General features: G+C 41.8%; 1 protein-coding gene across 2 annotated transcripts; it reads right to left on the bottom strand.

The window, feature by feature from the left end:
- Positions 1-19,541: 19,541 nt before the first annotated feature.
- Positions 19,542-52,414, bottom strand: tsc22d3 (TSC22 domain family, member 3). Of its 2 annotated transcripts, XM_079167300.1 has the most exons (4): positions 52,085-52,414; positions 51,616-51,989; positions 21,738-21,789; positions 19,542-21,293 (listed from the first exon to the last, which is right to left on the bottom strand). In XM_079167300.1, the coding sequence occupies exons 2-4, from the start codon at positions 51,954-51,956 to the stop codon at positions 21,021-21,023; spliced, it is 666 nt and encodes a 221-aa protein (XP_079023426.1). In that variant the 5' UTR covers positions 51,957-51,989; positions 52,085-52,414; the 3' UTR covers positions 19,542-21,020. The 2 variants fall into 2 exon arrangements, with proteins under 2 accessions (XP_079023426.1, XP_079023425.1); XM_079167299.1 differs by having other exon boundaries at positions 51,616-52,413.
- Positions 52,415-72,089: the final 19,675 nt, after the last annotated feature.

A 72,089-nucleotide genomic window follows, 5' to 3' on the forward strand; every position in this document is an offset into this window, starting at 1 on the left:
TCTGCTTTAACCCAGGAGTAAGACGAGGCTGATGTGTGAAGCTGTCTAAATAGCCAGTGAAGCCTTGAGGCAGTCAGGGAGGGCAATTTCCCTCTGTGTGCCACTGCAGGGGAATCTACAAAGCTGCGTCGTGCATGGGAAAAAAGAGATGTAACAGTACACAGTACATAAATGTAGCAGCCTTTTAGCTTGTAGAAGCCTCCATGGAATCTCTTGCGGCGTGACCGTAAACCCCCCAAATAACAATTTACAGACAACGTGACTTCGTACGGTGGTTACACTGCTGCTATTTCACCACCTGATGGATAGGTGTACTGGAATGGAACAAAAACATGCAAAGGGTGCATTAGTGAGCTTTACTTTTGTTTTACACAAACTTAAAAATACCAAAAAAAAGACTTATTACTGTAAACTGTAACAGAAAACAATAATTACGATGCAGATTTGCCATATTTATATAAACAAAACTGTTTTGTCAGTAATTGACGCTTCGCTCCCTGTAGATATTACAACTTTAGAAATAGTGACTGAGCTAAACTGGATCGGGTTACTTCATAAAAAGATGAAAGACTGGCAGGTTGTTTAACATGACTCTGCAGTTCCCAATTTACTGTAAGGGCGTCACATTACATGATTTGGGGGTTTTAATTAAAGGCCTTCAATTTCAAACAATTAACTCTTGTTTTGGGCCACCAACATGCAAAACACAAGTGAGGTTTAAAATGAACCTATAGTATTTTCTAAATTACAGATCATTGCCTTTCTTAATAGAACATTTTTCAACGCTAGATCAACACGCCAAACCCCTGAAGGAACCGCTGGGCGCTCCCCTCCGCAGAGAATTATGGGACTTCCCTCAGCGCCAGGCCACCAGATGTTATGAATAGACGTGTGTCGGCTAAACTCTTTGCTGTGGGGAACGATGGCACACAGCACATTATATGTTGTTTTCAAAGGATTTTGTTTGGAAAAATGTGAACCAAAAATAACATGCTGCCCTGCTGCTGCTTACGTATGAACAGATCAGCAGAGCCACAGGGACAAGGTGTCTTCTGTCTTTCTTTACTGTGTAGTTGTTGATTCATTCTCCCGACTCCGACTCCTGAGAAGAGAGAGCGCAGCAAGACCTCTGCATTTTCTATTGTTTATATTTGGGTTTTAGTCGTATTAGTTTAAGAGTCAGAAGATCTGATTTTGCAACCCTACCGTAATGAGACCTTCAAGCTAAAGTGTTACCTGAGGTCATTTAAAACACTAGATGCAGATGTTTCAGCCTGGAAATGTGTCCATTAAAGAGGTCGAATTACATCCTGAAATGTCAAAATGTCTGCTGAGATGTCTGTGTTTAGTTTGACACCTTATTTTTTGACGATTACAGCAAAGCAGAATACATTTGTGATTACAATAGCAATGTAATCTCCAAGCTTATCCAGACCTATCCGGATCTGGCAGTCATCTTTGTGCCATGCAGGTTAAACTTATCCACAGCTGGTGGTGATGCAAGTTGTTCCTTCAATGGCTGCAGACCAAAGGCTGAACACTTAAACCCCAACACCACCAGCCTCTGACAAACACCCCACTAGTATGGGAACCAATTTAATTGTTCATTTGACTAATCCTTTCAGCTTCAGGGTTAGCAATAGAAGCTATTACATCATCAAACAAGGTAATACTAGGCACTGAGTATACCTGCTAAAACTTTCAAGATAGCGAAATACCTACCAGTATGTCACCTATTACATTTTAAATATTAGTTACTTACTTATACTTTTAACAATTTGTCAATATTAGAATGTACTTCTTCTGTATTTATGTCATTTCCTTTAAAATGTCTTTGTGGTTAATTTTACCTGCTGCAATGTTCCAAAGAAGCAAATGTTTACTTGTTTCTCAACTTTCCTAAAAAAAAGAAATGTTGCTTATGCCTCTTAAGAGGATTATTTTGATCAACATCTTTTGTCTAACTACTTTTGACTACCAACTGGCTCTAAATGATAGGAGATTGATGCCACCTGGGTTAACAGGGGTTATTCTAGCAGTCCTCCCTGGTTGGCCACAGACAGCAGGTGACGGGGTATAAGAGGTCATGGAAGACAGCAAACTGGTTGGTCTGTGGCTCAATCCCAATGTCCACACTCTCACAGACTTTGAAGTGCATTCCACAAAGTCCTTGAGGGCCTAGTACTGTCCCACCGTCAAATTGTCAAGTGTGAGCGATCTCTCACACACCGTTTGAGAACTTTATGCACACTCGCCGTAAGTCTGCATTTCTGCAGACTTTGCCTCAGGGAATTACCCACAAATCATGGCGTTGTGATTTCAAACACAGGTAACCGGGGGAAGCCCCGAGGCGTAAAATAAAAGAGGATAGCGCATGAGTGTTTAGCCTAACATAGGCTATACTACACAGCTTGTTTATTTATGAACTATTTCTTTTAATATTGCTTATTGAATGTGAAAGTAGATTATATGACGAATGTGCCTACCTCTCCTCTGGTAAGGCAAGTGCACAACATGTTTGATGTCATCAAGGTAATGTGATATGTCACAAAGTCTTTATACCTAATTCAGCCTCTCACACTCAACCATTTACCTGGTGACGTCAGTTTAGTCCCTGATGGTTCAGGGCTGAAGGCTTTAGGGGGGACATTGGGATTGGGCCTGTGTTTTTCACTCTCTAGGAAGATCGAGGAAGGCCAGTCTTTTGTGTATCGGAAGAGTTATTTTCATTAATTGTCTGCACAGGATCCTAAGTGCTAAACATAATGAAATGGTCCGTTTCTCCTTTTTGTGGCCGCTCTGAATACATTTAATTTTTCTGGATAGCCAATGTATGTCTCTGGTCCATTCCTCCCACTCACACTACCAGCCATCCTCAAGTACAGCAGTGTCTAAAGCAAACGCTTCACTTGTTCAATGTGTTCCTTTTTTGTTTGTTTATTTATCTAAGACAAAGCTACATTTCACAAATAGTGACTCATCCTGAATGACGCAATGAGACCTTATCAGACAGCACTCAGTGTCTCACAATGATGCAGTCGTAGCCACTATGAACAAGCGGCTCCGTTGTTGTATTATGAAGGAAATCATACGTGGGTGAAGGCCATTTTCAACAAGGATGACATTCTCTGTCTGTGCACACTATGGACACATTTGGTCTGTGGCGTGACAACTTTTGAATCAAATCCCATTAGCATCTTCGACGTAGGCCATGGAGAGGAGTTTTCATGAAGATTGTTTTTCACCGCAGCAGACGTGGATTCTGCATCTCAATTTAGATTTGGCAATTAGTTATATGGTGGATTCTAAATTAGCTGTAAAGTTGATGAGAAATAACACTTTCACCACAGCTCAGACTTACACACAGACCTTTTACTGTGAACGTGTTGTATTTAGGATCCATTAAAAATGCTTTCTGCCAGTTCAGCAGCTGTTTTCACTGACGAGCTTTATAGGTATATAAATGGGATGCATTTCGGTGTGTTCGGGACTTTGAAACTTTGAGGCAGTTTGAGTTAAATCCAAAAGGCATGGCGTAATCTTGTAATGTCTGTTGTGTTTCTTTTCACAACCATTAAAATCATTTAAATGGAGATATAAAACTCCTCATGCATTCTATACCAAATTAAACCTCAATGTCTCCCCCTTTCATAGTGACATTCGTTATAATTCGTTAAACTGAGTAAATGAACTGGAGAAGTCTTCAGGACATGCTTTTAAATGTGAAACAGGTGTTTGTTTTAAAACTGAGTATCCTTCTTCAAGTAAAACCAACAGAGTACAGATGAGTGTAGATCAAATAAATCATCAGTATTCATATATGTACTTATGTATGCATGTGTTTGTGTGTGTACATGCTTGTGAAGGTTAGGGTGAACACTAAGTGCTAAGGACTCTTAAGCACCCTGGGAAAGTTATTTACAAATGAACTTATTTGCAGAGATAAGCACAGTTGAGCAACTTACACAGGGTCTTAGAAAGACGTAAACTTTGCTCTGATCCGCTTTCAAGTTTTGGATCAGATTATGCACAGAAGCACAGAATAGTGGGGAATGAGCTCTTAGGTGCCAGCATGTATTTACTGGTCCCCAACACCAGTGAAACGCAAATCCACATCAGCTTCTTAACATCCTATGAAATAGTCAAAATGTTTGCTTTATGGAAATTAACTTTATTGAGAAATGATTGTCTGAAAGTGTGATCGGGATGACTGGAAGTCAACACAAAGCATCATTTGTATATCACTTGTAGCAGCAATATATACAGCATGAGTATCCATATCCCATGTATTGTATTGACAGAAAAGGTGGCTGAAGGGTGGACAGAAAAAGGGGTTATATATGGAATCCCCAGTCAGGAGTCAAGACTGAGTGAACACTTTGTGTTTTCACATATTTAAGTGTGGCGGGACAAAAGAGAAACTGACCTCTGCTCTGGTAAATGGATGATTAAAACCAGAGAAATGGGGCCAAGAACTACTGCCGGGACACTGGAGGAAGACAAAAAGAGCAAGTTATGAAACCATGACCTTTATCTGTCTATTGTATTTGTGCTACACAGAAGAACTACGCTCTCTCAGTCCACCCTTCAAACAAACCAATATAGCCAGAGATTAGTGTGAGGTTTAGATGTGAATAAATGTAGGTCAGTCCATCCGCCACTGCCACACGTCACAAGGGTAAAGTTTATACTGGGATCCTGTTTGGATTCAGGGTTTCCAGAATGAACACATTTACAGCTTCGATGTGAAGCTCACATGTATTAAATTCCTATTGTCCAAACTCCAGAAAGTCACTGCTTCCAGCCAAGAAATAGGCCAGCACATGACCCCCATAAAATCACTTGTTGTTTTCACACTGACTAAGATTTATTCTGTTAACTTTACGCTAGCAAGTTCCCCCTGCGTCCAGGCTTTATGCTAAGCTAACTGTCCCCCGGCTCTCGCTTAAGTGTACACGTAAGTGTGGTATCAGTCAATCTGTGACTCGTATTTAGCTAATCATTTATCATTGCAGCTGATGAAAATCCAAGTTGACATTAGTTAGTATCAAAGAAGTGCAGGCCAGAGAGTCCATAATATCTCTCTAGCAGTCTCTTGGTTCGGGGACACCGGACTTGAAGGGGTGCCATCATCCTTGTTAACCATCCCAACAGCAACGAATCCCTCTGTTTTTGAAGTACGTCAATAGTCTCCTCTTTTTTATGATACAGACCATTCAGACAATTCCGGTGGTTTAGACATGCTCCAGTATTTCCTTACTCTCACATTGTTGTTTTTTTGTTTTATTCTCGAAGCCAGTCAAACTTTATGATTGACACATTCCTCAGCAATGCATTGTTCTTGCAGGACTGAAGGTATAGGGCCATTGTTAAATCCGCAATTTTGTTCATGAATTATTTCTCAGCTCTGCCACCCTATTGCCTAGTTGGCCTCTTTGGATGCGCCGTTGCTGCCTAGATATGTGAAAGGAAATTAGAATGTTTTTGTTTGTTTGAATAGCGCCATATCACCAACAATCCCGGTATCTTCTGAGGAGATATGGTAACCCACTCAGAGGCAGAGGCTCTGCCCTCAGCAGATACAGGTAACAGCCGGGGCCTAAGCTAGCCCGGCTATGCATTCACATTATGAGGGAGTTAACCCACTCTTCAGTGTGCTTTGACAGCTGAGAGAAAATGATTCTGAAGTAGGCCGGTGATCCTTCCTGTCCAACTTATACAAGTCCCTGTGGGCGCGCGAGAGAGAGAGCATGTTTGTCTTGTCAGTCGGCCAGAATAGTTTTCCCTCAGGAAACTCCTTGAAAACGCAGACCTGAATAGTGCTTTGTGAGTCCCACACTGCAGCTGAGGCAGCACCAGGATAAGCCAGGAGGATTTCAAATCTTTCCTCAGTTTATTTTCATCTCGGTGGCAGTGTGAGAACCTTTTGTTAATAGATAGCTCAGATAGGAAATAACAATGGTATTGAGCAATTGAAACAGAATAATCTGGGACTGAGATCTCAGTCATGGGGTTGATTTATACATTTAACACTTATAGTTTCCTCACAATGTAACATTAACTGATTTAGGGCACATGTTGGCTATTGGATTTTCACTGAGCACATGTATCTCTAAAGTCAATGTATCAAGTACATTCAAATAAAGATGTTCCTGTTTGTAACTGCTATGAACATGTTGGGCCACCAGGACAAAGAGGCGGAACTATTAACATTTCCGTGACCTTGTTTAACTGGAGCAGAACAGAAAGAAAATCCTTAGGGAATATTAACAGCCATTGTATTTTTACATATGTTACAATCTTTACTTTCCTTCATTCTATTTCTGTATGAAACCCTCAGCTCAGACCCTCAGAGACTAGAAAGAGCTGAACTATTGACATATAATGCTTTATAATGTAGTGTGTGTCCTGCTGGAGCCTTTCCAGTGTTTTCACTTACACTGACACCTCCAGTAAATCATAAAGAAAGATCCTAACTCGTCCAATGAACTCTCTGGTCATGTGCATATTTATTTCTTTATTACTTTTTGGAATAAGGGTCAAGCATTGATCCACTGCAGTGTGTATAGAGTTTTAAAATGATTGGCAAAAGCATACAGCAACTAAAATATGGTAATAAGTCTTGTTTACAGCATGTTTGTGGCTGTCCTTTTAGTCACAGGCAGCTGGATCCTGTCCCAGCATGCACCACACTGAACATGAATTGATTACGATTATGCATAATGTAATGGCTCTATCACCAGACCAGCAGAAAAAGTGGACAACATCTTGTGTATGTGATTGATTACCTCAGCTACATTTTGCTACACAAACGATCATTTGTATCATATGTATTTAGCTGAAAGGATCAATCTGACATACATTCTGCATATATGACGACGTCTAGTACTCGAACGTTGTCCTATTGAAGACTCTGTATTCTTATGTTTTAGCTCGTTGCTATATTAGTGTTGCGGAGGGACATTAGGACACAGAGAAGATTCCAACAGTGGGACAATAGGTAAGTAAGTCAAATGTATTTATCTAGCACTATTCACAGACATAAGTCACAAAGTGCTTAACAAGAGCATTATTTCAGACAAAGAATAATGGGAACAACAACTTTTGACATTGGTCCAGAATTGAGGGAGTACACTGCAGCCGACAGATGCTAATGGGAGCTGCAGTATAATCGCTCTGGGAAACTCCTCACCATCAATGTACAATGTACGCCCACTATCAGTACTTGTTTTTGCAACTGGCAGGCTCAGATTGCTGCTATACTGTAGGTGTCTGACAATATTCAGGGAAGGACCCTACAGAGAAATAAAACATAATTCTTACCTTTTTCTTTCTGTTTGTTATTGCGTCATGTGACTCGCTGCTAGTCACTGGTGGAAACTGTGAGTGAGAGTTGGAAAGACAATGTGGAGGCGAAGAGAGATCACAGAACGAGACTTCTCAGAGCAATAACAAACCAGTGAAAAGAAAAGCATTTTATTTCTCTGTAGGGTTCTTTCCGTAATGTTGTCAGACACTTAAAATAACAATAAACTTTGAGTGGATGTACATTGACGACGAGGAGCTGCTTTGTAATGTAAGGTTTGAGCCATTCATATTTGAGTGACCTATATAATGCTATCATAAAAAGACTGCGGTGCCGCGCAGTCAGGGAATGAAAGTAGGCGAGACTTAAACATACACACTTAAGCACACACATATGGTATGTATACACCAACGCTCTACTTTGGGAGCGTTGCGTGTGAGGCTTGTTGAGTCTGCTGAGCTAGACAGTCTCTGCTCTGAGCTCAGTCTGCCTTAGGAGGTTATGCAACACAGGCTTTGCCACACTGATTTGAATACCCTTCCCCAGAAATGGGGATGGTGTTCTTTTTTGGCAAATGAACACAAAAGTGATTTGACTGTTCTGGAAGGAAGTGAACTGAAAGAAGGGGGAAAAAAAAGCTAAATCAACAAATCTGACCTCCACTGGGTTCTGGTTTCAGTAGTGTAATAAAATATGGGAGGCTACTGCACTTCCAAAGCGTGACAAGTCAAAAAGGAACAAGCTGTCTTACATAAGAATCTGAATTCCACTTATGCCTGCTATGCATGCATGGGAAAGATATTATTTTTCTGTGTGACCCATTCATCCAATACCAAATATAGAGTGACCAAAGCTAAGCCCTTAGCCTCAGCAAAGTCCTCAACTATAAAAACACATCATCTGATTCTGGTTACAGCGTATAAACAACATGGACCACCAGAGATGAACAGACCTACACAAGCTATTTCATGCTGCATTTACTATGACGAGGCTTGCGGGCAAGATGAACATGTTGTTTTGTGATGCAGACGCCATGTCTCTCAGAATGCATGCAATGGAGGCATATAATATTCTTTACAAAGTGCTGCTATCGTCTTCACTCTATTTTTCATGGTACGATGTGGTTGCTGTTCTTAAGGGGGCGGGGAAAAAAGCCACACTCTTTTCTTTCACGGAAAACCAATATGGTTTTAATACAAAATTGCCTCTGACACATCCAATCCCATACAGTATTTGTTGTGCATTGAGAAAAGTGCTTGTACTTTGGCACCTGCACACACACACACACACACACATACATGCTGCGTTTTTCTTCTAATCAATCACCAAAACCGCAGGTGTAGCTTAAGCGAACGGCCATTGTGTCAGCAGATCCCCTAATGGTACGCTTCCTGATGTGTTTTGTCATTGTGAGATATTGCCACAGAAACACACGTCGGTTCCGCTGACAGGCATGGGAGGAGAAAACATTTGTGACCTGGTAGCTGGTCAACACGTCAGTATCAATCCATGGCACTGAACAGCCTGGCCTTGGCCTGCATGGGAGAAAACAGCTCAATGAATCCGATAAAAAGCCTGTCACTTTCCGTGTCTCTCTGGTCCAGAGGGGAGTCAGCGTCTAAAACAAATCTACATGAGGCCAAATACATCTTAATCTCTGAGGGCAGTGAACTGACTGGCATCACCCCTGTTCAGGTTGTCTGTGATAGCAAGGCTTGATTCTTAGAAATGTTTGAAAATTGCATCACAAAGATTTTCAATGAAGAGTTGTGTAGCCATCCAATGAATTCTGCTCTATTTATTTGTCCGTGTGGATCTTGTTTTGATAACTTGAGAAGTCTTTGTTGTCATAACCTGACAGTTAAATATTGTAAGTCATATAATTGTCTTTGTTAAAGTTTCTTTGGCTGCATTAGTACTTTATTTTGACAATTTCATTACATGCTTTACATTTTAAATGGTTGTAATCTTTTTTCGGCTAGAGGTTCGATAAGAGTTATCGGTTAAAAGGCTGAGCGATTATGAAAAACAAAACTAAAAAGAGGAAACGTGGTCTGGCTGCTCACACAAGGAGGCGTGCATATATCCAACTTGGACAGTTTGTACAGTACAGCACATTCTGGAGCTCTCATGAACACTCAGCATAGATCTCATACCACAGAGGTCCCCAACCTTTTTTTGCGCCACGGACCGGTTTCATGTAAGACAATATTTTCACGGACCGGCATTCAACGTGTGGCGGATAAACACGACGAAATAAAATGATACGATCGGCATTAAAACAAATGCATAAATAAATAGAACTCAGAGGATGTGTGACATGGAAGCAGGGTTTTCAGTGCTTTTGTGGCGATCTCAGGATATTCAGCCTGGATTTTAGTCCAAAACACCAGCAGAGTTGTTGTCTCAAACATAGTTTTAAGGCCACCGTCATTTACAATCTCCAGCATCGTGATCTTCCTCTGTCGCCACATATTCTGCAGAGCGGGTTAGGCGCGTCAGAAATACTCCTGATATTTAATTAGAGTCCTGATATTGTCTGTTAAATGAAGCTTTCTTTTTCTTGGAAGTTGTAGGCTCTTCTTCTGTCTCCTTAGTGGCCTTTTCCCGTTTGCAAAGAAGCTCTCCAAAAGTGTTTTACTCATTTTCGCTAGTTTGCAGACTTAATTTTTGAGGTAACCTATCACGTGACCGAGATTAGCGACTTGCCATGTGTCAAGAGGGACAGGCGGATGAAATTGCGAGAGAATCTGGTCATTTTTCAAAATAAAACATCAAAAAAAAAAGAATCAATAAAACGGAAATAATATTTATTCTTTCTGTGCGGCCCGATACCAAATGACCCACGGCCCAGTACCGGTCCGCGGCCCGGTGGTTGGGGACCACTGACCATATATCATATTCTCATACTCAGTCAGCTGTCACTTTTATGCCCTTGGCTAGAACAGTCCAAAGACATTAGTCGGGCCCACCTTTATCTCTGTGGATTTATTTAGGAGGTGACAAGAGAAATTCATAATACTTCACTCCATGTCAGTAAACACCGTGCAAGGGGTTTAGTGAGTTATTAGAGATCCTGTGAGAGAGAGAGAGAGAAGATTGAAGGGCCAGGTGTTTAAGCATGTGCCTGTGTGTGCAGCCTGCAGTGTATTTGTTGATTACAAGCCTGAAAGTGCACGACTGTTTGTCTGTCTGTGTTCTTTATGGGTATTGTTTGCTGTGGGCGGCTCTTTTATTTCCCTTGGGAACACGACAACCTAAATATAGAGCTCCCCGGTTCCACCAGTCCATGTCGATGTGTCCTTGGGTGAGGCACTTAACTCCTTCTTGCTCGTGCCTGCGGTGTGTGAATGGGTGTGAATGTTAATTCAAATCCATTTACCATTTACATTAAGGCTGACGCAACAGACACGGCCAACAGTCGAATGGTTATGATTCACTTTTTTTATTTAAATGTAATTTTTACAAATATAATAGAATTAACACAGAGATAACACAATGTTTACTTCCTACTCGGAAGTAAAACATATTTTTGCATCATTGTATGATTTGAAATGAATAAAGGATCTTCATTAATATCATGAATAAACAATGCATCATTTATAATCAATTAAAGGACAATTCCACCATGATTTGAGTTTTGTGCGTTTGCAAACATGTCATGCTCCTTTGTGTTTTGCTCTGAGTCGAGGCTCTAAGGAAAGAGGCTGTTGTATTATTCACAGATTGCAAAATATTGTGTAGCTTTTTAGGCAACATAAACTATTTCTACAACGTGAACTTGATTTGAATTTACTTTCAGCTCCCGGCATGAATTGATAATCTCATCATTGGCCTAAACAGATAATAATTATATTTCAACATTAACAGTCTCTTGAGAAAGGAATGAACACACGTTCACACTGAGACTGTCCTTTGAACGCAGAGGAGAACAAGGCTTAAGAGAAACACGAAACCCAATATTTCAGACTAAATCTCATACCACTACTTGAAAGCACAATGACAACAGGTTGTAGTTTTGAAGTGCCTCGGTGCAAATGATTTACTATTACTCTGAGCACGCTGTGGGCGAGATTGAGGTGTGACCTACCTATTAAAGGTACAGAACATCTTCATGTGATTTAATTGTGAAGAATGTGCTGTGGGGGATAAGCTCACACATTTATGTAATCTTAAAGCCTAAAGCAGTTACTGTGTGTGTGTGTGTGTGTGTGTGTGTGTGCGAGCAGGTTTTTGAACAAACAGACCTTGTTTGTTGTCATGTAGAAAAGCACTTGTAGTTCTTTTTTTTATTGCGTGCATGTGTGTTTGAGTGTGTCCCCCTTTTTTCATACCATGGCAATAGTGCTGCCTACGAAACAGCGGGGAGGCTCTCCTCGAGTTCAGGCCAAGTTATGTTTATACTTTTAACCTTATCGTGTGCAACTGTGGCTCCACGGATGCCAAGAATGTTCAGCACTCTTTCAAATGCAGTTTGTAAGAGAACGGGGTGACAACAACAGCACCTAAATAGGCATTCCTTTTGCAATTCAGGTAATTGCAAAGTGTATTTCAGTATTTGGAGTATGTACAATATGTACTTTTTGGGTGACGATGAATGTTTGCTCCCTATAGGAACCTGGTAAACCCATCACACTGGTGCTACGAGCCCCTCACACTCCTCTCAAGTAACGGTTTGTTGTCTGTCTGTCAGTCACCTGAACCCGAGCAGCTGGGAATGTTGTGTGCTGATGGGCCGGCTCTGAAAATCGACACCTCGTCGCCTCAAAGCTCAGCGACACCACTTGATGACAAATGATTTACAGATGAAAGAGGCTGCAGACATGCACATGTTTATGAGTGATAGATTACACTGGTAGCATCATCCACATTTCAATCAAAGCTCCGAAGCAACTTCATAAGTTACTTTACACTATGACACATTTACTTGGTCTTTTCCATTCTTCATAAGCATAAAAAAAAAACCTGTATCTTTGATATGGTCACATTCTCTAACATTCAAAATGCAGAGGTTGTCACCTTATTAACTGATGTCATTGTCAAATTGTTGGGTTGTGTTTGGCAGTAAAATACCAGTGTAACTGCCCTGAAGTGTCCTGTGAAACAAAGAGTCTAATGTGTGTTCATATGTTCTTTTCCACTTGGGGTGGAGGTTCAGGATGTGTGTTAATTTGCGCGGCTGGCAATAAAACGTGTTATGTCATAAACACAAAGTGTGAACGTTTCTGCTGAAACACAGTTACTTCAGCTGCACGAACTCCGGTTAGCTCATTGTATTGTGAGGTAATACATCAAATCTGAATCAAGTTTCATTAATCTACTGCTAAAAAAAAAAATGCATTGAGCAGTGAAAAGTACATTTCTCTGCTCAGGTTGACAGAAGTCGCTCAAAGGCACAAAGACAAAGGGAAGATGTAGACGGCTGTCAAGATGTTCTGCTTCCATGATTGATTATCAACCGCAATTGAATGTTTAAGATGTGAACGCAAAGGACAGAAAAGAATAGAAATAACTTCATAATGCAAGTGCAACACAGATCAGGTGTATTCTGTGATACGCAGCTGCAATTGCTTTTCTATTCAATTACATTTTGATGTCATGTGCATTCATATATAACATATACATGTTGATTGTAATGCGTTTTCCTCAGATGCAAATTCTGAAGTCTAAACTGCAAAATAAAGAGAAGGATCATCATACGACTTGGTCCTAAAAGTCAAGAAATCCTTACATTTGGATGTTTTGTTACGTTACATAAAGGCATCTGAGGTGAATGACCATTGGAATGCAACAGCAGTGCAAAGCGAGCCAAAATCAAACAGCAGTGGCCTGACTTGTAATGTATAAAAACATAATCATGGCGCTGCCAATATGGTTGTAAAGACTTGGCCAACGAGCAAACAATCCTCTCTGATCCACAATAGCTCCACGCAGCTGGGGACAGGTTAAACGGCTGTAAAGCAACCGTCATAAAGTTCACAACCCTGGAAAAAAACCGCAGGAAGGCAATAAAGCATCATGGAACACGTTGTTCTGCCGTCCAAAAGGAGCTCAAAGCAGGGAGACGCCCATTGTAGAAGCAGCACAAGGCAGGTGTGAACTTTGAGGATACCTCAGACTGTCAATTACCCACATGTGTAATTATACGACTTAATTATATGTGTTGTTCATATTATGGGATTCAATCATATGTGCCCAACTTTAGCATTCACTGCCAGCTGTGTAGCAGGGTGTAAACAAGTGATTCCTCCGGAATATGATATATGATATAACTTTTGGAATTTAATATTAAATGAAATATAAATAGAATTATAAATGAAATACTAAACATTAAAAAAAAAATAGTATAAATGGTATTTATAACATAGTGCTATTGCACTGTATTGTACAGTAATATTAGTGAGAACAACAATAATCATTATAATGATGACTTCTGTTTAAAAGATGTGTGTGCGGTGGAGAGCCTGTGTGTGGTTCACACGTGGGATTCCAGGGACCAGATTAAACTAGATCATGGTGTGAAGTCTTTTTTCTTTCCAATGCTGTTTGTGCGAGGTTACGGCATCAACTGTTTGACATGCAAGTTGCCTCGCGTTGACTTTTGGGACGTCAACCTGTCAGACAGGCCCCGGAGAAAAAGACTGGAGAGTGGAAAAAGAAATGTTTTTGTTCCACGCTGTCTGTCCTCAGCCTGTTGTGCTCATGTAACAAATGACAGGTCGCACATTTTAATTTTGTAGTTTTTCAGACGTATTTGCGTAAGATGAGTTGAGAAATTGGAAAGCGCTGGGAAAAGGGAACATTTGTCAAGTTCTCTTCTTTACGCTCTTCCTTCCTCAACATTGCCCTTCCAAGAAATCAATGTGGAAACTATAAGTGCTCACAAGACTGACACCTGGGAGGACACTTTTAAACCATGAGAATAAAGGAATGTACAGATCACGTGGCCCACTGATTACATATCTTTAAAGCGGTTTTCTTATCAAACATAGGAAAAAGTGTTTCCCTCGCACCATGTTTGACAGAATTCCACAGATGTTTTCATAACCAGCCGGGACAATGTGTGATTGTGACCAAATTGCACAATGGTTTACTGTGTTTTTAAAAAACACACATCCAGACATCAAGTAAACATTCACAAGACAGCATGGAAATCTTATCAATACCTGTAAATTCAGTTCACACACACCATATTCAGAAGTGCAGAGCTGCAGGAGTCTAGTAGTAGTTAGGCCTTTTTTCACAGACGATATTTTGACTTTAAAGGTGAAAACATTCAAACCTATGATTTCCATTTCGCTTTTGAACATGAATCTGCCTTTAGCTTCTTACTTCTGACCATTGCCGTTGTGCTTCAAAAATCATAAGTGAATATTTTTTACGCAAACCAAAATGACAGAAATGACAAAAATGTGAATCCCACTTGTAACAGAGAAGCATGTTACTTTTAACTCAATATCTTCGATTGATTAAATGTATAGTAGAGAATCATCACTAATGTATGTCTGGGGAAATGAACTACAACAGTGTTAAGAGAGTAAATGCTTAAATAGGGTAGATTTCAGCAGTAACTGCTACTGCGCTGGTCTCGCATGAAATTGTCTGTATTTCTTTCACTTGTTTGTGTTTTTTCCTGCCGTGCATGTCACAACAGAGGAAGGTGTTTCCCCACTTCTAAACATAAATAGGACAGTCACAGTATCACGGTTATTATCATCATCTGTTGTTCCACGTTGATATGCGTGCCATGTCCTCCCATGATTTGCTTCTGCGGCAACCCAGCCAACCCCACCCAACCGCACATAATGAAAAGAGACTAAACCTGGATTTGGGAACATTGTGTCGATGTCAAGAAGGCAGAATGGCTCATTTTCTACATGAGGGAGGAAATCCCTCTTCAGCCTGCGCATTAATATGTAGCAAATGTCTCTATTGATGCTGTCATATAAAAAAAAAAGCCTGTCTACCACAAGGATCATGATCGATGATCACTTTTATGATCTTTCCACATGCAACAGACGGGATTCAAAATGTTACCGCGTTATTAATTAACTTTTTATTACCGACGACTCAAAGGCTAACCCTCCACCAGCTCTCTATAACACAACGGTATTCCCAAGGTTGTCTGGAGTTCATTTCCTGCCCTGTTTACATCGTATACTTCCTGCAGCCCACTGACAGCTCTCTTCACATGGGCCAAAGCTAGTACAGAGGACGAGGGATGTTTACCGCACACAGTCACAGTAATAGACCACAATGGAGGAGGGAGAGTGCATAATCCCTCCAAAACAATACCAAATAACTGCTGTGGTAGAAAGTAATATGACCATAAACATGCTGCAGTAAACTGTTTTTGTACATTAGTAGAGGTTTACTGAAGGCATAGCAACCACCCTCGTCTTTCAAGTATTGCCAAGAAGACAAACTTCAACATGTGTAGCGTTCTCATTGCTTGTGTCACATATAGAAGATGTTAAATATAGATCATGAGATTGCCTTTTCAGGATTACAACCGTGCAGCACTGAACTGCAGTGTGCAGCACAACAAGAATCTGTGTGTTTTTAACTTGATTTTTAGCTATTACAAGTCTTGAAAAAAATCTGTATACAAATCCAGCTCCCATAAAGTCTGTTGGTTGTTAGACTTTTTCATTTCAGTTCTCCCGAAAAACCACGAAGCCCTGTTTTTGATTTTAGAAGTAGAAAATCCTGGTCCGTTTTGAATTTAATGTTTATTTTACATACATTCTCTTTTCAGTAGAGTCCCGATATGTCAAACAATAATGAGGACAATCTTGTGACCGGTGACCGCTGGTATGAAAGGAGCGTAGCTTGAGAAAAGTACATTTTCAGTATTGCACACGTTATGCAACCATCTCCCCTTTGCCCCTGCATGTGTCACATGTTAGTGTGGAGGTCACCGGGGCTTTACATAATGTGCAGGCTCTTGCTGTGCAGTGTTGCCATGAAGCCGGGGTATCACATGAATCCAAAACCAGTGGCTCTTGACCTTTTGTCTCCATGAATGAGATGTCCTGAGCTGGCCGCATTCCAAAGCGGCTTTGATCAGTCGGGATACAAACACAGCGGAGAGCATCGAGAAAGAAAAACAAGAGGTTCTCAAGGGATCACTCACTCACTAGCCAAGACCCGAGCGACTGAAATGCTAGCTGTGCTGTTTTAATTTGTCTTTTATATTCAGTTATTCTGAAAAACAACCAAATCAGATTTCATTGATCTTGTGATCGTGGTAAAATGACGCCAAATGATGCATTTTGAGTTTAAAGTTTTCAGTCTGAGATTCTAAAATACTTTCTTTTTTTTTAAACACAGGTGAACTGTTCAGAACAAAACATGGCTTGTTCATTTTGTAGCGCATCGCTAGACACACAGGGGTTTCCAACAGCTTGGATTTAGGTTAGACTCTCACGTTCACCTTTCTAGAAGCATGACAAACTCCAGACACGTGAACCACAGACTCCCTTGTGTGTGCTCAAAGTTCACATGGGTTTGTCAGCTTCTTCCTCCGAATAGCATTAGCAATGCTGCCGATTTAACATCAAAACAGGATGTTTCAAAATAATTAGCTGTGGCCTTTTTTTTTCTAACTGTTAACAGTTTATTTCCACAAAAACTAGCCAAAAACGTTCAGCCAAAAACCCACACACGTCAACCCTCTGACCTCATATCTAATGTTGACAACTTTGAGGATTACTTCTTGGCCCATTATGTCATATGTGGACAAAAATAAATGTGTAAAAGGACACACAGCTACATCAGATAGGCAAATGCTTCAAGGCTTTGTCTGTGCGGCTGAACTTCGTACATTTGAGGAAGTGACAGAGGAAAGAGCTGTGTCCACTGGACATCGAACGGGTGAAGACGCAGAAATAAATACTTGAAGAAATCTGGCTCTGACAGGTTGTAACCAACCCCTGCTTGAACTTCTGTGTTGTTTTTTGTTCTTTGACCCTCTCTCCTACAGAGGTCAATGTTAACACCCACTTGAAAGACGTCACTTTCCCCTGTCAGCAGGTCAAATAAGAGTTGTGAAGTAAGTCATGTGTCTTGTTTCCCTGAAGCTAGTAATCAGGTTTGTTAAGCGAGAGCAGTAACGGCACATTTACCGTATCATACAAGCGTCTGTCATCAGCAATTTGCAGCTCTTCTGAACTGCTTTGGAAATAGCGCGACACTGCGTTACAGTATGGCACACAGCTGAAATTTGACATTTGTTTCATTCGGGCTTTTGCTTTAATGTTGACATGATGAATATGCTGACATTCAGAGGACACACAAGTTGTGCACGTCTCCATGAAAAGCAGTCAGACCAAATTATTCCCCTGCATGCGATCGCTACCACATCGAGGCAGAGCCCGCTTATCCCAGCACAACCCCTGAATTTCCATCCAAAACAGATGTTCCTTTTTTTTTTTTTTCATTGCATAACACGAGCAATCCAACACCAACTCTTCTTCTCTTGGCCGCCTGGTTACAAGCAAGCTCCAATCTGAAGTCTAATTCCACACCTACGGTTCTTCCCACACTTACATTTATAGGAAGTGATGCGTAATCACTGATGCTTTGACTCAGACTCTGCTGTGTTTTTTGCCTTTTTTTAGAAAGTCCGGCGGAAGCGAGAAATGGGTGCTAGCCTTTAGTCATTAACGAATGACTGTGAACGCGTCCTACACATCAGCTAGTGAGCTTTTAACCAGGGGTGCGATCAATGTTTGATGATTCTTCTTGAACACACTGTTCCTAAATGGCTCCCCCAAAATAGAACGACAAAACAAGTGTAAAAGCAAAAAATAATAAATCAAAACAAAGTCCAAATTGTCTACAGACTTTTTGTGAGCCTCTAGAGCCTGTGGCGTGTACACGCTAGCTGTGCAGCCAGAGGAATTTTTCCACTGTGTTTGAGGCTGCCTTAGCCATTAGCACAAGTATGATTACGCTTCAGTACCACTTCCTGCTGGAGCCGACCCTGCAGCCTCTTTTCATTGACCTGCACAAGGTGTTTGGGTATCTAGTTAAGAAGTAGAAAGATTGTCTCCACTTATCTCGTCTATGCCGTCTCCCTTCTCTTTGCTACATTAAACCAATGACCTCCTCAGTCAACGCGCTGCACATCCTGCCTGCCACTAATTCAATGCACAACGTATTTCAGAGCAGCATTATTGATCACAATCAATCAGTTGTTTTGGGAGGGACCACAGTTTCATGGGGGAAATTGAGCAATGGGGAAGACACAGTGTTCTCTCTGGTGCTATTTTTTTCTATGGTGGTGATTCTTGGCCCGAGCCGAGACTCTCTGTTCTCAGCGATAGATGGATGTGAGCCTGGTATACACACCCGGGAAGCCGCAACATATCTAGTTACACACAGACTGAACTGACTGGCTGCCAATCTGTCTGAAGGGAAATGCTACGAGGACAAACTGTTTTGGTTTTTTCACTCGGGCAGATTCCAATCCTCTTGCAACCATCTATTATTACTTCAATGTCGTTAGTGGTCACACTGTTTTTGACTTTGGGAGAGAAGAAAAAGTTTGTATGTCTTTCTTCAAAGTCGGAGACAATGAGACGAGTCTTTCCTCAGTCTGAGGAGCAACATGCAAAAAGAAAAGTAAGGAGCCTTGTGGGTTCACTGCAACATTGTGTTGAATTTTACAAATCGCATGCCGCTCATCACACCGACGTCGTCAAACTCACACAGCTGAACAGAAATCCGCATGAATATCGTATGTTCAATACCCTGATGGAGTTGCTACCACGTCCAAGAGGTCAGTTTTGCAAACAGGCAATGCGTTGTTTACCCTGGAATTCAAATGAGAAGGATTTCACAGTGGTTCTCTTATTTCAGCACCGCGAAATGAAGTCATCGTGGGTGTTGTTGCAGCTACCTTATCCGTCTTCGCTGACTGGATTTCCAGGGAATACATTTCTCCATTGCATAGAATATGCAACCTCAAAACACTACAATGAGGTTTCCCCTATTACTGCTCCTTCAAGAATGTTACCTGGCATCAACTACACCTGCTTAAAACACTATTGGCTGTTTAGTTAAGGAAATGAAATAGATACTGCAACATTATATCATGTAACTAACTTTGAGTCTGGGCTGGTGTCGCATATTAAATCAAAAATCATTCATTTGTTGGAACACACACACACACACACACACACACACGCTATATTGGCACAGTTGATGAACAAAAGACAGTGCGTCAACGTACTGTATTATGTAAACATAAGGTTTTATTGCAAATGTGCAGTTGTATCCAGACACCATAGTGAACACCTTTTCCGAGGATACTTTACAGCAACAATACCGTTATCTTTACAAAACACATAAAAACTTTAGCACTAGCTACAAAATAGTCTTCTCCCTGTGAAGCTTTACACATGGTCCTGGTTTGCTCGGCTTCAGTTGTCGTGAGGAAACAAAACAAACAAAATAGAAAGGGCAAAAAGTCTTTGGTAGCTAGAAAACAACAACAACAACAACAACAACAATAACAGAGTTCAGTCTGGAAATGTGTTCCTCTCTTACTACGGGCAGGCAATGTTGTCATGCCATCGTTTTCCAGTTGCAAGTAACAGACCAGATACTGGACGATGCTGCTAAAATCAGGAGTGCATCTGCAGCGACAAATGCTGGCCATCTCTACTACGTTCACCTCAGGACGTTTCAACTTTATGTACATTGTAGTTACCCTTTACTGTGAGGAGCCAGGCAGACAAAGTGGGCACATATGCCTGTCCCCCAAGATTACAAAAAAAAAAAAAAAAAAAGTCTTTTAAGACCACTGCACAATGATCCTATTTTACAAACTGATTTTTGTTCAGAATCACAAACAAAAACACCAAAATATAGCAGGATTAATTTCCCCCATAAGCAGCAAGCCCCCAACTGTTTGGCAATGCAAGATTACATTTTATGAATCATTACAGCATACTGGTCAGTGTACTGCAGCAGTCCATCAGCTCTAACCGGCTGTACTGCGTTAACCTCCACCTCTGTGGCCTTAGCTTATCCTGATGATTATTCTTGTTACGCTTAGATGTACATGAACACGTGAGCAATACATTTTAGGCACAGGAAAAGTTCTCGTTATGCGAGTGTGTGTGTGTGTGTGTGTGGGGGGGGGTCCTTGAAACTCGTGTTTTTGAGTTCGGACAAATCCACATGACGGGGCTCTTCTCGTTGAGACGTAGAGGAACGCCTCAGAGGGGAGCGGGGAGCAACCTCCCCCCAACTCTTTCCAAGTTAGCACCTGCAGGGCCAGCCCGATCGACACCTCCTCACCACCCTCTCTGGAGCCAAGGGTGTTTGTTGGACGGGTTCGGCTAGGCAGGGGAAGCCCCCCCCCCCCGCCCCCCCGCCGTCTGAAAGCAAGCGCTCGTCGGTGCCTAGTCAGCCCTCTCTCTATTCTCAGCGCTTTTGTCTACACAAGAGAGACTACGACAAAGAGTTGGGACGGTATCGGAGGCCCGGGCCTGACACCGCACCGGTCAAGAGCGTCTTAAGTTCAGTTTTTGTGCTCATCGGTTCTTTTGTGTCCCATCGGTCATTTACAGCCCCGATGCCTTCGCCTTCGTTGTTTGCGAAGGGTTCTCGGCGGCGGCGATTTTTTGAAACGCTTACGTTCAAAATGGAGGTCCATTACTGTAAAGAGACAGTGGCTCTGCCCGCCCCAAGGCAGAGCCACTTATACAGCAGAGCCAGTGCTGTGGATGCAGGGCTGCTGCTGCTGCTGCTGCAGGTCTGCGGTCACCTGGGCGCTCAGATTGTCCAGGGGTAGCAGCACGTCTGCCGGGATGCGAGACTGGAACTTCTCCAGCTGCTCTGGACTGGCCAGGTTCTTCAGCAGGTAGTTCTCCCTTTCCAGCTGGTTGTTCTTCTCCGCCAGCTCTTTGATCTGCTCCTTGAGGATCTCCACCTCCTCGCGCACCGCATACATCAGGTGGTTCTTGACAAGATCCTGCCATAATAAAAGAAACAGAAATGGATCAGTTTAGATACAAAACGCAGAGAAATGCTATCTGCTCGGCTGCACAGCTGATGCTGTCAGAGCAAAGCTTCTGCACCATTTTGTCTATTTGCTGGATCTCTTGTAAGATACAGTCAATACAACTTTGACTCAAGGCTGTTTTCAATAATTCTGTGCTGCAAAATAGTTGTCAGTCTTTGTTTTTTTTTTGTGTGTAAAATCCCTGCTCTTGTTGTCTACTCTGTCACATGAGTAAAGCATGCAGTAGCCTGTGCTGCCTTCACATAACTTCCTTGGGCATTCATAAAGAGCTGGTTTTGTGCAGAATGAATTGGGGCGAACAGCATTTTGAGGAGGTCAGTGGGTTGACGTGCATGTTCTGTACAGTGCAACCTATTCTCGTGTCTTTGTCTGCGGTTGGTTGTGTTGGCTTACCATCGCCTGTTCGATCTTGTTGTCGATGGCCACAACGCTAGCACCAGAGGCACTGCAGGAGAGGAGGAGAAGAAAAAAAGAGGCCATAAATGAACAGTTCAGAGACACAACTGCCGTTACCTTCATGTCAACTCAAACCCCAAAGTGTAACTATTAAGAAAAGAAATATGTTGCTGCTTCCTGAATTGGTTGGTGTTTGACAGCGAAACACAAAGCTTGCCGAAGAGAAAGGAACACAGTTTACCCCGCGGTCACCTATTGTAGCCTTTGTATACACTACAGCTTTGTGAGTAATATCAGGCTTTTATTAAGGTGATCGTGTAACGAGCACAGTGTGTGTGTGTGTGTGTGTGTGTGTGTGTGTGTGTGTGTGTGTGTGTGTGTGAGGAGACTGTGAACGACTCCACGCAGATATCAGTTTAAAGTCCAAATAAACAGCAGCAGATAGAAAGATAGCTGAGCACACAGACCTCTGTAATAACACGTTATATCAGACATTTCACACGAGCGCATTTGTTTTGAACGGCTTTATGAAAATACAGCAACGCTGGCTGGAGGCCTGCAGAGAGAATGAGGAAAAAGGCTCGCGCTCATTGCTCCCATTCATAACTAACCAAGCGCATTATTATTATTAAAAGAAATAAAACGCAAAGCAAACATGTGGGCGGCTGTGTCGGATATTTACCTGTTGTCAAGTTTCACCGATACTACGTCTCCTCCCAGGAACGAGGAGAAGAACGAGATGGAGAAGTTATGTAACTGGTAGACGGCCACCTCCATGGGTGTTTTGCCGAACATCTCCGCGCTCATGTTGAGTACCAGACTCGTTTGGATCACGCTTCTCGCCACGTTTGCGGCTGGTTGTTTCACCTCACTGTATATCCGGATATCTTTCGTCTGTGTTTCGTAGCGATGCACTCACTCGCTGCAGTTAGCTGAGCGCAGTGCTGTGTCGCTGTGTCGGTGTGTGTGTGTGTGTGTATAAGCTTCGCCGGTTTAAACGAGCGACTGTCTGATGCTATTTCTGCCACCGGCTGCTATTTGAATGGCTTGACTCTTGACGTCATCCGACGCGCGCATAAATTAGTCAAATTGGCGGGTCGGGGTTAGTGGTGCCTTCCATTGCCATAGGGAAAAAAACACGACTTTACGACCTGGCCGCTGATACGTCCCGCCTCAACTTTTTGCACAATAAACCTGAAGAGGGAGATAACAAAGACGCCTGCGATTATGGTCAAGTATTCACGAGGCTGGCTCTCGTGGAATTTTTCTGCTTTGTGAGACTTTGACTTTTAAAACGTCCACAAATGTACACACGTATATAACAGAGTATGAATATAAAAGTGTAAAGTGTGCTGCATTGACATAATGCTTATCTGATAGTACGACAGAGTTTTTTCTTTATTTTGTTTACATGTGTTATGGTTCTTAGAGTATGATTATGATAGCCAGAAGGATATCTCCTCAACAACCAATCAAAGACAAAACTACTGTGTTATCGTTCCATTAAATCAATGCATTTTACATCTTTATTCTGCAAAATACCCCTTTCAACCAGTTCATTTATAAAACAAACGAATGCAATAAAAACAATACCCTTTAGGTTGCATTAGCTTACTGTTAGTAAACAAAAGGAATACTCGAAAAACACAAGTTTTAGATGAGCATTTGAATGCAGCATCGCGTGTGTCCTGCTTCTGAACTTTTCTTCTGCCACACTGGCTCTTGCAGTTAACCCGCAGACCGAGACCCGTCCTCACTGCAACTGTGCTCTTAACCACCATCCGAACAAATGTAATCTCAGTAGTTCTGCATAAACAAGTCGCTCGTGTTGCTAGTAAATAAATAAAAAACTCGATTTGGGCACAGGAAGGACGCATGTGGTGAGGATTCGTAGAATCTGATGTTCACGTGAATCAATTCAATTAAATCAAGCAACTTCTTTAGCAAACGGTTTTAGAGTATGTGATCTTAAAGAAGTAGCAATGTAGTAGTTCTTGATTTGCCACGTGTACAATTTTACAGCTTAAAATAAGTCTGCAAACTGTCCTTTTTTACTACACGGTAATGACAACGATAATGTCCACGTTGTTCCCATCACTTTATTGTTGTTTGTTACAAAACGCTGCATGCTCTAACGGAATGTCCTGCACCTTATGCACATGTGCACAGGTACTCCAAAAAGGTACTTTTCCACCCTCTCCCCGGTAAATTTCCCCTCAGTCGATACCTGAACTCTATTGGTCTCTAGTGGTGAAAACGTATAATGCACCATCCCGTAGGGGACAATGTCAATAACAAAGGCTCTGTTTCTGGACACGGTGTTGACCACGGAATTTTCTGTACACCTTTTCCTGCCTCCACAAATCAACATCTCCAAGTTGTTTTTCCTACTTAGAAATGACAGAAAATTCTTAAAGGACAATCATTCATTCATTCATTCATGTATTTAATGTTTGCATACCATAGCCTTCTACTAATTGCACTAGTTCACCCTAATGTGTGCACTAAACAATAAAACAGTCATGGATATTTTAGAGAAACACAGATTGTAATGCATTCGTTGTGTGCACCACAACTTCTATTGAGTGTGAATATCCACACCACTCATTGGCAGGGCATACAGGAAAGAGTCCAAAGCACTGGTCTCTGGTGTATGACCTCTTGCACTTCACATACACTTTTGAACTGGCATCTTAGAACATGTGGCGCAACTGTGCTGAGCATCCTGCAAAGTGTAATAAACAATGTGTGTTCGAAGCCGACCACAGAGAAAAACAGAGCGGCTATCTGTTATCTTTTCACAGCATTTTTTCCACTGAGTGCTGGCAGCTCTATTGAGCAATAGACCTTGTTTTCAGAGAGGCGTCCATGCAGGTTTTAATAGCTTTAGTATCATTTGTCAGCGCCTCTCTGCTGTCACATTATGTTTTATTTTGCTGTTACAATTATCTAATCGAATACTGATAGTAAACCAATTCATTTTTTATTAGGGAGCCTCTGTTGCATAATAATTTTACTTCCAAAGCAGAAACAACATTTAGAACATTACCGGCTAGTCTCGGCTGATCGGCTCTTACGTCTAATACTAGCCATTAAATGTGGTTCAGGCATATCCTATGAAATGCAATTAAATATAGATATATATATATACTTCAAATTGCCTAAAAGAGGCATAGAAAAAGAAAACGTGGATTTAAAATGATAACAAATAACCAAGAGCCTACTCTTTGATCATTGCATAGCAAACTAAGGTCTGCCACGTCCTTTGGAGAAAAAAGGAATTCTGTTATGTAACAAAATAATTAGAGTGGAAAGTCTGACTGTTGGTAGTTCTAACAAGGCTAAGCAGAAAGCACATTGACTGGGTATTAGGGCCCATAGTGCCTGTCGTCTCAGATGTTGTGCTGTGGGAGTACAGCTGCCAGGTTTAATATCAGACCCTGTTCTGGCAACGAGGGGCTGGTGAATTACCTTGCCCCGCTGTGATAGTCCCATTTAGGATAGAGGGGAGTCAAACCGACTGCCTGTGGTTCTGCTGAGGTGCACAGATAGAGACTACGTACAGGTTCAAGTAGAATACATGAGCCACATGCAGTAAGACGGCGACAATGTAAACTAGGAAGCCCTAAACTTGATATCCGCTACAACACAAATCTAAACAAGTACAAACTAAATAAGCAGTTCTAGTTTAAATTGTGTTTGCATGTTTCTAAACAGCTTAAGTGCACACAGATATTGACCATCGCTGCCATTCCAAGAAGTAAAGCCTTTGTATTTCTGTGGAACTCTTGCTGCCTGAACACGTTTGGCGAGCGCCAAATCCAGTGAATCACTCCACAGCCAGGCGATGGGCCACGTCTTCCATCAGATGTCCCATGTGCAAGAGCCAACCGCGTTATATAATACTGTGATTCATCTGCACCAGTGGCTGAAGAAGAGTGAAGCTGAGACATGCCTCCAACGGCTGGCGTTTTGGGGGATTTGGTCGCACCAAATTCCAGATGAACACAATGCAGCCCAACAAGAAACACCGGTGGTCAAGTCCAAAGAGAAAACAAAATCTATCAGTTTGAGATCTCTTCTTGGACAAAAGGTCTTTTCTTTACTATGTGTGTCCCATCTGCACTCTCGTAATCAGGAATGCATGGCGTGTAGGAGAGTGTGGCCCGAGAGCACACAGCCCTGCCATAGGCTGCAGCCAGAGGCTGTCTCAGAGGAAGCTGTTATTGTGGGCAACAGGAGCGGTTACAACCAATGAATACTGAACACTCCACAAACACGAGGACACCCAGGGGCGCTCATTATTATCACATCACCTATAAGTCTCCTGAGCCATGAATAAAAACGAGGCACATGGCCTTGGTTCTTGCGGGTGAGGTTTTTCAATACATTTACCAGGCTGTCAATTTCTGCCCTTGGATTGCATGTGATGTATGTGATGGCTTGTATCAAACATGCAGTACACGCAGAAAATGATGACAGGAGTGACATTGTTATCCGAGGGCTGCCAGAGTTATCATGTTACGCTTGCGTTATCAAAACGCTGCAGCCAACAATTAGTTATTAACTCAAAAGATGAATTTTCAACAAGGTCGACATGTTTTATGTCAGAGAAATTAAAATGTGTTATAGAGGCATAATAACTTATTAAGCACAGCTGCTACAAAGAAGATTCATTTACTATTCTGTTTTGGACATGATGTCGTTAAGATGCTGCCATACATGCGAATTGTAACCCAAGCCATTTCATGATAAATACGGCATCTCTCAGACTCTCCTCCGCTGTCCCCCACTTACCGCCGATCTGGCCTCTTGAACAGACTCGGTGAGTAAGGGGGCAAGTAACTCATAGCTCTCTCCGGATAGCTGAAGTGCTGGTAGTGGCAGCAGAATCTGTGGGGCGGTTCGGCCAGGCGGAGGGCGCACAGCGTCCTGGGAGAAGGTGGCATAGCCCCAACAGGCACAACTTCAGTGGGACGCGACTGACTGTGTCCCATCTTGGCTTCCAAATGAAGGGGCTGCTCAAGAGGCAGGAGTCGTCTGACTGTTTGCTCGCTGTTCTGTTGCTGTTTTGTTCTCAGCAACTGTGCTCTCAAAGCACAAAGAGACAATTGAGGGCTGGCGATACCTCTGGATATCCAGCCATAGCTGTGAGTGCCATGCTCTGACTGGCACTCGTATGATGTGTCTCCAATCCAGTTGAGCACAATGCCCCGGAGTCACAATGAAAATGACAGTTTCCTGAAAGGGAATCGTTTTATCTCAACACTGCTGGAGTTTGTGTTTCGGGCAGACAAAGCAAAAGATCTTTGTTTACCTGAAAGGGACAATAACTATCTCCATACCTCATTTAATCAGAGGTCAAATGTGAAATAAAACACATAGTGGAGCCATTGTTGCATCATGTGAAACAAACTTGTTGTCCATATAATGACCTTTTCCGACCGGAACCAGATTGGATTTGCTCGTATGCTCACTGATATGGAATTGATTTGAAGAGCTCTCGACCACAGAGAAATTCTTCGACCACTTCTTGGAGTTTGTCTGTAAAATCAAACTGAGGCAGATGAATGAGTTCAGTGGCATCTTTTGTAACATTTCAGATTTGCGTGTGTATCCTCTAAACGCTTTGAAACTGTGATTAAGTGGGTTTGTCAGTTTCAGTAAGCCTCTTTTGTCATGAGGGCTGTAATTAATCTAGTGATGTTTGGAGAGCTATCGCTGCTGGTAAAGGTGTAACAGCAAAAGTGAGCCGCTCTCGCCGTGATTAATTGCGAGCTGCTTTCAAGTTTGACAGTGCGGCGTTAATGTCTCGAGTCTCTAGTCTGCGTTAAATCCGTCTTTTTGGCAAGTGCAAGGTTTTGACATTTGATATTCTGTACAGATTGTGACGCACAGACGAGTGTGGTGTTACATGACAGAAAGTTGTGTAAAACCAGTTTCTGCATGTTGTCTTTTCGAGGATGTATCCTTTGGGTTGTAGCGTTTGCATATTGGCATTTATCACTAGATGGGAATTAACGTAATCCTTTGTGCCATTAAGGTAAGAATTCTGAAGACAAAAGCATAATGATCTAAATGTCAAGCAATAACTTTAGGGGGCTTTATAGGTGCAAGTCTACTACAGTATAACCTTTAGAAGAATACGGATATTCATTGAAGAAAATTAGATTCATAGTAATGCATAATTGAATAGTATTGATCATTTGGCCGGGTAAATATCATCATGCGCCCTCTAAAGTCAACAAAATGTCTCATAGCGGTGGAATTTCTGGTTCACTCAGTTCAGTTTCTAACAATCACTGCTCACGATCATTATTCAGGGTTACTTGCCCGGGACAGCCTTTCGCAGAAATGTATTTCCCTGAATCTCTGAAGAAAGGAAGCACATGAACGAGACTGTGACTGTGACTTTTGCTCTCGTATCATTTTGTGATGGCAGTGATGTCAAACATCCTGTAAAGCCAAGTTGATGGTTTAAGGCTTAAAAGTTAAAACATTATGTCACCTACTCAACGTTACTCTAAATTACAGGCAACAAAATACCAATTTCTATTAGGCTGTACTTAGCTACAGGAGGGTTTTAATCATGATTTGCATGGTAGGAAACATAGAAGCATTCATTCTCCTGTTTATCCATAAAGGCAGCTGTTGCAAAATCAGAGGACAGCACAAACAGGTGTGTGTGGGTGTGTGTTTTGTACTTTTCTGCATCTGTGAGGAACTGTAACTCATTAGTCCCTTTATGGAGCATCTCAATTGCTATTACTAAATTCTGCTTGGGTGACATGCTAAACTGTGTTCATTACCACCAAGAAGACAAGGCAGGAACTGCTCCTCACTTGCCTTGATTCAATTTCCCCAGACGAAAAATGGCCACTTAAATGCTTAATTTCGACTTAATTTCACTTTGTACGAAGTGATAATAAGTTCATTAACAGTAGCCTTCACTGAAACTAATAGCAGTTTACAGCAGGACAAGCAGTACAGTAGCTAATGGTGCTGTGTGCAGTATATTGCAGTTAACAAGCTTGGGGACTTGGCAGCATCTGGCACCAGGCTGTGATTCAGCAGAAGCCAGACAGCTTCAGGGCATAATGTAAAGATTTACCTTGTGCTATAACGGGGAGAATGTTCTGGCTAGATTTACTGTGAAAATACTGAAATAGAGCCAAGACCCAGATGAGTGCGCTAGGGATAATGGCAGTATAGTGAACCCATGTCAGGCCACATTCACATCCCAACCCAGCATCCCTCCAAAAAGAAATAACAGTACGGTCTAGCCCCCATAGCGCATAAGATTACAATTTGTTCAGTGCTAACGTGTGCACGCAAGATTGTCAGCTATGAAATATAAGGGGTTGGACTCTCAGGATAAGCAGTTAAGTGCTCTCACTAATAGCTCTGTGGATGCTCTAGATAAGGTCATAGGTTGTGGACGCAATTGGCCATGTCGCGTTAAATAGCAGTGGACTATGTTATTAGCGAAATCTGTGTGTATATTTCTGGAGTAAAAAACATAGCTTTTGCTTACGAAACATGCTCAGATCCAAAGAAGTGGCAATGGCTACAACTTTGCACGGCACCTGTGATTAATACACTCTCGACTGGATCATGTCCTAGAACAAAAGGTTATAGAGTTCAGTGCCATCTGTCTATATCCATCTGCCTATGCTACTTTAGTGTACTGTATACCTCAGCTGTCGTATTTGGTGTGGTTGTGTGTATCTATTTCTAACCTGAGTAGCCGTCAGACTGTCATGGCGCTGATGAATGGAAATCTACTGTATGTGCTGTGAAGCTGACGTGCTGCAGAATCAAAGCGACGGGTGATACCGCGCTATCAGATCTGAGTTGGCAGGTTTTCTTTTTCTTGCAAACCGTATCACCTGTTGAGCTAAAATGTGCTGCATGTGCGATTTCTTACGTCAACTGGTGATAACAAAAATGGTTTTGACACTTTGTGATCATTATAAGCAAAAAGGATGTCACTAAGAAGGTTGATAGCATCTGTGCTGCACGTAAATATATCTGCGAAGTGAAGGCTGAGCCTCTTTGAATTAGAATTTATTGAGACGATAGCCACTTGAGGTGTAGCGTCTCATTTTTGAGGGGATCCATGAGTCTCAACACTGTGACTTACGTGAATAGAATTGCCAAACGCTGGCTGAGCATCTTTATAGCCTCACCACTTGATTGCTTTACAGCACAAAACAATAAGCAGTCTGCATTATTCTTCAAAAGGTCAAATGACAGACAAAAACAGGTAAGTGGAGTGACAAGAAGCAACAGGATCATCATGACAAATAGGTCATTTTATTCATGAATTCTTCCTTGAAACAACTAATGAAATCTCTTAGTCTTTGGTTCGAGTTAAACAGATGAAAGAAACAGGAAGAAACTCTTTTCTCGACTGACCCTCACCCACATATAACATTATAGCTTATTCCCTCTTTCTTTCTTTACCTTTATTTTTCTCTAAAGGACGCCTCACTCTAATGTCACCACCTCCTTCTTTCAATCCATTCCTCCCTTTTAAAACTCTCCGTCTCTCCACCTTCCACATCTTTTTGCAGCTGTGTGACCCAAGTCACCGGCAACTGGGACAAAACTGGAGGGAGCTGGGCCCTCGATGGGCCGTCCCCTGGTGTGTGTTTGTGTGCTCGCTTGTGTTTTTGTTTGCCCGTGTGTATGTCGATGTGTGCGGTTCGCCACACGCTTGCATATGTGCATGCTCGCGCACGTCTGGCCTTGACAGCACGATCTGGATTTAGCTGGATGACAGGCCCCCTGCTAAGTATCGCTGTCAGTGTCATCCAAACACAGAATAGTTCCCACAGACTCCAGCAGGCTCCTCCGCTGAGCATTAAAGCTAATCCTTTGTCACCTGCGAGATGACGATGGAGCAACGACTAATTTCCCACGGATGAATTTGAGACGAGTCATTGGCGGTCATTGGCTGAAGGAGAGTGCATCAAACTCAACCGGCGACGTGAATGAGCATTAAATATTCCTTCATGTGAAAAAACAGACATATTTCAACTGAATTCTACCAGTAGATGTATAAATCATACATGCATTAACTGCAGAATTTACTGATATTTATTTTATTTTGTCATACATTTCCTTAAACTGTCGATCCCTCTCTGCCCTGTGGTGCCGGACATCTCCAAAGCTTCATAACACAATCCAAGTCTTATGATGATCATGCTGGTGACATGTTGTCAACTACAAAAAAAAAGTTTTCTGTTTGATGTTGTTCTAAAAGAAAACTTCAAACATATCACTTACTTCCTTGTAAAGCCACTCGCAAAATCCCAGTAAAGACACGTCTGTCTAACACCTCTAAGTTAGAGATTGCAGTGACCAGGTTACTCATATTATTAGCCTGAGGAAGTTTCATCAGCCTGCCTTCCACTGATCTCTACAAGTCAAACAAATTATATTATTCTCCTTCAACAAGACCACAGGAATGACTCAGATCATAATTCAATCAGTGTGTCTATTTCCACACAGCAAGCTCTGTCTCAAAGCAAGAGAGATGTAAATCTCAATGGCAATGACAGAATAACAACTGATCTAACATGTACGGCAACCTTCATTTACAAAACCACGGTGTAGAATACTGATCCTGGGGAGATCGTATAACAAAATGAAGCATTTCTTTCATTTATCCCGGTTAAATTGTGGACTGTACACGACCTATAGGCGCACACACAGGACACTTAACACTGTGTTCAAAGCATGAATAGGAAGATGGATAGAAACAGGACATGGACCACTTCTCCTTGGTCGTGAATGTACGCTGCAGATCTTTAACGCTCACTCCACCCTCTTTGTGTTTTCACTTGGGGCTACACTATTGAAACCTGGATTGATTGCTACAGACGTAGCATCTGCGCAGTCGGACATCCAGCTACGTTGTGTTCATATGTAAATATGCACATAAATTTAGTCAAGCTATACAGTTGTGTTAAAACCATTCACAGGCCACTTTTCACCTTCTTTCAAAAGGGAACCTGATATAACTCAGAGAGCGGCTGTGGAGTGGGTGAAACTCATGTATATTCAGCACCTTGTATCATTGTCCCTTCCAAATAGCGTCACAATTTATAACCACTCCATCGCCTTTGGAATCTGAGAAAGCCCAGTGGCAATAGGTCTGTGCAGTCCCACATGCGGACAGAGAGACGGGCCGAGAGGACACGGTGTACTGTACGCAATGTTTCCTCAGTCTGTCTGCGTGGTGAGGATGATCCCCTACCATCAGAGGACAGGCAGACACAGACGAGGTCAGGGCCAGATGTGCGTACCCCATTCTAGTCTTAAAAAGAAAATATGTTGGAGTTTAATAGAAGAAAGCTTCGAGAAACGTTAATGAGAATGAGTGCAATTAAGGCGGCCACATCTCCTTCGGGAGAAAACACTGAAATGTGGATCCAGATGTCGGCCACCCGCGTGAAGATTGTAAAACAAGTACGCTCGGGCTATAAACACACACATTACATCATCATTCGCAATGCTCTAGTAACTTTAAAAAGGAAAAGCAATAGAAGTAATTGCAGCCTTGAGGATGCTTTATATGTTTTGTTAAAACCCTCCTAATCTGTCCAAGAATTCAAAGTAGTAAATGGTGAGCTAATGTAACAATTTAAGTGAAAATAATGAAAATATGTATGTTTAAAAGTGTTATTACATTATGTGTCTTATGATTCACATGTATATGTAAGTTTACGCTTGCTAACTAATTCATAAAGAATGAATCCAAGTGAAAAAAGCAGATCTTTATCGTTTTTCACCACAGCTGCCAGGATGAAGGTTTTTTTCTTTTATAATATAGAATAGAATAATTCAATCTTGTTTTTCTGACATGCTTCATTCGTGTAGACATCAGTGTACGTACATATCTATGATTTATCTTCAGCAATGTTTTACACTGTATGGCTGTGTATTCCTCACACAGTGCATTTACTGTTTCTTTTCATGGTTTATTCCCACATTGACCCCGGAACCGCAGCATGAACTGTATGCATGCCTGAGAAAAACATCTGTAATTGGTGATATACAGTACAGTTATACAACAAACTATAGGGCTCCCTACCAGTGGTATGTAACAGCATATCTGTCACAGCATGGACAGTTTATGTAAGTCGGATTCAGCTGTGGAGATGCCTGCATGGCTACGGATCAACTCAGAATCATTCATATGTCTCCTCTCTGATGCGCTGTTGAACTGTGCATCATGTCAACGGCACTGGGCTAGTTACAGAGAGCTTGATTCAAGTTCTTCCTACTTTTTTAAAAAGGGAAATTCAAATTCCCTCCTGCATTAGTGTGTGAATGATACCAGTTCAGCAGGATGTATAGTGTAACACAACAGCACTATTTAAGGATGTGATTCAATCAGGGGAAGGATCAGCATCAAAAGCAGCTTGTTCCAATTAAACCGGGAACAGAGTGATATCCAGCGCTGTGCAGTGCTGAGCTGAGATGTTGTTTGGGAGTTCACAGGAACCCCTGCCTATCCTGCCTTCAAAAGGCCAACAAGCCTGCCCCTCACACAAAGACGCAAGTCGTATAAGCTTCAGTGATTGGCCATTTGAGTTGTTTAGTTTTCTTTTCTTGGTCACACACACACACACACACACACATTTGTAGACGTACAGCAGGGTCCAGGAGAAGGGAACAGATGAGAACTAGACTTCAGCATATTTGGTGATACCTCACATAGACAATACAATGATGTGAATAAAATAAACATAGGCAGTTAGCATGCACAGTATCCCAATACAGTGCATTCTTTTAACATTTGGAGATGCCACTTCCATCAGTGTGGTTTTCAGGCTACTTGGGAGTTTCTCTGACAAAACAAAGAGCTTGTCTTTTTCTAATGGGATCCTCCTTGAAAACACGTCTCAGCAACAGTGAGCAATGCTTCTTTGTAATTAATGCAAATGTTTGAACTAAGCAAGTACATTATGCAGTAGCTGCTGAATAATCACATTCATTGTGTCACTACTTTGCAATTTGCAAAAACAAAGCGGTTTTGAATAATTGCAAAATTGTTGTGAGGTTGTGACAAGTCTCACAGGGAACATTTTATTTGCTGCTTTGAAATACAAACAAATCTAACTTTTAGGGATTTCCATTGACAATACACTTAAAGCCAGCATTAATTACACCTCAGTTTGATTGCCACAAATAAAACATTCTCTTTAAAGTTGAGGATTTTGCAGCAAATGATTGGCTGACAGCAAAGGTAAGGTTCAAGCTCTCCTCCGAGAAACAAACAGGAAATACTTCCACTTGAAGGAACCCTTGAACTTGGAGTCGGTCAGAGTACACAAGACAAATTGTGTTTTTGAGTTGTCATTTTCCTGGTCTCGAGGCAGCACAGCAGAGTGAGTAAACACCATCTACCATCCCAGTCATTGTTTAACGGCCCGGGTAAACAATGTAGGCTAAATTGGCCTCCCTCCTGCGTGTAGCCAAGAGGTCCAAAGTTCACTTATAAAACCACAGAACACTCGTATTTGTTTTGCACGCACGCACCACTCAGGTACACAGTCACACTCCATTGCCAGTTAAGGTGAGCATTCAAGCACGGACTCCAACAGCACTGAGAGATTCATATCCACGTATGCGTGCGAAAAGGAACCAACGTGCACCAAGACACGTAGTCACACAGATATGGAAATATATTTGATATGCACACAAATCTGAGGTTATCGACATATGAAGACAAAGCACACAAACACACATGCATACAAGCATACACACTCTGTTTTGGTCTCTGTCTGGACGTGCAGGTTGCCAGTGTTTGGCAGGCGGCTGCTTACATTCTTAAGACACTGATAAAGAGAGATTCTTCACCAGCTTGACACTTTTCTTAGGACTGAGCTCTTTTATGTTGGATTAGATACACTTAAGAAAGAAATGCTCTGGGAGATTCAAGGATTAACACTGCAAGGAGGTGAGATCGATGAAAAAAAGCGAACTCAATTCTGTAAATGTCATTCTCTGGCATCAATCAAAACAGTCCGCTCCAACGTGAGAAAACGATGCTTGAGATTGTTTCGGAATGATAGCTGAGGCGGACATAAAATCTCTAATCAGATCTGGCTTATTGACATCGGGAATTACGCAAGAGCTCTCTGTTGTTTTGGAGATGGACAGATTTGCCCACGTAAGCAGTGTCTGGGAGCCAGTAAGTTGTCACCTTACCTGTACCCAAGTCACAGAGTCCAAGCATTGAAGGGCAAGGTTCCCATCGGCTTGGTTATTGACTCTACTTTGTGACGACACAGCAAGGTGAAGCAGTACATTTCATTCACAATATGTTCCCTGGAAAGCAATTAAAACCATCCAGAGAAACCTATATGAAGAGGAAGTGACTGAGAGGGGTCAGGGAGGTCAAGCAGTCAGGCACTGCACCCCAGAGCAGCGCACTGATCCAGGGCTGTCGTTGGCTCCAACCCCTGTAATAACACCACAGCACGCTGCAGCACATCATGAAATGTGAGAACTATACCAGGGCTCAACTTTGTTGTTGCAGAGGTATTGCACAAAAGTGCAAGTATGTGCCAGGGTGTTTGCCAGAGACAAAGTTGACAAAACTCTGTCTTGACATTTTATTGGCCTGTAATCTAAAATCTATCCATCATACAGTGAATCTGGTAACAATAAGCATTTGCCTAATTAAACTTAAATTGCGTCATTTCTGGGGATCCATATCATACGGCACAGATCTTGGACCTTTCAGTGTATTGTTTTCTGTGTCAGATTTATTATTATCTCGATAGATTCTCATGAAGATTACTGATTTGTTTTGATCATTTCAAGCCTCTGGCCCTCTTTGTTATTACAGTAAATGAACCTGTGAATTGTAAATGAAACAAACATCAGTTACGCTATGCAGGCCGTTATGAGGAACCATGTCAGGATTTGCAGAACTGAAACAAAATCGGGTATTTCACAGGTTCCCACACCCACTGGATAACTCCTGACCAACACACACACACACACACAAACACCAAGTACATGCACCCCGTAAAAAACGGCAAGTCATTATCTGTTTTTTCCAGCCTACGGGACTGAATGTCTTCTTCACACCAGTGTAATGACTGCGGTGAGCTTTCCTGGTGAGACTGTAATTATAATCCGACCGCAGAGGAAGGAGCTCGCTGTGGCGCCTGCAAGGTAGCTGGCAACTTTTACAACATACAAATCAAAATAGCAATAGTAACAGTATGTGCTCCTTGTGTTTTTAAATAGTGTGTATTGGAGTGGCACATTTCTGAAAGTATCTTGCTAATGAGCAATTCTTGGCCATGTAACTTTTGTGTCTTGCCTGCCACCTTGTGCACAGACGTTTGTCCTGCTGTCTGTGTCGTCAGCCTCGTTTGTTTTCTGTTCTCTCACACCCTCTTTGTTCTTCTCTGTCTGCTCCGCACGCCTCCTCCTCTAACAGTCATTGTTATTCCTGTCCTTTCACACAGTCTCTGAGCAGTAAATCCTATCTTACTAGCATTCCCCAGGTCTGCCTAACCCTGACTCGAGGTAATTACCCTGTCTCAGAGCGGTCTCGTCATAGTTGTTGTCTGGTAACTTTCTCGCACAGGTATTGCCGCTGTGCCATGTCCATCTGACGGGACAGGGGCGAGTGATTGCGTGACTGTGCTGGATATGGCTGCAAGGCAGGAGGGGTCACAGTGACACAATGAATTTAGATCCTCGCGTTTACTCTGAGCTGTGACCACACAGGGATGCTGCCCGATCATGCCCTTCCATCTTGTTATTTAAAGAAAATATTTAAAAAAAAGCATTCAGGAGTAGAACGTCTGTCTGTTTCAGTGCTGAAAGCAAAGTACAAAATATACAGCCACACACACACACACACACCATGCAGGAACTTGTTTTCTTATGTGGTCTGCTATATTAAACTGAAAAAGATGGAATTGTGTGTAACATAGCCCACGTATAAGCACATATTATAAGTAGACATGTGTATGTCTGTGAATGAGCAGATATCTTATGTTATGTACATCTCATAAATGACCTGTGTTCAGGCAGATTAACACTTGACACGCTGACACGCCCATGACTGCAAGATATTTCCTTTAACATAGACACAGCGAACCACGTTGTGAAGCAATATTTCCTCTATTTGACTAAAAGGACACTGTGTCGTTGTGTGACTACAGAATATTAGCAGTAGTGTCTCTTGTTATTTTGATCTCTATTCTCTCTCAGCTCTTCCATCAAAGCGGTCTGTCTGTATATAAAAAAAAAAAAAGGCAGACAGTCAAATTAGTGCAACAACAAGAATCCACGGTATCGCCTTTCCTCAGTTCACCAGATACTGTCTGTCTGCGCTCTGCAGCCTGAGGACAGCCCTTTGCTTTGTGTTGGTGACTGAGCGGGGAGCCACCAAACACCCAAACAGGAAAATGCAAAAATGAGGAAGAGAAATGAAGAGGGGGGAGGAGAAAAGGGGAGGGAGGAGAGGGCTTTCACAGCTGTTGTTGGCCAGTGCTTCCTCTGATAGAAGGCTTTGGCTGTACTCCCAGTTCTTTAGGTCAACTTTTAAAAAAACATGGTTACCTTGAGATATGGGTGTGGGGGGGGGTGGGAGGGTGGCATGCAGGTTTGTTTGCAAAAGAGAAAGGGCGATAGTCTTAATATGGCTAAGACCTCAAATCTAAATGCTAAAATGACTCACTATTGGCTTTGGGTTTACTCAATCAGCAAAGCGCTTTGGTCCGTTCCATCTAGTGAGTTGCTGCCGCACATGATGTGCTGAAAACCTCAGAGAAACACTGTCATATTAAAACGCCATTTTAGAAGAATCAGCATTTTCTTTGGAAGCAATGATACCGTGGACACTATGATTAAGCATTGTGTTCTAAAGATGAGTAATAGTTAGGTATGCCAGATAAAAAAACCCCACCTGTGTTTATATGGCGACGCATCTTAGAGCTGGTTCAGTAGAATGTTGTTCAGTCGCAACAGTGCAGACATCTGCAAAACTCGTTAGCCTCTTATCATGGGGTCGACATTATAAGCTGAATGTAAGTCTTTAATCTGTCCCACTGCACGTCTCTTTGTGTTGGTGACAGGCAGCAGGTGCCATTAACTGTTTAGACTGCAGGGCAATGTGATATACATGAATTTGTTTTTTCACAAAGAAGAGTTACTATGTGAACATTTAACCAATTGTGCTCAGGCCTTGGCTAAACTGATCTGTTCGAATAAAATTAAAATGCCAGTTAAGATGCCAACACGAGGGCAAATGAGAGTCTCACCTCAAAAGACGGGCCCCAGGAGAGGCGCTTAGCGATGCTGTTTTCAATGCAATGGCCTAGATATTATTGTACTCACGGGGACAAGTGCTGCCTTGTCTGAATCTGATATGTTTTTCTAAATATTTGAATATCAAAAGGAGGAAGTAGACGGCTTGTCTTTCCGTTTTTATTCTTTCATATCAAGCCCTTGCTAGCTGTCAAAGAATAACAGCAAGGGACTTTGTTTTTTTATCAGGGTGTTTCTCTGAATTTCCCACTGATATGAGCTACAATAGCATCCTTTCCCTCTAAAGGGCTCGGGAGTGGACCCGTGAACAAATAGAGTCCTAGAAATACACCAAACCACTAAATGGATCAGACAATGGCACATTCATCTCGATTTAAAGTGATAATTCTGCTGGTAGAATCATGGAAAGAGCATTGAAGTTCAGTGTTTTGCCAACACTTCCACACTGTTGCGTCTGTCTGTTTCTAATGCAAACTCGGGTGAGAAAAGGACTCAGATCTCAGCCAGTAGACCCACAAATTATTCATGGTTGGAGGGTCAGAACGTTCGCCTATTGATCGCTCCAACCCAAAGAGGATCCTCATCCCCCATATGTTACTTGGATTTACCCTCAGGCACATATGTGCGAGACTGCATCAGCGTTCTGACCTTTCATTACATTGCCTGTTGTTGTTTGTTTGTTTTATATATGTAGGGAAGTAGTTTTTAAATTGAAATCTTAGCCGTAAATACCAGCTTTAAATTGACTCTAAATTATGTTTAATTGGATTGATATGCCTTTCTTGACTTTTTTGCTTGCAGTTTGACAATTTATAACAGATGTGTACAACCTCAACCTCAAAGCCGCTGTATAACAAAATAAACTGGCATATCAGGGAAGCCGAAAATAAAGGAGCGTTTAAATTATGCGAAACACTTCTGAGGATGATCATCAGTTAAAACACTATGTGGAGCTAACGGATGTGTAGGAGAAGGAGAGAGAAGAGTCATGTTGCTCACAGATGACCATGATTTCCTCTCAAATTCCTGCAGATGTGAACTACCACGTCAGCACCATGGACATAATAAGGGAACTGCTCCTTAAATAGTGCTCCAAATTAAAAAGATAGTTTCTATTGTGGAAAATGGCACCATAGCTCATGTGTTGCTTATTTTCTTCTTTGGAATTGAATCTGCACCTCTAGAAACTCTATTTTCTTGACTTGTTTAGGGTGACCTGAGCGCCGAGCTGTAACTTTTTAGTTTAAAAGGGGGTCAACTGTCTCCCTGCTCAGCTCAAGCTCTTCTAAAGCAAAAGACGCTCCTACTGATGTAAGAAAACCTCCTGATCCCAGCTCACTTCCGCACAGTTGGCTCACAAGTACCGAAAGGTTGTGACCTCGAGTGTTACATAAATTCCACTCTTTTCTTTCTCTCTAGCAGTGCAGGCTCCACTCCCCCTTATAGGACACCTTTGTGTGCATTGCAGGCCCCTGAAAGACTTGTGTCAGGGACGTGGATGGAGGCCCGGATTGAATCTGTGCATGTGTGTGTGTGTGTGTGTGTGTGTGTGTGTGTGTGTGTATGTGTATGGACGAGTATATACACAAGAGTGCGCGAGAGACAGTTGAGAGGAATACACAAAGAAAGGGAGGGGAAGAGAGTTTCAGCGTTCGTCAACATTCCTCCCAGAGTCCCACACTTTCTTGGCATTGGCCTTGCTGGTTCCTGAGCCCAGCGTCTATTACTTTACAGCAGAAACATCTACACACGCTTTCAGAGGTTCGTTGTTTAGCCGAAACCCAGACTTGTGTAAACACCACAGCATGCAAACATAATGATGATCTGTGACTCATTGCTCTCCATGACACCATACTGGAAGGAATGCAGAAAGAGGTCATTTAATGTCACTGGTGCTAATTGCTGCCCAGCGATGGCACAGTAAAATGACAGGGGATCAGATACGACCGGCCCGGCCCGCTCCATGGTACAACTGCTTCTTTTAAACACAGCAACACAGACAGAAATTAGCTCTTGGACAGGGTGCATCTTGGCATTTTTGCTAATTTAATGCTGCTAGTCTCTCTCTCTCTCTCTCTCTCTCTCTCTCTCTCTCTCTCTCTCTCTCTCTCTCTCTCTGCTGGGGAACAGCCAGAAAAAAATCACTGAAACTTGGCACACAAGTTTATTTTTCCCTTTTCTCTCTCGCAGGCTTTTGTCTGCCAGAAAGGCATCCACGGGGAGAAAAGGAGCCTGGCAGAACAGCTCCACCTTTTTCAGCCTGCAACTGGGACCAAACTGGTCCTTAAACCGGCAAACCTCTAAAGTTGTAGGGAGGAGAACTGACTTGATATTAAGAGCCATGGTTGTATGCAATAAACTGCCCATAGAAACAGCTTTGTTTGTTCATGCTCGGTGACTCACCATGATAGCTGCATTGCCCATCCCGGAAAGAAATTGGTACATTTGGAGGTCTCTGCTGCATGGAACACTTCAAGCCAATGAGAGTTTGGAAATTTGGACACACCAGTAACAATCCATGTTCATTACACTAAAGTCTGAGTTTGATTATGGTTCATTTGGATGTGCCTGTCATTTGGCTTTTTTTTATTTTTTGAGCATGTACACTGTTAACTGTAACTCAGAGTGGCAGTTATATTACATTCAATTTCTACCAAGCACTGCCTCTGCCTGCCCGCAGAAAAAATAAATGTTTTCTTGATTTAGCAAGGAGGGTTATTGCATACCTACATCCATCTGATGAAACAAACTCATTGCACCAGGGCGTGAGCAGGTTGCCTAAAATGTTCTGCTCCCAGCTAGACAGCTGTGTTAAGTCTCTCACTTGTTTATTCTTTCTTATCCTCTCAATCTTGTGCAAAAGCCCAAATTAATGATGCAATTATGGATGACAGTGAGGTTAAGGTGACGCGTGTTGAAACACCACTCAGGTGCTGTAGATTAAATTAGGGATATGATTGTGTGATGGGAAGCAGATGTCAGAAACTCCATTATAAATCCAATTACACATTTATTTTTTAAACACCCACATTACATAATTGTTTAACGGGCCGGAACAACATAATGCTGCTTAACTGAGTTTGACATGCTCCCTGTGTTTTATATTCCTCAGAACCAAACACTTGCATTACGAGAGAGTCACGTCTGGGAAACTTAAATTACTCTTCTTCTCTGTTAGATTACACATCCACCCCAAGAACTCAGAATTGTTTACTGAACACAGAAGCACGGCATGTTGCCAAACTGCAGATGTTCAGTGACTTCAAAAATGTAACACGTGATTTGGTCCTAGTGCCGTAACCATTCCTGTGTTCTGGAAAGCATGTCCTCATGACCTGCAGAAGCTCTGTGAAGTAATTGTTTTCTTTCCCAGACACTATGAGCACTTCTCAGTAATGGGCTGTGGCAACACCGTTGCTAAAGTATGTCTAATACTAGCTCTGTGCGCTGCAGGGGGAAACACATCAGTGTTTGTGTGGCTGTGTGTGTATGCACACTCATGGATATTTGATAAGGCTGCTCTGAGCTGAGAAAAGATGATTTCTGATGCGCTTTCTAATTTTCCTGCACTTTAGTCCCTTTCTATTGTGTACGTGTGCCATTATGTGTGTGTGTTTGTGTGTGTGTGTGTGTGTGTGTGTGCACCCAGGGTACATCATGTACCCAACCTGCCTGGGAATAGTGCCCAGGGAGAATAAGATAAGGCTAATGATAGGCCTGGCTCAGTCCCATTCCACAAAAGCACTGTCTGGCTGCATTGTGTCGCAGACTATTGTGGTAAGAGAACAACTGACAGCAGCACTTGGGATTATGAAACAGGCGTCCAGAGAGAAACAGATGGAATAAGCATCAGAATGAAGCTGAACTGAAGTCTGCCAGTACTTCTAAGCGATGCTGGGAAAGAAAATAAAAATGTAATGTTGAGTTTTAGTACAAACTATTTCACTTTGGATACATGTTTAAAGTCAGTGAAACTTTTATAGTCTGGACATGAAAAACATTTGTTTCCACTCCAGATCTACTGTTCCTCACCTCAGCCAAACTTTAACTTGGCCCGTAGCAGCAGGGTGGGTTACCACGTTCTCACTTCTCATGCAGAGTAAGAAAAAGTCAGAGTGGGAAACCCAAACCTTCCCATTGAAAATAGCACAGAATGAACATTTTAGTGCCCTCCAACCAGCAGCTTGTACCGATCTGCCTGGGTGGTACAGAGTGTGCAACTCTTATAACTCCATTATTTCAGCTTCCCTGCATCTACACCATGAACTATACTGAAGACAATACACATATTTTCCGTTGCCTGTCTGAAGCTGCAGGTTATCGAGTGCGAGCTGCAGTCTGATGAAAAACCGCAAGCTGTATTACTGACTAATGCCTTGTGTAATTATCACATACTGACTGTTTGACACTGTAACTCACCCTCAAAGACAGGGCTGTGTCTGTGTGTGGGGGAGTGTGTGTGATGAAAGCGTCGACAGGCTGCCTTATTATCTAAATGGGCGCCATAGCCATGGTCCAAACAGATAAGGCCGCTGGCACAAGCCATGGTCACTGCACCCCCACCCCCCTTTCCCTCAGACTTATATAAGTCTAATAGACAAAAACAACTGAAATGGAGAAAGAATGAAGAAGAAGAAAGACAGAGAGAGGGAGGAAAAGATAATGACAGAAGGAAGAGATGTGGAAAATCAAAGAGGGAAGGACTTAGAGAGTTCCACAAACATGAAGCATGGAAGAAGAAGAAAGGGTTTAATGGATGGGCGGTACTGCTTCCCTCTTTTGAAGTATTTGTGGAATTTATTATTTTAAATAATGCTTCCTTCTTTTCATTGTTCTGAAATTCCTACTTATTTTACATGTACTTGCTCCAGTAATTCTTCATTATTTTTTCTCAAAGTCATGTTTATGTGGCAAGGCTGAGCCTCGGGGGCTCCGGTACAAATACATTCAAACAGAGACCACAACATTATTCTGGACACATTTTGCTCCATGACCATGAACACATAGAGGCCCAGTATGCCCTTGACACTAGAACCGCAATCAGAGCATGACCCTTTCATTTTTCACTTCCATTGAATTACTTTTGTTTTTTATTATTAGGTTATTAGGCGTATTTTATGAAGATGCATACAGTAAGCAGCAAGTAGATTCTGGCTGATCAAAGCACTTTTATGATACATGTTGGATCTCTTTTTCATGTGTTTAATGACCATAATCACATTGTGACTAAATGCGCTTAGAGGTGAATTCTTTCTTGACGCGTTTTCCAGCACATGTTGAGGATTTGACTCAGATGGCGAACGTTATGAGTTACTTATGGATTACTAATCCACCTCTGGTACATAGCGGGCGTACTGCATCTCCACTCTGCCTTTCAGGACAAAGGAGCTTAGCTGGATTGTGCTGTGGTGACGTGTCAGCGACAGCATAATGCTGTGGGTCACCTTTGTGTACTGTATACTGTACAGTAAGTGTGTTTATATGTGTGTGTGCGCGTTGCCATAGAGTGTTTCTCACGTCTTCAGGACAGACCGATAAGTTACTCATTCCTTACCCTTGCAGCTGTCAATGAGGACAGGGTTGTTTGATTAAAGGATTAAAGGGCTTAATAATTAAAAAAACATATATGTTATCAAGGTCACCATGGAGCCTTTCTAACTAATGACTAAAAGAATAAGGGTGGCTGGAATTGTTATTGTCAACAATTTCTATGAAAAGACCAAAATCAACGATCCATTAGTCTAGCTCTCCCTGTTCTGTCAGCCACATGCCCATTTGTTCCAACTGAAAACAGCTCATGAATATACAGTTACATTTTTAAGAAAGGCCAAGTAATTCCTCATGAAAATGTTTATATGGTGTCTTTTTGGGGACTATTTTTAGTGAAGGATTTACAGCAGTAGGACGATGTACATGATCAAAGAAACCACAGTGCCCATGTTGATTGAAAAGAAGGAACATGTTGCCTGTTGCAACGGTTGTTGAGTTTTTGGACGACAGAGGATTAGCTATATCAGGTTTTAGCAACACAAATACATGTAGTACTTGTAAGTAGGATCACTTCATTGTTGTTGTTGTTTGTAATGAGATTAGTTTTCAATAAGAAAAGTATTGAATATTGCCAGAACTTGTATTATGTATTAGTATTAGACTAGTATTAAAATATCTGCCAAAAACACTTTATGGAACTTATTATAAATCTGATGGGTCTGTTGTGTTGTGTAAAACGACAAAGTAACATAACTATTAAAGGGGCGGGGAATGTAAGATGCTCTGATTCTTATAACCATCATATAAAAGGTTATTAACACAGAAAGAAACGTTTGCAGCAATCAAAGTAAAGTGCACAGAAAGAGTTACTGTGACTGCAATATGATTAGTAAATTAGGTTAATTGTGTTGCTAGGGGAAACCGAATACGGAACCGTGGCGGTGTTGGTTAAGACATGCAGAGCCGTACACAAGAGGTTGCATCAGGCTATGGTACAGGGTGTGTCGGTGGATTTCCCAGTTGACACACACTGATCTGTCTGCTGAAGTGGTGTTTGGACAGCCCTGTCTCCAAAAGATTAAGTTCCCATACAACCAAATTGCATTGGGAATTAAGTTTCGGGGTAAATGTATGTTGTCGTGGGTTACGTTTGCTTTTGATATATCACAAACAAATTTTTGGTTTTGTTTTGTGCTTTAACAGGTGTTTGAAACGGTTTAAAACTGCAACCGTTCGGTCCGGAACCAACAAATACATTTCCCTCGAAACGTAATCAAAAGTGCAGTTTAGTTGTATGGGAATATAATTTAGGAGGAGAAACAGTTGGTTTGGAGGGTTAGTGTACACACAATAAACTGTGTGCATCTACCAACAACTTGATACCCACTTTATAGAAATAAGAGAGTGTTGAATCCACATACAACCACACATATACGTACAAATACACTTGCACGCAGACCAGTCAACAGTGGTTCCAGGCATCTACTGGCCCAGCACCAAGAGCAGCCTATTCACACAGTCTCAACACAACAAGGCTGTAACTCAAGAGGTCCATTAAAAAGTCATTATTGTACATCCCTCTTTAAATTGCTCCCTCAGTGATAAAATCAAGCACAGGGCTGCGTCGCGGGGCAAACACACCAAATACCAACATGTGTTTGAAAATCTAGTAATTACTGATATTGTGAATCAATCTCTTGCTCTGTCTCTTTTCGACACAGAAGTGGTTCAAAGCCTGTGTTATTGAGGAAACCCTTAAAAACATCTGTAAAACAAACACGTACTGTGGCGTTTCGCTTCCTGCTGCCCCCGAAAGAATGACTTCCTTTAACCATAGAAAAAGGTTGTGACTTTTACCACAGACGTCTGCAGTCTACATACATATCAGAGTTCCATCTAACGTCAACAGTTACACTATTTTTAGCAAGTCCTGTCTACGTTCCGTCTTTGCAACGGCCTCCTGTCTGTCCGTTGGTCTATCGCTGCCTCTCTCTCTCTCTCGCTGCCTCTCCCTGTAGCTCTCCCACTCCCTGCCCTGACGTTGCTTAGACCTCGCCTAGACCTCGCCTTTGTGGCCTTTGTTTGTTATGGATTGACTCCTAAGACTTGCCTGGCCATGAATCTGTTCTTCCACCCCAACATCCTTCCCTCTGCCTTCTCACCACTAATCCCTCTTTTTTTTCTTTTTTTTTCTTCTTTTATTTATTTATTGCCAAACAAGAGACAATACATAGACATAACACTAATCCCTCTTATATGGTCCGCATCTGTGTCTCCTGCCACCTGCAACCCATGAAGTTATGTAACTCTCTGCAAACACATTTTTCCACCAAGTTACACAGTTTCATTTTGTTGCAAAGAAAAGCTTGGATCAAAAACAACGTCATTGGATACAGGTTCTGTCATCGGCAACAGTGTCTTTATCATGTATAAGCCTTTTATTTGGGCAAAACAGCCTCACTCGCTCTGATCCTTTCGACCGTTACAGCTTATAGTATCTTACATATGGTAATTCAAAGGCAACGGTGCCGTAATTGTGCTGTGTGTTTGTGATGAGTGTGGCCGATACTCTGGAGACGCTTTTCATTGTATAGCATCTGTCTGCCAATTGTACAGCAGTGGAGAATACAGAGGAAGACACTGTTTTGTTTACCTTATTCTTACGTCTTTCCGTCCTTGACTGATTTGTGCGTTTCCATACAGTCGCAATGTTATCTGCAGAACAAGCCTGAATACACGTTGTTTACACACACTTTTCAATAGTAACGCAGAAAGTCTAGAAAGCGTTTGTCCACAACAAGCACATCCAGAGAAGGGCATGAAACTGGGTGCACTACGATCGCTGTAACTTCTCCAAAAGTGTGTAGTCTTTTATGCAAATGTTTGTCCTCAAAAACTGTGCAGGCAGAACTGCCCTGTATTCAGCTCTACCTTGACTGATAGGAGATATTTTTATAGGCGTGACCTACATGTAAATTAAATCAACAGGTCCCTCTACAGTCATATCCAAGATAAAGAAGGTACAACCTTATTATCATATTCGATTGTAGAGAATTGAATGACCGTAATGTACTAAAACTAAAATATCAAACCGATTTATTAAGCAATAATGCAGACTGAGATTTTCTGGGTTACAAACATCTCCTGTAGCTTCACAGACATCATTTTTCTTTTGGGAATTGTTAGCATTGTTAAATACTCATTTGTATGGATTCCTGGATGGCTTACACATGGAAAATACACTTTCCCTAACCTCCACAGTGGATCACTAAATGTAGGTCTTGGACTTCGCAAAGCTATTTCGTGTTCTATATTTTGATCACAGAGTGAAGCTTTAGAGTGCAGTGGGTTCTCTGACACAGCTGGATCCTGTCTCCACTCCGTTGTGGGAGGGCTAGGTCATGTTCAGTAGTCAACTGGACCGAAGCCAAAGATCATCTCAGGCCAAAGTGAGGAACTTTTAACACTGTAATGAGGCCGAGGCTTGTAAGGCAACAGAGTGTTAGAAGAATACAAACTGATGTCACATCAGAACATCGAACCTAAAAGAGGTTATAAACTTCCCTATCAGAATCCTTTCACTACAACGCACAAACAGGTGACATGACCTCACCTCCAATCCGGAAATTAATTTCAGCCATGCAACTTCTTGCCGACACTTGTTATTGTCTCCTCCTGAAGATTAGTCGTGCCTGTGCGTGTCGATCTCTGTTTCTGTCTGTCCGTCCACAGCTAATCTCACATACTGCTACACCAACCGGCATCATTTTTTTGTGTTCATTTATAAGTGTATGCTCAAGGCACTTGATTCACACTTTTTGTTTTATTGTGTTACTCCCTCAATGACTGCTGACTCCTCACTACTCTTAACCAGCCGCTAGAGGCCAAAAAATGATCAATAACTGCTTCACTTTGGACTCTTGCTTCCATACGGATTAATTATTGTTCCTCCATTAATTTTCACGCCTAGATAAGTCAATTGCATGCGTATGTATAACTAACGCTTAGCAACAAACTGGACCGAGCGCTGACTCTGATCTTGTGTGTTCGCACGGAAGATCGGAGAAATAGACTTGACGCGTGAAACACCTCAGCTCGTGGTTACACCTGTGAGACGCAGTTGGCACGCAAACCTGCACAGAGCCGGTGCAGACAGCTGTATGGATTAAAATGAGGGCGGATCTGTTGCGTAAGACGTGTGAGGGAAAAACATACCTGACATGTTTGCAGTCTAGACGGGGGGGGGTTCGATGATTGTGGTTTGTATTCATGCAATCAAACATCACAACAGGGGCTGTTGCGGACACACCTGGCGGAGATCTGCACTCTACTAAATGCATTATTCTTGTCTTTGTCCATAAACCTGGAGGGAGCTCTGCAGGCTGAAGAGTGCAAACTCTTCTTCAGCCCGTGTCATGTGGTCACATTGGTTGCTGCTGCAGAGAAAAACTCTTTTATGAGGTCTTTGACACTTTGTGACATCGTTTGTGCTGCCGTTAAGTTCTTTTCCCTTTTGTATCTTGACTGCTTACTGACTGACTGGTCAAAGACCTGAAGTCCTGTGTGATCGCTGCAGGCTCTTCACCCCCTCTTCACCCCGCCATGTGATGGTGTTTAGTGGCTGCTAAGTACAGACTGACATGCCTGAGGCGAAGGTGTGGAAGAGTGCCTCTCTCTTTGCAAGTGTGGCTCTCTAAGCCTCAAAGTAAATCAACACATTTTCTCTGGTTTTATCACAGGTCTCTGCCTCAAACGCACAAACTCTCTGAGCACATTTCTGTGACCCTCGAATCATTTACATAACAACTTTTGCTGGCCACAGCCTCTGCCTCACACTGATATTCAACAAGCCTAAAAGATGTCCTGGCATGCTTCCCCGGGCTATGCTGAACCTCTCATTCTGTTAACAAGTGGCAAATGGGAATGATGGCTGCTCGGCAAGATTGACCACCCAGGGTGAGGTCACAGTACAAACCTCGGCCAGGCTTTCATCAGGAGCCGGGCCCTCTCCAAGCCTGCACTCAAAAAAAAAAAATCTATGAACTTGTGCAAACCTCAGCTTAGCAAGGCAGCTTTCTTGCTTCAACTGACAGGATTAGACTGCAAGCACATGTGTGAATGAATGAGTGCGTTTGTGTTTCTGCATGAAAAAAAACGTAAAGGGTACACGTTTGAAATCAAATGTTTAAATCCTGCGAGAGAGCATATCCACATGACCCGTGTGTGTGATTTCCTCTTGAGAAGGACAGGTTCAGGAACAAAGTGTTCTGCCTAAAGACTCGGGTTTGTCAGGGAAACAGTTGAGCTGGCACAGACAGATGCATGGCGTGAGTGAACACATTGCCTCTGTTAAAAACGTACATCCGCATTTTTCTCTCCCCCAAGGAAATGACAATCCTGTGTATAATTTTACATCTCAACTGCAGATACATTTTTTACATAAACAGACAAGGTGATCAATATTTAAATAACTGAATAATTTTCTCATGACATCATTGATTCTTTACTGATTAGTCTAATAAATTCTACGACTACGACTATGTAACTCTGTGGTTCGTGAAGAAAAGCATGAAGCAAAGAAGTATTGCTGTGTCATCGTGACAAAGTCTGAATAGCAGAGCAGACAAACACTGATACATTTTTAAATAAGCCCTGCCAGCAGGCATTATTCATGACACTGTGTACACTGAATGCAGTGAATAATAACTCACCTGAGCATCTCCAAGTACAACTTTCCAGTCTAAGAACATGTTCAAAGTATGGAGCTGCAGTCCGAATATGAAGTTTCTTCACCCCTTGTTCTTCATCCTCAGAATCATAATGACATACCCTCGCTATTGTAAATAAATCAAGAACAGTCTGTTCCTTCATTGACTAACGGCGCTCCACAGCAAGAACAATATCCCCCAAAACCGTGTCAAATTAAAGAGAATTTAACGAGCTGTTATGTAAGATGGAAAAATAAAGTGAGTGCGTCAGACAGGGTTAAACCCTGCTGTATACCGCAATGTGTCAGGTATTAAAAACAATAGCTTTTTTCCAACTGCCTAATGCTGCACTGACAAGCATCGATAGCAAAAAGCTGCAGAATCAAGTTGTGCACAGTAAATGGTTTTACTTCTAATAATCATGCAGTATCAATCATCACCACAGGAGATATGAACAGTCTGTCAAATATACAGCAAAGTTAAGGCTGGTTAAAGTTTAACTTTTACTTTGATAAAGTACTGATAATGCCTCTTGGCCACAGAACATTGCTGATATGATAACATCTGCAATTAACTGGATCTATGATAACAAACACCATTACTATGTTCCAGGCACATCTTATCAGGATAAACGCCATCACAGATTTTCTTTCTGACCAAATATGGGATTTTACCTGAGATAGGTTACTTAATGATATAAAGGATTATTTTTAAAAGGATTCACATAGCAGGCACCTTATGTTATAACATGTCGTATAAGCTGCCTTCCTAAAAAAGAAAAAAAAAAACATTAGAAGTAATGTAATTCAATAGACTTTTTTTACGTGAATACTTTTTTAAATATTTGGTTGAAATGAAATGTTTCCAATAAAACGTTAATGGAACAAGAACTAGATGTATATGCTTTTTATAATGAGGAAATGGAAACAACTCAATAGCTATGAAAGTCAGTCTATAGGTCACTTCTAGTAACAAGATTCCTTCTGTACACCACCATGAACCAAAAAGAAAACCCCTCTTTTATTGAGAGATTATCATTCAACGTACGTATGTCTGAGATATTTGTTATGCCCTTTAACACGTATCTCTGATTTACTGGCACAAATGATGACAACTTCGGAGTATATGACATTCAAAGGTGACTCTTACGATGATAACAGGTTTGTGTAGTGTTTACTGCCGTTTCCCTTATAGATCGCTGCATTTTACTGTTCCGATAACCAAACAGACCACACGTCATCACAGCTTCTCAAAGTAAACACTGTACAATAACTTCTGGCTCGGGTTCAGTTCAGCGACGGTCAAAACTGCGGCCGACTGGAAAGATGGTAACTGTTAATTTGAGGCTGAGATCATTGAATGCAAGCTGCCAAACTAATTATCCGACTGAGAGCGACTTTGTAGTAGGACATTCTCTTCCTCACAAAATGTGCGAGGTGAGCTGAAGAAAGTGTCAAGCAAGTTTTAATTGACCTTTTGCATTAAAAGATACTTTTAATGGAAATGAATATGACAACAAACTGTTGCTTCAGAATAACTGTGTTTTTGTTCGGCGTTCTTTTTAACTAAAATTTTGATCACCTCTCGTCTCTCTTTTGCTGTTTAAAGCTGTCTTTACTTTGATGAATCCAGGAACAACATGTCTTCTTCAGAGTTAAAATACGTCTTACAAATATTAACGATTGTCCTCGACTCAAGGAAAACACATTATAGTGTTAATATTAATATCATTGTCAGTGTCATGTTGTGTACCATATCGAATATGCTGCATGAAGACGTGGATTGTGTAGATGTAAAAAGACAGTGTGCTACATAAATATCTGGACTTTGCTGTATGTTTTGAATATATTTTCAATTTGCTTTCGATGTGAAGTGAGGAAAAGTAAAAAAAAAAAAATGCTTTCTATGCTTTCGACATAGACGGACAAATTCCACCCGACCGTCTACATGTAAATCTCAGTATGTTGCTCCACACTTTCTTGTGAAGTAATAATGTGCGGTCACAGAGTCATGTCTGAAATTCATTTTTGAACACAATCAAAACGAACGGCCTCGTCCGATCCTATACTTAATCCATGACTGTAAACACTCATGTCAGCTTTTTTTTTAGAAGAAGTGCTGATCAGAGAAACCCGATTAGCCATCTGGTTCATTTCAGCAACACATGATTCTGAAGCAGCACCCGTATTGTGATTTCATACATGCACATGTAGAAGTGAAAAGGTGGACTTTGTACTAAATGTTCCAAAGAGAATAACTTTCAGAACAAGTTCAAATTTCATGTCCAAATGACATCACCCTCTATATTAAGTCGTAATCTTATCAGATAAGCATGTACCTGTCAGCTAAGCAAACAACAGACATACCTGTGGAAGAAGAGCAGTATAGACAGCATGGTCTGGTCAATGTTGCTGTTGCAGATCCCCTCGTTCAGCAGGAAGCAGGGGTCCCGCACCACCGATTCCAGGGAGTCCTGCCTCATGATGTTGTTCAGCTTGTCCGTGTTCAGGTTCTGGTACATCAGCTGGCTGCGGAGCTGGCGAAAGTGATTGACACTGGGGCTTGTGGGGCTTCCTGGTAGGCCCCCTGTAGTACCGAGGCCCCGAGCCGGACTGCTGGCCATGGAGTAGTCATAGCCATTGGCCAGGTCCAGACAGCAACTGCAACAGTCCAGGCCGATGGGCGAGAGGCAGTCATCGTCTGACATCTCTCAGCACAGGAGGATGAAACGGAAAGACGCCTAGGTGATGAAGGGCAGGTGCAGGAATCCTCAGTAAAGGGCTACTGAGACTGAGGTGTATGAAAGGAAGACAAAGTAAAAGACAAAACACTAACAGGGTGTTCTCCTCAGCTCAGCCTGGGCCGGTCTAGTGTCTCCACTCCAGAACCAGGAAGGCTAAATGGCAGGTTGAGTTCCCCCCTGAGAGGTGCAGTCACGCTGGGCCACTCTGCCTGCTTCTATCCCTGAGTTTCTCCTCCTGCGGCTCTGCTGCGTTTAGCCTTTTGTTCGGGGCAGACGCTGCTGCAATGTGTTGCTACTGTGGCAGGAGAAAGAGTAAACGCCCCGCACACACACACACACACACACACACACTCACACACACACACTCACTCACTCACTCACGCCGATTCAGCAGGAGTGAGCTTGAAAGCAAAACCCAGAAGCAGCTTGCTGCTTATCACTTTTTTTTCTCCCTGCACTTTTTTTTTTTTCTTCTTTGCTTGGTGTGCCTAGAGACAGAGCGACTGAGCAAAAAGGGAGGGAGGGAGTCAGAGAGGGTGGGGAAACCCCTTTGATTGGTAAAAAGCATAGCTGGTTACACACACATGGGCCCTCCTCTTTTCTGTTTCAGCTTAGCCATGCACGCATTTAGGGGAAGGCAGATAGACAGAGAGGGAGTGAAGCTTCAGAGCGTACTTGAAACATGTGCAGCTCTGCCGACTCCACCCTGCTGCCATGCTGACAGCACAAGGAGTGGCTGAGTGAGGGAGGCTGCAGGAACACACACAAAGACACGATTACATGTCGGTCTTGCTAATTTGTGAAAATGTGTGATGAAAGATGACAGCATGGCATTTTATTGGTTTTTTTTTGGTGAGCTTGTGTGCTTTCATCCATTTTGCCTGCCTCTATTGAATATGTTTTATGTAGTCAATAGTAGCATCAGCATAGGCTAATTATGCAATGAATAACGTTTTTAGAATAGTCATTATTTTTGCTCTAGAATTGATTGTGAATCGGTACGAAGAGCAAATTAAAAAAGTAAAAGATTTTCCTTTTAATAACTTGTTGGTGGTGCATAAGTTGGCACTGCCACCTTGCAGCCAGAGGGTTGTGGGCTGTGGGGCCTTGCATGTTCACCCCGTCTTTGGGTTTCCTTTGGGTGCTCTGGTTCATCAAATTGGAAACTTTAAATTGTAGGATTGTAGTTGTAGTTGATGTGACTGCGAATGGTTGTCTGTGGTAGTCCTGGGATAGACTATAGTGACCTGTCCTGGGTGTACCGGGCTCCAGCCGCCTGCAACCCTGCACAGGTTTAGATGAATAGATTCGTGGATTGGACAATATAGATGGCAATGCTTGTTGTTTATGTTTTATGTTTTACTAGAATATGTTTTTTTGTACCAATTCAAGTTATTGTCATATTAAATATGTAATGTGTAATGCACATTAGTGTCATTAGTATAATTGTGCATGTTTGTGTGTGTGTGTGTGTGTGTGTGTGTCTGTGTGTGAGAGAGAGGGACTGACAGTGTGCGCTCGACTTGCATAGTAAACATAAACATTACCTAACATTACCTTATCACGCCTGCCTTGTGTTTGTTCACGATGTTGTCATTTTCCATATCGGTTGCCAAATTGTTTGGGGTTGGGGAAGAGCGTGCTGTGTTCTTGTCCTCCAGACGAGTGTTTCACAAGCCCTGATAAATACCAGGACAATGTCATTACAGCCCTGCAGACAGCTCCGGGAGGAATGCACTGCTGAGCCTCTGACCTCGGCCGCTGACCAACAAGTCTGCTGCATGCTGCCTACAGATGGCTGGTCATGCAAGAACAAAACAACAAGATAATTACGATTGTTTTTTTCACTCTGAGGCAGGCTGCTGCAGTAAGAAATGTCACACCGCACATTATTGGTTAGCAGTGGGATCAATTAAGCAGACAAAATGACTGACTATTGCTTTATTGAGTGTGTAATGATGTCCTCGGGCAGCGGGACTGCTGCATTTGGAATGACGGGGCCGAGGACTGATTTGGGTAGAGACTGCCCTCTAGTGGGAATCTGTTGGAGTAGTCGCTGATGTAAGTGGAACCCTTTTCTGTGAGCATTATTAGCCTACAGGGCAAACACTTTATACTAAAGAAAAAATAGAGTAAAAGGTGGTTGGCTGAGCTCATCTGGGAGGTACAGAATTACTGCTTTAACTATTTAAAAAGCTGTGTATGATTACTATTTGTATTCATTTGTATTTTATCTCAGAATTCAACCTGTTATTTTTGTAATTGCATGGCAGTAAAAACTGTTCGCAGGAAAACTAAATCTCAAATCAATAATCACAAAAGTATTTTTTTAAAGTACATATAATGGTCCAACTGGGGCATTTGGGGAGTAAATAAAAGATTCTTGACAAAACAATTGGATGCAATCATGTCAGTTAAACTGCTGGAATGTTGCCAATACTGGTTGCAACAGAACACTCAACTGAAACCAACTGCCGGTGGCAGGACAGTCAGTAGTTTCTGAGATCGGAGGACACGTCCACATTACGAGGACGGAGTCCAGTGACGTAAGTAACACGAGTGAGCCAGTTCAACGCACAGGTTGTAAATAAATCCCCAATTTAAACATATTATCAACACCACTTATTTGATATTGAAACCAAAGTCAGTGCTCCTGCAAGGAAAACAACACTGTTGGAGGCCTATACCTTAAAGTTTAATTTGAATAATAAACAGATGTTTTCAAAAGACAATACACAAAATAATTGCATTGCCCGAAATTTCTTATTTTGAATTCTCCCCCAAAACAACCCATCCACCTTGCTTCCAGAGTGGAAATGCTGCTGCTTTCCTTTTTTTTTTTGGCAATTAAGTCTGTGAGTAGAGTTTTATTATTATTTTTTTATTATATTAGGTGCAAAACGTTTGAAGGTTACACACTATAGAGAACTGTGTATCTGCATAATTTTCACAATGTGTGATTCTGTGTGGACTTCTCATTTAAATTTAAATTTTAAACTTGCTGGCAGCTGCAAACGTGTGTAATGCATATTGATCTTGGTTCTCTGGAAGCTTGTCCGGAAGCTTGTTTTTGGAGTTCTTCTGTTTGTCTCCAGAAATGCTGACGGCACCGAGCTAAATAATGTGAACTTGAACATGTGGACTTGACGTGAACAGACTCACTCCCCCAGCTGTCTAAGCCAGGTCGGTGAAACCAGCATAGTGAAAGCTCATTGCTTCAGTATCAGTGGCACATTCCTAAAATCTGTCCAAATAACACTGATAAGTTCAGTCAGGCCACAAGACGCATGACCACATGTTGCTCTCATGTGCAGTTTGCAGGTAAACAAGTGATAGGGGTCATGTATTCCTGATGTTGTAATAATACTGAAAACTATATAATGATAATAATGAATGGCTGCAGCATAGTGGCATATAAGATTATTATCACTATAATTGCAATTTTCAACAACATGAGCACTTAAATGTGCAGGCTCTACAGTACTGAAGCTCAACTAAAGCTTAATGAAGGCTAACATAGAAATAAAGACTGTAACCTATAAGGAGAGTTTGTTTTGCACCGAAAATGACCTATTGGGCTATTTACTGTAAGTCTTCATATTTGTTATGCTAAAGTATTTTTACACTGCCGAGCCAAACTTCAGGATGTTGTTTCCTCTGCTTAAGGTTCTCACAGGAACCTCATTAAGCTCTGCCAGAGGGCTGAGTTCAAAAAGGCCAACTTGAGTGCGTATGGGTTGGCACCGATGTAGTACAGCTGAACTTGCACCTTCAGTCTGCAGCGATGGGATAAAAGTTGTATTCAGTTCATTTTTATAGGCTGCCGGTTATAAAGTCATCATCAGGGTGAGCCGAAGCCAAGTTTATGTCTCTTCCTATAACTTCAGCTCAATATGACGGATTCCTCAACAGCATATTCTTTGCTTTAATTTTGTTTCGCTTATGTTCACACACGTGCTGGAGGAACACTTTAAGGAATAGTAATATGGGCTGTTATACGGACTGTCACACAAAACACTTTCCAGGCATTAAAACTGCTGTGTTTCAGATGACAAGGCAAAGAATATATTCTCATTCTCAAGTTTCAGGGCACACAAGTAGGGTCCTAGTTTAGGTGATACAAATATAAGCGCCTCGGGTGACGTGAAGGCCAGTCAGATTATATTCCGATTTGCAAAGAAAACAGTGCTTTTGCCTGCCAACTTCAGGCAAAAAAGAGACGTACTCAGAGAATCCAGCCCGTTGCATAACATGAATGGCCAAAGGCGGCATCAACAGCAGGTTATCTAGTCCCGCAGCAGATGAGCACTGCTGTGTGCAGTACAGGGATTGTAATTCTCACACGTTGCTGTTAGGCATACCTTCAACAAGGCTGTGTGAACCAATCACGTCTGTCTGTCACTGAAAGAAGCGTTGATGGAGCTGTGTGTTGTGTGAACAGGTGGGAATATCTTGATGCCAGTGCTAACTGGGTCATTTGCCTTAAATGCTCTCACAGAGTTGATCTAAAAAAAAAAACCCCAGACGATCTCCTGGACTGGGTCATTCTCTCTCCGCAGCCACACAAAGGGAGAACTGCAAAATAGAGATAAGGTTTTCAAAAGATTTGCTTTTCCTGTTGGAAATGTTCAAACTTGTACTATCACAAATTTTAAAAAAAGATATATTTTTTAGCTACAATTAAGAATTTTTAGTTATCTGTGCATCATACAGGTATCTACATGCGACGCAATATTCCAAAACAAATGCACTTTGAAGCAAAGACGTTCTATGACTGCTAGATATATACATATATGTTAAAGTTGACTCTGCTGGAAGTCAGAGAGGTGACCCAGTCAATGGGTGAGGACAAAGTCTATCTTTGTTCAGATGTACAGACCAGAGTATCCTCAAATATGTACAAACTGAACCTTGATTTGTCTTTATCAATGTTATCTTATCACAGGCAATACAAATAAACAGATGTTGGTTACGTTGGGCACAGTTCACAGCTAATGAGTACGAGTGTGTTTTAAGATGACTTGAAGAGCTCAATAGTGGGAGAGAATCAAATGGTGGGCCGAAGAGAATTCTAAAGTTTTGCACTTCGTCCTGGATATTGGGACAGACGGAAGTCTTTGGTCAGAAGATCTCAGTTCTCTGCCAGCGTGGTATGGAGACAGGAGCTCTGTAATGTAAGAGGGGGCCGACTCATTTAATAAAAGACCGGATGATACCAAAATACAACGAGGTGCAATAACCAATGCGGGAGGATATGAAGGCATGGGGCCAGAAAAACAGATAGTTAATTTGAGTTGAGTCAGATGATGCAAAGATATACATGAGAAGTTGTACAGAGTTAAACCTTCTGTTGATGAGACTGTAAATGGCGTTCAAGAGGGCACAATAAGGTGACAATGATCCACGTTCAGGATTTTTTGCTTTTGAAGTAACACCAATGTATTGCCACTAGATGGCAGTGTATGCAAACAGAATATCCTTACACATTAATAACACACACACACACAGAGCTAGTGCTTCATGAGAGGCCATAGTCTGCCTACTTATTTGCATGTGTGGACGCAGTGTTAGGCTGAGTGGGGGCCCCTTTGTGTTGTTTGTAACACTTGCTGTTGTGGTTGTGTGTGTTGGTGTGGGGTGGTTTGGGGTGCTGGAGCTTGATTAGTGCCTATTATTTATTCAAGTTTGAAAGTACCTTGTGTTGTGGCCATCATAATGCTCAACCAAGCTTGGCATTTCTGTTTCCAACTTTTGGACATGTTGGTGAGCTGCAATGCAAGTTAGAGCAATGTAGGTGCAGAGATTGTATAAAATGTGTCTGCACTGCAAAATGAGAAAAGAAAAGGAAGAAACGGGGGGAAAAAAATTCTATGGTTTCCAAAGCACTCTGTAAAATATAATTTATTTCATATATATATATATATATATATGCTTATCCAGCATTTGATAAGACACTGTCACGCTGAGGAAGTGAATCCAAACGAGCACAAAATGTTCCCAATATGTTGTAAATATTTGATTAAAATTTAAATGAACAGCCTTTAAAACTTACAGTTGAACAGTCTGTAGCATAAACATCTACATCAAAATGATTGCTGCGTGTTTCAATTAAACACAACACACTTATTATTTTACAATGAGAGAGCCAAGCACATTATTCTTCAGGTACATTTTGGGGCTCTGCAGATCAGTATAGAGCCGCTCCCTTACACCATGGCGATCATAATGCATCGTTTCTTCACCGCTGCTTTCTCCCATGTGCATTTGATCTTCTGCCTCAGGCTGTGATTGGCCAAGACATCGGGGCCAGACGGGCTTAAATCCTCCAATTGGCTGGTGTGATATGGCACATCATTCTAAGCTTCCCTCACCCTTCTGAGGATTAAATTTGCTGTCCAGTCATCCTTAAGAAGTGTGCCCCACTGCTTAGGCTTGGATTGTGGAAAAGTAAAGCACAACTCTTTACAGGCAATCTCTCATCACAGGAACTTACAGCGCCGAACCCAAGTGGTGAGCATTAGTCGGCTGTGAAGGAGATTCAGGCCATGAGTTAAACCAGGGAAGTAATTACCGCCAGGAAATGGAGGTTTCAACACTTTCCCCTGACTGTCAGGCTCGTTCTCAGTCTCTCCAGTACTCTCCTGTAACATCTCTCACTATTCAACTTTCATTTCATGCTTTTACTCTTTTCCTTTTTTTTCTTTAACATATCTCCTGCTAGGTCTCGGTCTGTCTTCCCGTCTACAGGAAAACCTGTAGTGACTCGGTATCAGTACCTACCGCTGTTGCCCATCAGCTTTGTTTTAGTTTGCATTCTATCAGAACCTTTGCTTTGCTTTCGGGCGGCTGTGGATCAGGAGGTCGGCGGCTCTTTCCCCGGTCGGAGGAACTCGTCACATAGCTCCAATTTGTTCCAAACATTTGGGACACTATTCTGTCACTCATAGAAATCCAGATGCTCCGCCTGAGAAGATTTTTGCTGCCCGAAGTGATTTAAGTCAAACATATAACTGCACATCCTTCGATGATGCTTTTTCACATTTAGATTTAGAGAAAGCCTTTCAGTTCCTCTCAGTCACAGATGCTGGAGGAACCTTTTGAGCTCAAGTTAAATATAGCCTTTGGACCAAATATGTGCGGGAGTGAAGCATTGAAACTGATTGATTGCTTTGAATGAAGCATGATCTCCCTAAATACATAATCTAAATGTGGAAAGTATTTTGTATTCAGACCCCAGCACCAGTAAAGAATGATCAAACATGTTTTTTGAGAAGCCTACAGAACCTGATCGCAATTCTGGCAACAAATTAAATAGAAACAGGAAAATCTTTAAGTGTTTAAATTTCTGATTCACTTGTCCCTGCAGCCAGTGTTTGAAGTGCTGCTACTTTGATTTCTATGCTTGATCTCGCCTCTACATGTGTCTCCAGCTTATTTGAAGTTCAAACAGATTTGGGCTGATGTATTTAGATATTGCTTCCAACAATCTTTCAGTAAAAGCATTTTTTTCATTACGGTCTTGCTATCTTCTGGGAGACATTAACAAATAGAAATGTAGGTTGCAGCCGACATAATGGTAATTGGTCATGTGCTTCACACAATAAGTTGATGTTTTTCTAATAGTTTCAGCTCTTGACCGACGATGAAAAACTATGAAAGAGCCCGGAAATATTCTGAACATTGCAGTGAAAGTGGGAAGACATAAATGAAAACTAATCTTCTTGCTGATACTGAATTTATAATTCTGACTTAAACTCAGACCAACACACTCCAAGCACTGCTATTATTTCCCCCTAAATATCATCCCTTAAAACGGCCTGTAATTCCAATTATCAAAGTGGTAATAATATGCATGACTGTAGGGCTTTAGGCGTTTTTCAAAATGAAACCGGAGGTGTTGATTAATGTGAAAACGGTTTAACCATATTCGCATTGACATGTGCACAGAACCACCCAGCTGTGCCTCTGCTGCCAGTGTGATCGTGTTCAGGAACGAAGCATGAAATGGAGCAAAAATGGTTTTAGCAATCAATAGAGTATAGAGTAAAGATAATCCATATACTCAGTATATGGATTATCTTTAATGGAGGCAAAATAAATGAAACAGTCGCAGCTAAAAGCAGGCAATAAGCGATCTGCCCCATTTAAAGCGTGTCTTATCTCGCACAGTTTAAAGAGTTCATTTCCAAACCACGGGTCAAGACATCTAATCTATTGTATGTTAGCATCTGCTGCTCACCCATGCATCCACACACACACACACACCAAACACACACCAGACACACAGCCCTTAAACACACACTCATAGAAAACATTCGCATTCAAAGCATCCTCTGAAACACAGTTGTGGACATAAATTATGTAAATACTAGTATTATGTTTCTTGAATTGGATGTAACGATAGCAGAAATTAGACATGCTGTTTTGTGTGTTCCCAAAAAAAAACACCCACTCACCGACACTATCTGGGCTGAGTTGTGGAATAAAAACTTGGTCACCAGAGTTGAGGACAAATCCACTACCAGCTGTTAATGTATGACAGCTTTTAAACAGGAAACGTCAGGAGCACTCTCCCTGATTGAACAGCATTAGTGTTTGAGAGGAGGCTCCTGCTGCTCACTGTCCTCCATGTGGATAAGCATTCAGCATTGATTGGCCTTGTCTGGCTTTTAAGGTCCCCCTCATATGGTTGATTACAGCCTGGCCCTCAGCAGAGCATTAGAACAAATGTTTATTTTCAACTTTCCAATTTCTTTTGTTCTCTGCGTGAGCGATGAGGGAGATATGAGTAAATAATGGATTTAAAAACGAGCTGGACGGGGGGTGGAAATCTGTCGTGTTGTGACAGTTAAGTGACTGACTGACGCTGCTGATGAATGCCTTCTGTTTGCTCCGGAGCCCAGTTGTAGCACTCAGCATTTGTTTGTCTACTCAGAGAGGATGAGTGTCCTCAGTGGCAGGTTGAGGGCGGACACGCCACAAATTCCATGTCCGCAGCAGCACAGTCGAAACCAAGTTCACTCTCAACTTTTTAGGTCATTAAGATGGTGACTCCTCTACATTTAAGAGTAATTAAGTCAGGAAGTACTTGGTGTCACATGACTAAGCCCCTCACAGTGGAAGTACTAATCCAGGGTTAGCAGCTATATGTCTACTTGGCCACATTCTCTGACATGATAATACTTGAGCAATTAAGAGGAGGCCGTTTCCATTCTTACAACGAGATGTTGCCTTTAGAATAAAATGAAACCTTCCACACTGTGCAGCAGAGTTGTGTCCTGCGTGACAGGATAACAAAAATTAACAGAACGCTGCAGAACACAGCGCCGCAGGTACCGGATTCTGTCACTCACTGTTAATTAAATCCCATCAGTTGTTCCATGGAGAGGTCCTTTATCTTTCTTGGACAAACACCATTAGACCAAGCACACAAGCAGCCTGAAGTCCGTCCACTTGCACAGTCGCACTATATTTTCAAAGGGAGACTTTACAGTAAGATTATTTCATTATGTTATTTGTATATATGTATTTATTTTTCTCATATGCTTTGTTGTCTCTAATGAATTCTCAGGTCATTGAAAAGGAATCAGCCTTCCTGCCGCTGTTTTTTTAACGGTACTGAGAGAAAATGTATGGAAATTGGCTCACTGTGTGTGTGTGTGTGTGTGTGTGTGTGTGTGTGTGTGCGTGTGTGTGCGCGTGTGCGTTGCAGGCACTTCATCCGGAGGTATACTGTAGGTCTCCCCTGAGTCTGATTGCCAAAATGATTGGCTTCACTAATCAAATCCTGCCTCAGATAATTTGCTTCAATTAGTGATTGAGTAAGTGAATTTGGAGAAGAAATATTGGGATAGGCCGTCTTAACATGCTCTCTGGGGTAATACAGTTTCCAGAGTGGCAATTTGTTTAAGTGTCCCAAGTCCAGCATGTTTCTTTTATCAAAACTTGTGATCAAAATATTAAGTGTGAGATTACTTCAAGATTCAAGTTCTCAGTCACAGTCATGCGAGTATGATATGCATCCCGAAAGGTGTCGGAAACAAATGACACACTTCTCTGGGATGAGGTTTGAATTTAAATGCACTGAATGCATTATGTAGTATTTTTCTGAATTCTTTCATTTTCTTGCGAGTTACAACAGGGACAATTAACAATTGTATCCTTACAATGACTATCAAAAACAACCCTGTCTTTGTAGTTGTTGTTGTTTTAATCCACTAGTATAGATCCTTTTGTGATTTCCATTTACAGGTCCTTAGAGGAACCAAAAACCTTTTGAAAGACACAAAATGCAGAGTAGTGAAAACATCTTCACCTCTCTCCCTGTGTGGCTCTACTCCTAGCACGCTAACTTTAGTAACAAAGCACTAGTGTGCATTTTCCCATGTGCTACTTTGAGAGAGTGTGTAAGGGGTTACCGATGCTGCTGGGATTGGGTGACTTAGAGATCAAAAGTCAAGACAACTGTGACAGATTCCCAGCTGATTGCTGGGTTAGTTAGACTGTGAAAGCAAATAAAATGCCTCTTCTTAGAAATAGAGGACAATATTGAACAGTGGAGGTGGTGATTGATTAGCGCATATGACTCTGTAGTGTGTTTATGTGTATTAGAGTGCATGGTTAGGTTTTATGGATGTGGGCTTGTGTGTGTACATATGGAGGAAGCGAAGTGCTGCTGGGTCAACCAGTGCGACAGAGAAAGTATTTGAGGCCTTTGCCTTTGATGTCTGTCCAACAACACAGCATGACCTCCTTCTGCGCCCTACTGGGTTGCCATTGGTGTGGTGACAAACAACGTTTGTGTGCAGCCCTCTCGTATCCCATCGCATTCAAACCGAGGCTCGCTACCAATTTCTGCTCTTTTTTTTGTTTTATTGTGTCAGCCAGTAACCCGGCGAAACACGTGAGGAATGCTCATTGAAGCCACACGTCATTTACTGTACATTGATGAGAAAACTACAAAAAAAAGAAATGTAAAGTATTCTTGGATGAAATGCTGCAGAGGAATGTTATTAAAGCATGTTCATCATATCTGTGTGCATGAATGTGGATTCTGTAATTTGCTCATGTGTGTTACAGCATGTCTATACTTATAACTCTCATGATAAAGATGCACTTATTGTTCCTCTCTCTCTGAGCCATGTCCTATAGTCGTGTCCTAAATCTGTGGCCAGCTGAATGCAGGCAGTCCCTCCTGTAGGACTGACAGATCAGGAGATTGTTTGGGGAACCGTGACGAGTGGTCGTGACCCTCAGGTTTGGGCAGGTCTTCCCTCCTCATTTGGAGCCCATCGGTTGGCAAATTGGGAATTGTGTGGACAAAGAAGGGGGGACAGTCTGGAGCAGAAGAGGAAAGGCGTGAGGGAGTTTGAGTTAATGTGCTGTCATTTTGTACCTGCCTCACTGGCGTCTCACAACCAAACCACTTAAAAACGGGGCTTTTTTCCAGCTCTGAGCTCAGATATCCTGCTGCAGCAGTGACTGTTTCAGTGAACATACACGCTGCTTCTTTTCACAAGCCCCTTATCGCTAGCGGCATCTGGATGTATTGATAGGCTATGAGCTCCATGTTTCCCTGGAAATAAGTCTGCAGCAATTGAGTAGATTTTGTCATTTCCTCTGCCCTCACTCTATTGGCTTGCTGTCATGATGCACAAAAGCACAAATTACACATTGGCCAGTGTTTTCTCTCCACTGATAATGATGCCTGCAGAGCTGCCATGCATGCAGAAACCTGACGTTTTTGCACTGCATAAAAGCATGCAGCTATATTGTATGTTTAGCTTTTTCACAGACAAATGTAAGGTTTTTGGTGAGGAAAATGGTTTGTTTTTTTTAGAACAGAGGGCAAAATCAAAGAGACACGCACAGCAGATGTCAAAGTTGATCATGTATCATGCAGCACAATACTGCTACACACGCTTTTCTTTTCAGATTAGGTTGTAGGAAGTGGCCATCTGGAATGCAAACACAATTTGAAGTGAGAAATTTGGAGTCACGTGGAACTTGATACGAATTTTTTCTTTTTGCCGCTCATTTCTCCGTCAGAACTGATGCATTATCTCTCTGTCTGAGATTACTTTTTTTCCTGTAATTTAAAGATTATACTTTGGTTTCTCCATAAGTAATTTTTTTTACAAAAGTACCAACCTCATTTCACAAATTAGCAAATTACTAATTTTCTTTTGGCATGTAGAGCGCAGGTCTTCATGTAGGTTCACGATTCTTTTTCTGCAGCAAAATAGCAAAAGCTCTTATTCAGTTGTGGAAATTATTCATGTGATTCAATTATTTGCAGAAGAGAACATCCTGGAGGTTTTTTCATCATAAAATATGTTTTAATATTAGTTGGCCTTCATGTTGAAAGTTAGTATTAAAAGTTGAATTCCATACACATGTTTGCACATGTCTGCTGATTTACAGCATGCCCTATCAACAGGATGGCAGATGTTTTATTATCAGTTTATATGGTTAATGAACAGTTGTGTACAGAATGGAAGCCACAGAGACGCGAACCTAAAATGGCCTTTACTTAATCAGGAATATCACCTTCTTCCCATCAGCTGGTCTTAACTGTGTTCAATTCATTCCCTCTATCTCTCTGTCTCCCTCACTTTGTGCTCCACTGCCGAGTCTCCAGCCTGTCACAACTTCCCGGTGTTTTCACCCCGATCTGATTCCATCACACTGAGAGCCAAAGCCTTTAAACCTATTAAATCTTTCCCAATTCAATTTCAGGATGGCGACACTGCCTCGTGGGCTGCTGCCAACCAGGACTCTTGTCGTAGACGGGGCCCCAAGATAATCACGGACCCTTCAAGGTTTTTCCTAATCTGGCGATGCTTCCTGGGCTGGCAGGAGCAGATGCTCAGATATTCTGTGCAACTCCAGTGTGACATGAGACCACCCCTCAGGCCTCTGCAGCTGGGAGACGTTTTATCCTGCCATCAGGCGGACATTTAATTAGCTTGAGAATGAAATGGACCAGGTTAGCCTACTGCTACATTCAGCTGTCTTTCATTCTTCAGATATAAACAAAACACTCACTGCTTACTTTTGGAGCTTGGTACAGAGGGATGTGACTCCCTGCAATACCTAAATAAACCATACTGTAACCCACACAAGGATGAATGTGTGTCAATGACAGAAAAGATACAACACAACATAAATGAGATTTGAAAGTACCCGGGCAGAGAGTAAACGATCATAATCAAATACTTACATCAATTCTCAGTAAAAATTGAGCAAACACTATTTTTTTAGTTTGAACTGATATAAGAAAATGAGAAAATACCATTGCAATTCATTATTAACAGAGTGCACATCTAACCTTCTCTGTCCTGTATACCTTGAAATAAATCCATCATCTTCCCAATGTTTAATTCAGAAAAGCACTGCCATGGCTAAAACTAGCACTCAAAACAAAGAAAAGCTTTCAAATCTATGAATCAAGGACACGTATTGAAAAATGTGTGACTGATTGTACTACGAGACTTTACTTTAGGCTGAAATGCTATCTTTCCCTTGCTAAGGAATCAAAAAATCTATTTAGTTCATTATTTAACAGTTTTGTTTGCTTTAAAGTTCAGAGAAATTAATGCCAAATCTTTCCTGAACTCCAAGCTAGCGGGTCGATTTCTTTCCCCAGCTTGTTCCATCCACACCCACTCTTACTCTCTTTCTTGTATTTGTCATCTTCGGGATGTTTTTACCCATGAGCTATGCCAGCTATGACAAGCTGTTTACAGTTTTAGAGCTCAATACCACCTGCTGAGCACTACCTTCATCCATCTCACTTCATATCTCTCTAAATTGTCACACATCCAAGTTCCTGTTGGTGTCTTATCGGCTTTGTATCAGTATAGTGGAATAGTATTAGATGTCTTTAAATTGCAAGATACCCTCCTCCCCAGTTGAAGAATCCCCGGGCTAATCCGATTCGTAATCTGTTACTTAACCTGTTGTGAAGTGATTTTGTAACTATGCACCATTTCCTCTAAAATCTAATCTGAAATTATACAAATCCCATTGCTTTGGGCTGGGGGCGTGGCCAATCACAGGATAAGGGTTAGGTTTAGGGCTAGGGTTAGGGTTAGATGATAGGAAGGTCGTAGAGTCTTGGGAGTGGGCTCTACCTCCACTAAAGTGGTCATTGCGATTTGTGTGGTATCAGTCCCGAGTGTCTAGGAACTTGAGAAGAGATGAATCTCATTCATGAGCTCACTTCAAATCACATTCATGAGACAATTTCTCTAATTTCAAATGAGATTTTAGAGGAAATGGTGCATTGTTGCGAAATAATTTCACAACAGGCTAATAGCAGACCACCTCAAGGTCGCACTCTGAAGTCTTCCTATTTTGCTCGACAGAGTTCGAATCCAGGTTGATGCGATATTTCCATAAATATATTTTCTTCAATGTATTTCTACGTGGCTGTGATGTAGTGCTCACTTATACAATCGTAATCCCCGCAATATATATGAGATGTGGCTTTTAGATCTCCAGCAATATGTTTGTGAATGTGTGACGAATCTGGCAACAGAGGCAGAAAACAGTAGGACCAGAAACCCACTGCATGCCCAGTGTAAGTGATTAGTCATGTGATATTCGTTTTCAGGCATTTAAGTCTGGATGGAGATCATCTCGAAAACAATGCTTAAACGCCGTGTGGAGGGACTCAGGGAGCCGCAACAGAGAGGCCGAAGAGCCACATGCGGCTCCGGAGCCGCGGGTTGCCAACCCCTGGGTTAGGGTGATAGAAAGGTGCTAGAGCCTTGGGAGTGGGCTCTACGCCCACTAAAGCTGTCACCATGAGGTGGTCTGCTATTAACAATCCACTGTTCTTCCGATTTTGTGATAGAGAATTCCCTCCGGTAATGCAGGCGATAAGGCAGTGACACCAAATCTGACCCAAATCTGCAACAATTATAGAATTATTTTTAAACACAACTTGTGTACCTTGCTGGCACAGCGAGACAATTTCAGATGAAACTAAATCTATAATATACTTCAAAGTAGAGCAAGATCAGTTGGATTTTCACATTGAATGTACAATAAACATAACATTTGATCGATGTATAGTTTACTTTGGTTGTCAGACTAATACATTCAGCCATCTTCAAGCTAACATACCTTGCATAACATATGAGCCTTTTGCATTTTTTTTTTTCAATCAAAGCGGTACAAATGCCAAGCACAGATACAAACTGCAGTTCTGCTCTTAAAAGATAGAATTCTCTGAGGAACTTCAATCACAATCCTTTTTCTTCCATGGCCATGACTTATTCAGCACTTTTTCTAAGCATTATTAGCAGGTGTATTGTATGAACCGTAACCCTTTTTTTTTATTAAACTAGTAAAAAAGTGAAAACATATTCAAAGCTATTCCAAGTGCTGGAAGGTTACTCTCTAACCTTTCAAAAAGCACTGTGAACTGAAAAGAACTAGGTGTGAATAGTGTATTTAATGGATTATTATTATTATTATTCACAGATTTCTTCAGCAAGTTACGGATGACTCCTGATCACCCGAGGTGTAGTCCAAATTTTCCTGCTGCTTTGGCCGACCAGCAAACTTTTCCTGATAAAACAGTCCCTGCAGTGCAGCAGGCGTACTCAGGCATTTATGAGCAGGTGAGATTGCGGTGTTTTATTTGTGGCTGGCTCAGTGGCTGAGGGAACTGGCTGCACAGTGAGCTGAAAGACAGCAGCCGGCAGCTACTTACATCAACACTGATCCTCAAAAAACCCCAGACAGACAACAAACAGTGAAATCCTGTAGAATTGCTTAATAAAGTAATGTTTTTAAAACTTAAAATGCTGAAACATGCAGTTGGAGAGAAACGATTGAGCCAACTTGAGTATGTCCAATAGCTTTGAGTCAAAAAGCTTACAATAGACTGAATGTATGTCCACACAACATCATGGAACAAAGAACTTTATTTGTTTTTTTACTTACTCATACTCCAACAACTTCAAAATGGGTCATTCGCAGTATGGGATACTTAATGAAGTATCCCATGTCCCATCTGCACCCAGCTTCATCTATTATTACTTTCCTCCAGCCTCAGTTGTCCCTCTTCGATTAAATATTCATAAGCCCTGTAATGATTAACAATATGTTTGGGCTAATCTCTATGCAGATTAATGGAGCTTTGTAACAGATAACGCAATTTGCCTCTTATCTGCACACAATACTAAATGCTCTTTATCGACCTCTAAGGGTTCAATGTTAGTGAGGGTTCATGTTTTCCTTGGAGGACAAGCTTTCCATTGTTAGTGTAAAACTACAAAGATACCGAGGCCCAGATTTACAAACGCATCAATATTTCTGCTCACTGACGACTTCTCTTAACTTCTCTCCTCCATTGTGTGTGTACCCATGAGCTCTAATACATGTTTCCAAAACATAAAGCAAAGCTGATTATTTAAATATATATTTAATCTTGCAGAAACATCCATGTTTCTTGGTCTCTGTCTTCTCCGCTCGTTGCCACGTTCCTTTGCACATTACCACCACCAACTGTCGATCAGCAAAAAATTGCTGGCAGCAGGAAATTCTCAGGCTCTGGAACATTCCTGTGCATGATGATGTTTGCAATGATTGCAATCATGCAATCACGTACAAATTGCTGACCCACTTATGAATGCACTGCTCCATATCGCTACTCGTGGTCAAAGACTCCACACGGTACCTTTAAAGCCTCTTCTGTATGTAACATTTTTTTGTTTGGGCAAGAGGACATTCATCACAAAAGTGCAACGTCAAATGTTTTCTCATCCTACCTTCATGCCAGCAATGTAAAAAATGACAAGGACATCTCATTATTTTTGAGCTGTTTGAAAGGATGAATACACTTCTTTGACAGTCTTTCATCTGCAGAATAAATGTGGCATTGAGAGATGCTGGGTTGCTGGCTTCACAGGGAAGAGTGATATTGTAAGTCAGAGTGACTTCAGAAATTTAAATCCTTTATTCTAGAGAGCACACTTCTACAGTACCCTGCTTTGTATGCATAAATGCATGGATTACTTGGAAATTTGAGACCGTGAGAAGGAGCCCTCATCAGGTCAGGGGTGGTTTCTGCATCTGTCGTCGTGTCCTGACATGACCTTGACGGAGATGAAACCTCCCTCGCTAGCGATGACATGTCCTCGAGGGAGCTACCAGTTTGCAGTCTTCGCACGCCAGTGCAAAGATTCACCTGCCACCTTTGATATTCAGTCCCGTGGACACGCTGAACCCTTGGGATCCAGTTTCTCAACTTCCTGCATAAACATAAATTCAAGGTGGGAAGGAGCCACAGCACCCCAATGCCTTCATCATCTGCCTTGCCAATTGGTCCCATTTCAAAGACCGTATGCAAATATTCATTAATGCTCTCCAGGCATGCTGAGGAAGATTGCTGGGTTCCCTTTGGTCCCTTTTCAATGCTGTTTTCCTGTGTGCATTCCTCCACCGAGGGCTTCCTTTGTGGACCATATTTGCTTCTCGGGAGTGCTTTTACAGGCCAAATGGAGATTGATCTTTAAATGGGCCAAATTGAAAAGACATGTTGAGAAACAATGTGTGCTGAACATGGCACAGTCTCTGTATAACAAAATTCAATCAATAATGGTCTGTTTTACGGAAATGGTAACTGGCAGTGTGTGTGTGTGTGTGTGTGTGTGTGGGAGCGAGAGAGACAGACAGACAAAGACCACCTGTCAGTTCCCCCTCCAGCATTAAGTTGTCCTTCTTGTTGCCACTGAATGAGCACCTAGTCACAGAGGAACTAATTAAGACGCCAACTCGTACGACTGTACAGCTCTGCTGCTATTTGACATCTGTCCCATTTGCATTTGAGAGCCGTTTGAAGGCAGTAATTTAGCAGACAAATCCTTGTTTCTCAGCAGCACACCCACGTTAGCTCACCTACGGGCTTGGAAAAGAGACAGCTCCTCTCATCTTCGTCTTCAGGACCGTAACCTCGTTTCCAAAGTGTGACAGAAAAATTTAAGATGCACGCACTTTCCAGCCCCCTTCTTTTTAACTTCACTTGGCACTGCAATGTTGATCTGCCTGAAAAAAAGAATCACTTTATCCCCATTGCAAACCGTGTTGTTATGAAAGGAAACGCTAAATATTACTTGTCTGGAGTCCAGCATCCTTCCCAGGCCTGCCACCTTCAACATTTCTTGGACCTGACAATTATTATCCTATTACACCACAGGTCCAAGGTTTCCATCGCAGTAGCTGAAGTTGTTTCCATTGTGCATGCAGAGCAGGCAGACGGCAGTAATGATGTGACATTCCCCCGCCTGCATACGCACAGCGGGCTAATGAGTGCACAAGCATTGTTGTTTCCATTCGCCCACCTTCAAAAAGACCACAAGTAGCTGAGGAGGTGGATTTAGCCTCGAAGGTCTCATGTTGTTGACAAAAAAGAGGAGTATTTATTCAACAATTTTATAGCAAAGTTGATGTGTTTAGGCTGCTTTGCAACTTAGTGGGAGCAAAGCATGTTCACACACCTCAGCGCAAATGCGGAGTAGATTAATGTTTGTTTTTCAGAGATGTATACAGTTGACTTTGACATTAAGATCATATATTTGAGACATTACTAATACATGCTCTTAATTTTGAATATTTCATATCAGAATTATTTCATATCAGAATGGTCAGAATGTCCTCTGGTTAAACGCAGGCCATGACTAAAGCCTGGAACGTCCTCCAGCGTCTGTGAACTGGCATGGGCGTTGCACGGAGGATTTTTTCAATTGGGCGTTTGGACAATTGTAGCTTCTGTTCCCTCCATGTTCCAAACCAATCAGCATTTGTTTGATGCAAAAGACCACAGGGATTTGGTTCACTTTAGCTCCTCTGGAACTAACCATGTTTACTCAGAAACCGAAACGTTGCATCCCTACTCAAGGGTGTTTACATACTGTATATCTTCCAAGAATGTGCCAGGCGTCAATAATCTGCACTTGACACTGACAGTGTTTAAAAAGTAAACTCTGGTGCAAGTATTAAACTCTATGAAGTATTACCCCCTGATTATGGTCAGCTGCTCTGTCAAAAGACTGAAAATGCAGGGGTAGATTTGGGTATCCAATATTCTGTCACTGGCTGTAGGCTAAGACAAGACATTTTAAGGACACCAGAATGTTACAATTAACTTTCATGAACTGAGAACACATCGTGAAAGTGTTAAAGTTCTTAGACAAAAATGCGGACCGCACCCAGACAACTTTGTGGTAGCAACCTGTCAATCAAAAGGTAGCAACGCCCTAGAGCATAACCTGCATAACCTGCTTTATCCTCTATTTTACTCAAAATGAGACCATCATTTACTACATGAACATCACGCTGTATTGAAGAAGACTTGAAACTAGAGATTGAGACCGTAAACTCATGTTTACAATGTTTACTGAGGGAATAATTCAAGTGAGAACGAGGGTCATTTTTTCATAGACGTATACAATCAGACTTCATACAGACAACAGTGTATGGTATTTGTTCTCTATTTATGCAGGGTAAGTCAGTCTGAGCAGTTTACAGTTGTAGCCTAAAACGAACAGTTACACTAAAAATAACAAAAGGTTACAAGAGGAGAATAACAGAAAGCAGCCACAGTGAAATGTAATTGGGCTATTATTAGAATTGGTCTTGAAATTCTGTAAAAAGGCTCTTGTTTTACAGAGGGAGCCTGTTATATTAAGAGAATGTTGCATTATGGGTTGTTTGTAGCTTTCATTTTGCTAGATTTGCAGGTTTCTCTCCGTTCGTATACTCTGCTCTACAGTGTGCAGAGTTAGTCAGCCCCAGATATGTCTAATAATCCCAGGTTAAACTAGAGTTTCTGCTGGCTTATTTTTTACAGTTACAGAGGGGAAAAGGTGGAGAGGAGGGAATAGCATCTCCCAATATTTTGCCTGCAGAAATGGGCCAGCAGATTTTGTAAGAGATATTTCGTATGGTCCAGCATCTGTTGTTTTTCACACATTGAAGGTGTGTTCTCAAGGCTGTTAATTACATTATGGTTGCTTTTATTTTGAACGTATGAGAAGAAAAAAATGATGCACGGTAAAAGGGAAGGTGGGTTTTGTTTAGCAC

Source organism: Pholis gunnellus (genome assembly GCF_910591455.1).
Source record: "Pholis gunnellus genome assembly, chromosome: 10".
Classification (NCBI taxonomy): Eukaryota; Metazoa; Chordata; class Actinopteri; order Perciformes; family Pholidae; genus Pholis; species Pholis gunnellus.

Excerpts from the sequence above, each read along its gene's own strand:
- tsc22d3 (XM_079167300.1), bottom strand. The coding sequence starts at position 51,956 with ATGTCAGACGATGACTGCCTCTCGCCCATCGGCCTGGACTGTTGCAGT. Across the intron at positions 21,790-51,615 it reads ATACTGCTCTTCTTCCACAG|TGCCTCTGGTGCTAGCGTTG; the intron begins GTATGTCTGTTG and ends CCTCTCCTGCAG. Across the intron at positions 21,294-21,737 it reads ACAAGATCGAACAGGCGATG|GATCTTGTCAAGAACCACCT; the intron begins GTAAGCCAACAC and ends TTATTATGGCAG.